Below are 58,180 nucleotides of genomic sequence, written 5' to 3' on the forward strand. Positions count from 1 at the left end.
ACAAAAAACACTTGAGCTTGTATTTGCTGCCAAAGGTGCTCCCACCAAGTATTGGGTTGATGGGTACAAATACTTATACAATCAACTTATTTTAATTTTTTTCTTTTAGTTCTTGATGACAATGTGTATGCATAATTTTGCAATTTCACAAAATAGGACATCATAAAAAGGGTCTGAATACTTTTGCAAGGCACTGTGTATATATGAGTATACATTTAAATGTGTGTGTGTGTTTGTGTATGTGTATATATATATATATATATATATATATATATATATATATATATACCATACAGTGGCCTCCATGCATATTCATACTCTTTATTCATATCAAAAAGGTGATTTAACAGAAGAAATGCATTTTATTTTTTGGTGAAATACATTTTAATACTAACTACACTTCACAAAACAACATCACACATTTCACAAATAATACAGAAGTTTATATTTAATGTATGTTTTAAATTACATATTTAAAACACAGTAATTACCTGTAGATCTCTAAGTGTGAGATTTTTCACGCAATACTAAATATGTAATACATATATGTAATTCCAGCTATTAATAGCCAAGGAAAAACTTGAATGCATTAAATATATAGTCCATTATGTACGTTAGCAGTTGTTTTTGTAGGTTACATATTTAGTTTTGCACAAGGAATTGATATTGAACATTACTAATATGTACGGTTATGTGTTTAATGTATTTAAGAGAAACGTTTTCAGTAAATCAAGCAACGTTATTAAAACTGGCGTGCACATTTAATATACTTAGGGATACCAGATTTCTCGAGTAGAATTTATTTCATATAGTTTTCATATGTTTATGTTTTGTCTCTCCTATATACACCTATATATAGGTTAAGTCTCCACGAAACGCGTTAACATTTTCCTCATTCGACCGCCATAAAGTGAAACTAAAAGCCTCCGCACTATTTTGAGCTCTTCGGGGATCCGTAAATATGCTGTTACAAACACCAGAGCAACGCGTTCTTTGCAAAGTATCGGTGTAGTAGTGAGTGTGTAGCTATTTTTGTCCACATCTACTTTTGCAGCAGCACACTTACTTTTCAAAACACATCAGTCACACAAGTTAAATGAGCTCAAAAAGAGAAAATTGTCATGTATTGATATTCCGTTGCAGGAAGTTTTTTACACCGTGTATATTTAATTTCTGTATTTAAATGTACACCCGGAGACTGGGACATTATTTTTGTGGTAATTATCTTACACACAGAGAGAGCACGTTTGCTATTTTTAGAAATGCACGCTTAAAAGGAGCGAAAGGTCAACATAACCTGCGAGTGTTACACAAGCTATTTTGTAGTACCTTCATTTTGTTCCAGAAAAAAGAGACTTATGTTATAAATGCACCTTTCTATTGGGGTGCTAGTGCTGCTTTTACAACCTCCAAAACCGAAAAGCAGGTCAGTTTGCCGGAGTGTAAAGCGCTTTTGCTAACGCTACCTCCAGGACAGGTACCCGGCCGCACACGCACACGCACACGCACACGCACAGGCTCAGCCCGCTGGCCCGATGCTGCTGGCTGCGTGACTGGCATGGATCATGAAACAGACCCGCTGGAGACGGCAATGCCAGGTGTAGAAGTATTGATACATATCAACCCAGAAGACGATGTTTTATATGCCGATTCACACGTTACAGGACGTCTTGAGGCAGGTAATCAAGAAAAAAACAAAATTGCTGGTAAGTCAGGCTGCATCGTGCGCTTTCTTTATTCCACTTGTTGCACCTGAAGCATCGCGCTGCTGTCATTGTGGAGATGTGTTTCCATGCTGCCACCCAGAAAACTGCTTTCCTTCATTTTGTTAGTCCAAGGACCTGACAGTTACACCTCTGTTGGTTTTATATTTGGCACAGAACAAGTCACGATTTAACCAACATTTGGGAATTTCTAATATATAGCCTACTTTACCTTCTGCAGTTTGTGTGTCCATCTGCAGTCTTGTAAGAAGCACTTGTGCATAGGCAATACTTTCCCATCCAAACAGATAGACACGTATTTATTTATTGTGGCAATACGTTTGAAGTAGTGCATCGTTGCGTGGGGAGATGTTTGTGTGGCTGTTATATAGGCTACAGCAGTGAACCTTTCAGCTTTACTCCCGGGTAGAAATCTGAAACCATATAGTAATGAACTCATACTCAAGTGCTTTATTCTGTATTGAGCAGAATGGGGATGTGTGACCAAATTAAAGCATCATGATCGGCTCGGTAAATTCCTGGATCAATGAAGATATGATTGAAATATATACCAGAATGCATCGTTTGAGCATTGCAAAGCCCTTATGTTAGTTTAAGCAATTATTGGGGGTATTACCTGAACTTGCTGCGTGGCCTGTGCATAACTTAACATAACATAACATTGGTTAAAGTTAATGTTGTGTTTAGGTTCAAGAACATGAGACAAACTGCAAAATTAGTTTATGCAGTAGCAGGGAGGTTAGTGAGTGTTTTGTATTTTAATGATTTCAGTATTTTAAATGTAAATCGCATTAGAAAATCCCCAGCTTCAAAAGTGGTAAGCTAGGCCATTTAAGGTCTTACTTGCATCATGTGGGTCTAAGTGGGTTTGGTATCTGTTATCATAATATACTGTTTTTAAATTCTCATATGTATACTACCTGTACCATTGCTACACCCCATCAGACAAGAGTTGGTTTGAGAGGCTTAAAATAGTATAGTTTCTATGCCTTTCATTTCAGCTGGTAAGCTGCCTGTCCACAGATAACCTCTTATTAAAGTCCATAATTGTTTGTGTTAAAACACAGAAGCATGCCAGTTGCTTCCTGTAATAGAAAGTTAGAGAGTCTAATTGTTGAACTGCTCTCAAATAGACACATAGGATGAGAAACGGGCAGAGTATTTAAACATTTAGCCTACACCTTATAAATTGACATAGACATTGTACTACAAAATTTTGGTTGTATACTATTTCCCTCAAAGCCCCTATAAGTGAAGAATTGCATAGGGAGGTTCATGTGTTTCCCTATCCAGAAAACATTCTGCTCGACGTGTATTTGTATGTAATGTTCTTGCCTCAAAACATGTATTTTTATCCGGATTCTTTAGATTGAGTTACAGACTCCTGTGAAATATTGTGTCTGTCTGACTCGGACATGCAGTTTAATTTTAACTTCAGTACTCTAACCTAAAAATAACTCTGGATGTCCACATGACAGGAAGAAATTAATGTTTAGATAATATTTTTTCCTGTATGTAACCTCAGTTACTATTATTATCATGAAGGTAAGAATGATATTAAATACTTTAGGTATAAAAAGCAAATAAGGGACATATATTTTTAAACTTTGTTGAAGGGTTTTGTGCAGATGTGTTTATAATCATGCATGTCATAACTGACTCCCAATGGTGCCTGTCTCCTTAACAATTTAAATCTAGTATAGATTTTGTTTAGCATATGGTACCTTTCTGTTTCTTTCCCATGTCAATATCTTTATTTTTCAGAAACTGAAAATGTGCAAAAGAAAAGGAAGAAGAAAAATCCCAAAATAAAAGCCAGAAAACAGAAAGTGAAGGCATCGGATTATTCTAACAGTCTTTTGGCTGAACTTCCTTTTGCAAACACAGAAATAAGAAAGGAGTTTGGCAGTAAGTAGACCATTTAAAGTGCATTTTGGGCTGCATGGCATTCAAGATTCTGGCACATTAACACAAGAAGCAGAAATCAGCATCCCAAGAATCTTTAATGAACCTTAAACATTTTTGTAGATAAAATCAGCTTCAGCCTTTCATTCAAATTACTTTGTTTAAAGCTTTCATGTTAGTGTGGGCAGGTTAATTCTTGCAACACTTCACAGAATTTTACAGATCATAATACTGATCCTACCTTTAATGAATAGATGAGTATTTTGACATTTTTGGGGTAAACAGATTAAATCCAGGTAATCGCTACCATTTTATTGTGGTCTCCTTGAAAGTTGACAATTCACACACACAGATGAACTCCTTATCGGCAAACATGAAGGAGCACTGTCAGTAATTCTACTAATGAGTGATTATATTCAGTTGCCAAGTCAAAGTGGCAAGGATCTTCCTAGTACCACAGCTGTTGATGAATTCAGATTTCATCCAGCTGCCCAGCCATAGTGAAGAATGCATTTGTTTGTGTGATTTGTTTCGGAGGTTACAAATAAAAAAAAAACACCCCCTCAAAGACTGCTTTAGATTCAGAAACAAATTCACATTTTGCAAAACAAGACCAGTCTATTTCAAAATGTATCCAACCATTTCCTAAGTAAGGAAAAAACCTGAATGCCAACATGCTGTAACTGCATTTAAACGTGCCATCTGTCAGAGGGTACTTAATGTCCCTGTGCCAATGGTGTAGTGATTTAGGCTATGGTACTTAGTTGCCCACTGTGCTGTGGGCTCTTGGCAGTTTGGCCTATATTTGATTGATAGTTATTTATTTTCCAACAGCAGACACTTTAACAGAGACCTTTGTATTATTTGTATTTTCTGATTGTATTACTTTTTATCTATGATTCTTTTTGTTTCTGCATCTGTTTGACATCTTAGCTAATGATTCCACAGAAAAAGGGTTACATGTGAAATGGTTGTTCAAAGCCAGATTTTGAGGACAGAGATTAGTGTTGCACAATGCTGCCATGCCCATCTGTGAAGCATTGTTCATCAGAGCTTGTGCATCATTGTTACAATCTCGGTTTGGCATATTTAGCCTTCTTGGCAGGATTTGATTTGCTGACATAGTTATTTAGTTTGGTACATCTTTAATAAAACATAAATCATGTATACAGTGGAACAAATCCAGTTATGATTACACAGTGAAAAAAATAAACAAAGAATTCAAGAATGTGTTTCAAAGCCTAGTAAATAAAAAATTAATGTGTGACAGCGTCTTTTAAAAGACTATGATCCCTCATCTAATGAAGTCATTTTTAAATTTCTATCCATTAGTCAGTACCTCAGAAAAGAGTTTGAAAAAAAAGCGAAAGAGGAAAATTGCTGCAGGGATTGAAGAGGATGCAGATGAGAAAAAGAAGAAGAAGAAAGATCATCGCCCAAACTATTTTGTGTCCATACCCATTACAAACCCTGAGGTACAGCAGTTGCAGTAGGTGCTATGGAGAGAGTTATCCTTTAGTTTTCACCTTTTACGTTATTGGTTTTAAAATTATCATCATCATCATCATTATTATTACAATGCAAATCTCTCATTTCTATTAATAAGAACTTTAGCAGTTTTGAAGTTTTAATGTTTAGTCAAGATACATTACTTATTGCACTGGACTCCTGGATTGAACCTATTGAATTTAGTATAGATTGTGTTGTTTTGCCAGCAGTTATTGCATCTCTATACACACAAACAAACAAAACAAACAAAGTGGACAGCAGAGTGAAATAAATAGAAAATTCAAAGATCCAAAACTTACATAAGATGTTGCTACAACAAACTGCCTGGTGTAAAGTGTTAAAGAAGATAATTATGATGATAAAATTGATTAAGAAGAATTAGTCAGTTTGTGTAAATGTTGTAGTTAAGGTGGGATGTGGTTCTATGTTACATTATTAGATAAAGGTTCAAAATAACTTTCAATGTTAATATTCTTATGGCCGCCGCACCAGTTTCTGTAGAACAGGTAAACAAGAAAATAAAATACAACCCATTAAATGGATGGATTTGCATATAACAGCTGTTTAGTTGTTCTTGTTGTGTTTAAATGTGATGTTATTCTAATGTATCATTAAACAAATAATAATGGAACATTCTTTGGGATTGGAATGTGTGTTAAGAAAACCAATTGAGCCAAAAGGAAAAACTAAACATTATCCTGTAAGGCACATACATTAAAAAAAAACAACAACAACTAAAAAACTTAGTCTGCTTTCAGAAAGTCATGGTGCTTGTTTACTTTAACATGTAACTTAGTTACAGCGTGGTTGAGCAGCATTTCCTGTGATATTTGCTCATTCGCAAGGCAGCTGTTCTGAACATGAATCTACTCCTCAGACAGGTGTCTAGAACCCAGAAGCAGCCCCTGCACCTCCTCTCTTGGTGTAAAAGCCCTTATATTCATTGTCACAGTTCCATCTAAAGCATCTCGCACGTTTGAGAAAGTGAAAGTAAATTGGACATTCAGCAGCTTGTTTTTGCTTTGTAGAAGTGCCATTTTCCTCAAGTGTTCTTGATAAATTAAACAAAGAAAAAAAACATCAATGCTAAATGTTTCTAACATGCTTTGGTAATAAGCAAACATTTATGTTGAATAAATCCCCTTTTTACCTTTTATCTTCAACAAAAACATGATAAATTATACCTTTGTGTAATGTGCAATGAGTTGATAATTATTTTTATTTTTTGCCTCCAATATGATCCTCATAATTTTAGTCTTAATGCAGATCTTAATCTGCCATAAAAAGCACTGACAGAGACCAACTTTGGGCTAAACCAAATCAAAACTTTGACCTGCCTGTGATTCACATGTCACAAACTTGTACCCTATCGTATTTCGATTTTTCAGTAGTGTGGTTTAAAGGGGATAGGATATAGGTTTGTAGATTTCAAAATGGTGAGAAAGCTGGAAACAGAGAAATGAGAGAGAAGTTGTCTTAATGCAGCTATAACTAATGCAGTCTAATTTTTCTCACTCTCTAACTTTTGAAGTATTTTATGTTTCAGATTAAAGGAGGTATTGAAGCTGTCCAAGACATTATTGTCCAGAAGGATCACAGGTTTTCTAAAGCAATGATTCCTGTTGGCAGCCTTCACATCACTCTGCTTGTGACCCACTTAGGCAATGAAGAAGAAGTCAACATGTAAGTAGCACCATATCTGCTGTATCTTTGAGCTTTCAGCCAAATAAGAGAAATAATCATGAATCCTGTGTCTGTCATCCTATTCAATACATTTAAAAAAAGGTAATTAACTTTCCTGTGACATTTTTTATAATGAATGTCATGCAGTTGGAATGCACAATTGTGCCTAAATGTTTAGATTTCTCAGAACAATTAACATTTCCGCTGTGGAGCATTGAAGGCTGTTATGATCTTGGCAAGCCAATTACCATAAAGGTTTGTTAGTAATTTGACCTTTTCAGACAAGAAAATCTCTGGAAACATAAGTCTGAGTTTAAAATATTTACTTTAGTAACTACAAACATTGAATTACCTGCAGGCATTGTTCTGTGTTACACAAAGTCCTACATCACAAGCTTACTTCATTAGTATTGTATATGGCTAACAGAAACAACTATATGTAACTATGTAAATGTGCCGTTATACTTTAATTTACATTCATTTTAAAATGTATTTATAAAAATATGATTAGTGTTCCATACATATTATGTTCTTCCGGTATATTCCATATGTATAAAAAATATGTAAAGTAATACAATTGTACATTACGTAAACTACCTAAATGCAGGCAACAATATATTATGAACATTACTACCACAGTTCAAAGCTTTGTCTTCCTAAGCTTGGAAATTCAAAATGTGCCCTATAGACAATTAAGTAAAGTTACATCTTCGTCCTCTCCAACTAAACATCAGCATGGAAGTTACTTATTTTTATAATGTATTTTCAATTTACTCCATTTTATTTAACGTTACCGGGACTGTATTTACATTATATAGGCCTAATCCAGATTGGTTTTTTAGTCTGTGCAATAACACACAAAACTGTGTTATTGTCAAATAATTGCTTTCTTCCTGTATAACTGTTTTACAGTATTGTAAATGATAAAAATATTTATGTTACTTCAGGGCAGGTTGTGCGGTGACTGAGCTAAAGGAACTACTGCCTGACTTGCTGCAGGGGAAGGAGCTGGTACTGCCTTTCAGTGGAATCGCACATTTCAGAAACGAGGTTGCGTTTGTGCAGCTGGCAGAGGGGGAGCATGTGAAAACACTACAAAATGTTGCAGGTGTGCAGTAACAAACCATCACTACTAACAAGTATTTTTTATATATTGCAAATACAAAAAATAGTCAAGAAAACTTAATGTTTATATTAACAAGGAATGTAGTTATAAAAACCATGCAAAGAAAGAATTGAGAGATGTAATAAAAAATAACGATTACAAAAAATGTCAAATATGTCCCCAAAGATATTGTACTGTGTGGAAAAAAGTCACAAAAAGTTTCCAATTAACTATTTAACTATCTATCTCTCCGTCTATCTATCTATCTATCTATCTAACAATACATCTATCTATCGATTACCCAACTTATTCATACTCTTGATAAAGGCATATTGCAAATGCAGATGTACATTCACTATTTGTATTCAACAAATAAACCAAAATATATTACAAGTATCAATAGCTTATCTATGTTGCACAACACGTATGCATCTACATCTGTGTGTCTTATGGACCATGTTTAATTATTTAATACACTCAGAAGTTATCCTTTCTTTTCTTTATCACAGGTTCCAGGTTGTGACTAATGAAAGTAAAATGAAACCTCAACCTATCATCCCAGTCTGAGGCCCTGTGTATAACTGCTAATGTTGGTGCACTGCCCAGCATTAGAGTCTCCCTCCCCCGCCTGCCTTTTCTCTGCCTATCGATTATCTTCTTCTTTTACACCAGGCAAAACGAGTTTCCTTTATTGCAGTGGGGGCACAAAACGAACCTGAGTATCTGGTTATCACCTCCCTTTCTCTGTATTCTTATTTCTCCAGAGGCAGTGAGAAAGGCATTTGAAGAAAAAGGCATCCTAACTGGGGACAGCAAAGCTTTCAAGCCACACCTGACCTTCATGAAGCTGTCAAGGGCTCCAAAGCTGCGCAATCAGGTGAGATCATCTTATTTACCACATGCATATAGGCAAGTATATAAAGAGGTCCAGTTTGCAGCTGTTTTGGTGTCATTGTGGCTTTTTTTCAAGCGTTCTGAAGACAAAACTTTTTCTTGGGGGACTAATAATAAAAACAACAATATAGGTAAGATAATACTATATTTACTATAAAACAGTGACAAAAATGTATACTTTTGGCCTTTAGACTTCATAGGCATATCTTAAATATATATATTATCTTAGTGAGATACTTTTTATTCAGTATTCAGCAATGAAGTATTGAAAGAACAGGAATGCAGTGCTATGCATAGTGTTGTACTGGTATTTTTCGCCACATACTATATTCATGTTTGTATATATATACAGCTCTGGAAAAAATTACATTGATTTCTGAACTTGGAGTGGTCTCTTTAATTTTTCCCATAGCTGTATATATAGCCTAGATATCAGAGAATTAAGACATCTTCTAATAACCAATGTGAGGACTGTGATGCTTTGTGCATTCTGCTAACCTTAATATTGAACATTTTAATACAAGGTATATAGAATCAAACCTTTATCAACCATAAATATTCTTTCATATTTCTGTCATAAAGGAAAACAAAATAATAAATGATCAGGGAAAAAGATGAACACATTTACAAGCAGTTGTGACTGGTATAACAGATGTGTGTTGTTTATAATGAAAGAAAATAAGATGGAAATTAATAGAGTAAAATAATTACAGTTCAGTCTCTGCCCGTTTCGTGCCTTGAACATTTTCTAATTTGGCTAACATGCGTTTTTACTTCAGAGATTAAGTCAATATGTATGTATGTTGAATTCATCAAAGGCTTGCTTCACTGACAGGCTTGCAAATACAGTTAATATACATTTTTCCTTCTTATTGAATTATTTATAAGAGCGTTACTGGCTCTGTCTAAGTGTATCTAATCGTGTGATATAAACCAGAAAAACCTCAAAGGAAGAAATGACAAAATCAGATAAATATTCTCCTATAATTTAAAGCTAATCTAAAGATACAATTCCATGCATACTTTTCCGAGTAAATACTCATCTTATTTATATGAGAGAATAATGAGGAATTTCACTTTATTCTACCAAGTAATGGATCTGGGACATATATTAGCACTACTCCACATCCACTTTTCCACTTTTCCAAAAATTACAGTAAATTCAGTTATAAAGTAGACTAGCAGCACATTAGGTTACACCATCCTCCACAGGAGTAGAAATAATTATTTTAGAAATACACTGGCTGAAATGGGTAAATATTTTTAACTCACATTTAGTTGTATTAGGTTGGCAGCTTATTCTATTAAAATCTAATGTACCTGTAATTAAATCGATAAACTCTTTTCAAAAGCATTTCATGGAATGTCTTCATTATGGTGAAATTCTGCGGTAAATCCTTATGGATTTAAAAAAACAAAGAAACAATAAACTTTATAGTTCCAGTGTTGAGTTTAAAATGAAAACATATAAATGGCAAATGATAAGCTAACCAAATTCTGAACTATAGCAATAACATGCTATCAAAAATGAAGTTTGCAGTCTGAATTAACATAGAACAAAACTTGTAATATATACATATATACAAATGTATCCTCTGGCATTATACTATGTATTGTGACTTAAGCTCAAAACTGGGGCAGTTTAATTGCTTCATTTTAAATGTACAGAATCCTATCACAAACCATAATTTGGTGCACCGTGAACAGGAGATATGATGGGATTTATTTAATATTCCACATTGTGGGAGGTGAAAGGAACATTTTTTTTTTTTTTTAACAGAGGTCAGTAATTTCCTTTTAACACCAAAATCTTTGTATCAAGTTATCATGTAATAGCAACCCTAGAGAGAGAATATGTGGAGGCCTGATACATGCCATGGGCCAGACTCAAGTGAACAGAGAGACCGCTAACAAGGTAAAACAGATTTAAAGCAGAGGCTGGGCTGAGGGAGATATCCCAAGACAAGTAGTCTGTGATTTCCTGCAAAAATGTCTTAAAATATTATATTAAAATGCATCAAACAGTGGTAACCTGATGCTAAAATCTGGCACTCAGAACAGGTAGAGAAAAGAACATCACAGACTGGGTACTACTTAAAAAATCAATACAAGGAATACTGCAGGATAGAGAAGTCTGTACTTTCTGTTTATCCCAAAGAGACCTGCTTTACAAAGTAGTCATTAAGGATATATTGATGATGCTTGCTTGATGGCAGCAGCACGCTTCGTCACTGACCTTTGTGTAAGTTCTTAAAGGACAAGTAAAATGGAGTAGTTAGAATGAAATAAACATACAAACTGGTACACGTTCAGATTATTATTTTATTCCTGTCTACAAACAGTAGAACACTATCAATCTGGAGAAAATAAACAATTTCAAATTCCTGGCGTCGTACATTTCTTTCAAGACAAGGAAGTAAACTGTCTCCAGAAAACTGCAGTAGGTGGCAGAACTATGAACAAGCACAACAATAATTTGAAAACCATATGCACACCTGCAATAAATATATAATGATCTGACCCTGCATTACGATGAACAAACAAAAAAGAAAACAAATGGATGGAACTGACATGACTGTGATTCAGGCTACACACAGAAAATTGCTGTCTAATGTAGATGTACTTGACATGTATTAGCCTCACAGCTGTAACATTATTTGGAGGTCTGAACACCAAACCTATAATTTTCTAATTTGGAGGATCCTTTAAAAAATAATGTATTATTATTTCCTTAACCACTGGTCTTACAACTGAAATGTTCCGTTTGGCTGCAGTGATTTTGTCTATCTTCACAAATGAGGCACACAGGGGAGCTGGAGGAGTTGGATGGCCTTTTGCAATTGATAAATATACAGTTAGGTCCATAAATAGTCCATAAACAGTGACACAATTATCATCATTTTGGCTCTGTATGCCACCACAGTGGATTTGAAAGGAAACAATCAAGATGTGCTTTAAGTGTAGACTTTCAACTTTTGAGGGTAGTTACATCCAAATTGGGTGAATGATGTAGGTGTTATGATGTTACACCCATTTTTATATTTGGGGCGACGCAATTTTTTGTCCAAGTATTTGGACAAACTAACATAATCATGAATTAAATTGTGAGTGTCAATACTTGGTTGCAAATCATTTGTAGTCTGGAACCCATAGACATCACCAGATGCTGGGTTTCTTCCCTGCTGATGCTCTGCCAGGCCTGCACTGCAGCTGTCTTTAGTTCCTGCTTGTTCTTGGGGCGTTTTGCAAACTTAAGGACCTATATTTACCTCAATATTCTGATATTTTGTCCAGTAACCTTCCACTGAGAAATACAGTCCCCAAAGTAATTTGAATGGAAAAAATAAATAAAAATACACAAAATACAGAAAATAATTATTTTTATTTGGATAACATATCCTTATTCATTTTTATTAGTATTGTGCCGTTAGTCTTCATTACAGTTGATCTGGACATTGCCAGAGAATAGTCTCTGTAGTATTCCATCAGAACTTGTTGCTGGAGGCGGGGTTTCATTCCAGCTGGCAGGGCGCAGATTGGCTGGAGCTGAAACCGTACTGCAGCTTGACTGGCTGGTTTTGACTTTTTGATCCTGCTTAAGTTAAAACTCTGGACCAACTGTGTCTTTCTTTTAGATTTGCTGCCCAGTAGCTGGGAATTCATCTTCTCATTCCAATGTCCTGTCACTGAGCTGATTTCCCTTGTCTCCAGACCAACGTCAGAAAGTAGCTGAATGGTTTTTGCTCTTACACAATAGTTGGTGTATCTTTTGCTAAGTCGAATACTGATGGGAAAAGCAGGTATATGCGCGTATTGATTTATTTGTTTAATTCTATTGCATTTACGGTTGGGCATTTCACCATTCCAGTGGACATTATCGTTAGATATGGAAGCTGATTGGCTGTTGGCATACAAATCGTTTCCTAATTTAGAATGAGTTATGTATTTGAATTACAGAGTACATGCAGGAGTATTGTTTGTGGAGGTGGGGCCTGAAGTGTGCACACCCCCTCGTGGTCTAGTGGCTTCCCTCTGAATAACATGAATAACATTGAAATAATGTTACAAAGGGGGGCCCCAACATGAAAGTAGTCCCACCTTGGCCAGCCCCAGGGTGTTACAGGAGACCCCTCTGTTTGTAGTTTGTCGCCAAGTGTTTTCTGTAATAACGTCCCTGAGTACAAGAGCTAATGTAGCTTGGAGGTCTTACAATAATGTAGTTTCAAATTCAATAAAACAAAACTTATTTTAAAGTGGTATTAGATGTTTGCACAATTCAGTTAAATGCATTTAGTTGCTAGGTTATGCACGTGTAAACACATTTCCTTAGCCAAATCATTTTAGACATACTGCTGCATCGATTTAGATCTTGAAATGACCTTTTATTTTTTTGTCTTTGAGCATTTATTCTGTTCCTTGGTATAATATGTGTGTGAAATAAATTAGTGCAGCTTGTGAACATGCTTTCCATCGTAACTGGCAATAGTTTATATCTTGTGCAATATTCAGCTTTAGCTTATAGTGTTATTTTAACAATGATTGATATCTTAAATTTTTAAATTGCTATGCAGTACACCAGTATAATTTTTTTTAACAGTTTGTTTCTGTTGGTGAGAGTTCACACTCATGTTTTCAAAACATACAAACAAACAGCATACACTCACCTAAAGGATTATTAGGAACACCTGTTCAGTTTCTCATTAATGCAATTATCTAACCAACCAATCACATGGCAGTTGCTTCAATGCATTTAGGGGTGTGGTCCTGGTCAAGACAATCTCCTGAACTCCAAACTGAATGTCTGAATGGGAAAGAAAGGTGATTTAAGCAATTTTGAGCGTGGCATGGTTGTTGGTGCCAGACGGGCCGGTCTGAGTATTTCACAATCTGCTCAGTTACTGGGATTTTCACGCACAACCATTTCTAGGGTTTACAAAGAATGGTGTGAAAAGGGAAAAACATCCAGTATGCGGCAGTCCTGTGGGCGAAAATGCCTTGTTGATGCTAGAGGTCAGAGGAGAATGGGCCGACTGATTCAAGCTGATAGAAGAGCAACTTTGACTGAAATAACCACTCGTTACAACCGAGGTATGCAGCAAAGCATTTGTGAAGCCACAACACATACAACCTTGAGGCGGATGGGCTACAACAGCAGAAGACCCCACCGGGTACCACTCATCTCCACTACAAATAGGAAAAAGAGGCTACAATTTGCACAAGCTCACCAAAATTGGACCGTTGAAGACTGGAAAAATGTTGCCTGGTCTGATGAGTCTCGATTTCTGTTGAGACATTCAGATGGTAGAGTCAGAATTTGGCGTAAACAGAATGAGAACATGGATCCATCATGCCTTGTTACCACTGTGCAGGCTGGTGGTGGTGGTGTAATGGTGTGGGGGATGTTTTCTTGGCACACTTTAGGCCCCTTAGTGCCAATTGGGCATCGTTTAAATGCCACGGCCTACCTGAGCATTGTTTCTGACCATGTCCATCCCTTTATGACCACCATGTACCCATCCTCTGATGGCTACTTCCAGCAGGATAATGCACCATGTCACAAAGGTCGAATCATTTCAAATTGGTTTCTTGAACATGACAATGAGTTCACTGTACTAAACTGGCCCCCACAGTCACCAGATCTCAACCCAATAGAGCATCTTTGGGATGTGGTGGAACGGGAGCTTCGTGCCCTGGATGTGCATCCCACAAATCTCTATCAACTGCAAGATGCTATCCTATCAATATGGGCCAACATTTCTAAAGAATGCTTTCAGCACCTTGTTGAATCAATGCCACGTAGAATTAAGGCAGTTCTGAAGGCGAAAAGGGGTCAAACACTGTATTAGTATGGTGTTCCTAATAATCCTGTAGGTGAGTGTATTTCTGCTGTATCAACAGTACCTTCAAATGCTAAAAACAAAATGTGAATACATTAATTGCAAAAGGGTGATCTTATTTTATCAGCTGTGATGATTTACATTTAAAAGGACACAGATGTTACTTAATTGTGATTAAAGGCTACAGTTTGTTATATACAGGTTACTTGTATGTTTAGTTTACTTATATTGTCATATGCTTAATTTTTCTATTGAAATTAATACACTTTAGATAGTGATTGATTTTTAATTTAGTTTTAAAGCAGTGTGTTTTTGTGCTTGGTATTGATTGATATTCTGTTGAATGAGGAAGTTGCTTTTTATTCACAAAAAATGTATCTAGAGAAGAATTGTATTGATTATTTATGTATTTATTTGTATTAAAGGGAATAAAGAAGCTAGATCCAACCCTATATGAGAATTTTGAACACCACATGTTTGGAGAAGAGACATTATCTCGATTAGACCTTTGCTCGATGCTGAAGAAAAAGACACCCGATGGATATTTTCATTGTGAGGCCTCCATAACACTGGGTAAGTTATTTTGATAAAAACAAATATAATTATATGTATGTGTGTAATATATACATACACACACACACACACAGTACTGTGCAAAAGTTTTAGGCAGGTGTGAAAAAATGCTGTAAAGTAAGCATGCTTTTAAAATTAGACATGTTAATAGATTATATTTATCAATTAACTAAATGCAAAGTGAGTGAACAGAAGAAAAATATAGATCAAATCCATGTTTGGTGTGACCACCCTTTGCCTTCAAAACAGCATCAATTCTTCTAGGTACACTTGCACACAGTCAGGGATTTTGTAGGCATATAGTCAGGTGTATGATTAAACAATTATACCAAACAGGTGCCAATGATCATCAATTCAATATGTAGGTTGAAACACAATCGTTAACTGAAACAGAAACAGCTGTGTAGGAGGAATAAAACTGGGTGAGGAAAAGCCAAACTCAGCTAACAAGGTGAGGCTGCTGAAGACAGTTTACTGTCCAAAGTCATACACCATGGCAAGACTGAGCACAGCAACAAGACACAAGGTAGTTCTACTGCATCAGCAAGGTCTCTCCCAGGCAGACATTTCAAGGTAGACAGGGGTTTCCAGATGTGCTGTCCAAGCTCTTTTGAAGAAGCATAATGAAATGGGCAACGTTGAGGACCGTAGACGCAGTGGTCGGCCGAGGAAACTTACTGCAGCAGGTGAAAGACACATAATGCTTACTTTCCTTCACAATTGGAAGATGTCCAGCAGTGCCATCAGCTCAGAATTGGCAGAAAACAGTGGGACCCTGGTACACCCATCTACTGTCTGGAGATGTCTGGTCAGAAGTGGCCTTCATGGAAGACTTGTGGCAAAAAAAACATACCTCCGACGTGGCAACAAGGCCAAGTGACACAACTATGCACGAAAACACAGGAACTGGGGTGCAGAAAAATGGCAGCAGGTGCTCTGGACTGATGAGTCAAAATTTGAAATATTTGGCTGCAGCAGAAGGCAATTTATTCACTGAAGGGCTGGAGAGCGGTACACAAATAAGTGTCTGCAGGCAACAGTGGAGCATGGTGGAGGTTCCTTGCAAGTTTGGGGCTGCATTTCTGCAAATGGAGTTGGGGATTTGGTCAGAATGAATGGTCTTCTCAATGGTGAGAAGTACAGGCAGATATTTATCCATCATGCAATACCATCAGGGAGGCATCTGATTGTCCTCAAATGTATTCTGCAGCATGACAATGACCCCAAACATACAGTGAACGTCATTTAGAACTGTCTTCAGCGTAAAGAAGAACAAAGACTCCTGGAAGTGATGGTATGGCCCCCACAGAGCCCTGATCTCAACATCATCGAGTCTGTCTGGGATTACATGGAGAGAGAAGCAACTGAGGCTGCCTAAATCAGAAGAACTGTGGTTAGTTCTCCAAGATGTTTGGGCCAACCTACCTGCCGAGTTCCTTCACAGAATTGATGCTGTTTTGAAGGTAAAGGTGGTCACACCAGATATTTATTTGATTTAGATGTTTCTTCTGTTCACTCACTTTGCTTTCAGTTAATTGATAAATATAATCTATTAAGATCCATAATTTCAAATGCATATGTTTCATGATACCAAGTTTTACCTTTTCTGTTTAGATTCGATATGTTTAAATATATTTTGGAAGCCATGGTGAGCTACATCTCATGTTTTCCATAATAATTATGTTAAAAATATTCAAATAAATAATTAAAACTGCAAAACAATGTTGAAGTGTTGACTGCTGCTGCGTTCCAAGCAACAATTGGCTGCACTGCAGCATAAAATTGTTAGATTACTTGGGGGAATAGTGTGAAGTGCTTTGATTCAGTGAAGAGAGAGGTGCTATTTTTAATTAATGTTAACTTGTTAAATTGTTTATTTATTTAAGCTATTATAAATAACACAGCTGTGTATCAGTGTTCCTAAACCTTACATTTCTAAAATATTTTCAGATTCTCGATAGTAAATAAGGGCTAGGGCTACTTCTAGGCTGGTGTGAAAAAGATGCATCATATTAGCATGTTTCTAAGATCAGCATTTGCATAAACAGGTACAGCAGAATACAGTGAGAGGAAAAAAGTATTTGATCCCCTGCTGATTTTGTACGTTTGCCCACTGACAAAGAAATGATCAGTCTATAATTTTAATGGTAGGTGTATTTTAACAGTGAGAGACAGAATAACAACAAAAAAATCCAGAAAAACGCATTTCAAAAAAGTTATAAATTGATTTGCATGTTAATGAGGGAAATAAGTATTTGACCCCTTCGACTTAGTACTTGGTGGCAAAACCCTTGTTGGCAATCACAGAGGTCAGACGTTTCTTGTAGGTGGCCACCAGGTTTGCACACATCTCAGGAGGGATTTTGTCCCACTCCTCTTTGCAGATCCTCTCCAAGTCATTAAGGTTTCGAGGCTGACGTTTGGCAGCTCGAACCTTCAGCTCCCTCCACAGATTTTCTATGGGATTAAGGTCTGGAGACTGGCTAGGCCACTCCAGGACCTTAATGTGCTTCTTGTTGAGCCACTCCTTTGTTGCCTTGGCTGTGTGTTTTGGGTCATTGTCATGCTGGAATACCCATCCACGACCCATTTTCAATGCCCTGGCTGAGGGAAGGAGGTTCTCACCCAAGATTTGACGGTACATGGCCCCGTCCATCGTCCCTTTGATGCGGTGCAGTTGTCCTGTCCCCTTAGCAGAAAAACACCCCCAAAGCATAATGTTTCCACCTCCATGTTTGACGGTGGGGATGGTGTTCTTGGGGTCATTCCTCCTCCTCCAAACATGGCGAGTTGAGTTGATGCCAAAGAGCTCGATTTTGGTCTCATCTGACCACAACACTTTCACCCAGTTCTCCTCTGAATCATTCAGATGTTCATTGGCAAACTTCAGATGGGCCTGTACATGTGCTTTCTTGAGCAGGGGGACCTTGCGGGCGCTGCAGGATTTCAGTTCTTCACGGCGTAGTGTGTTACCAATTGTTTTCTTGGTGACTATGGTCCCAGCTGCCTTGAGATCATTAACAAGATCCTCCCGTGTAGTTCTGGGCTGATTCCTCACCGTTCTCATGATCATTGAAACTCCACGAGGTGAGATCTTGCATGGAGCCCCAGACCGAGGGAGACTGACAGTTATTTTTTGATTCTTCCATTTGCCAATAATCGCACCAACTGTTGTCACTTTCTCACCAAGCTGCTTGGCGATGGTCTTGTAGCACATTCCAGCCTTGTGTAGGTCTACAATCTTGTCCCTGACATCCTTGGACAGCTCTTTGGTCTTGGACATGGTGGAGAGTTTGGAATCTGATTGATTGATTGCTTCTGTGGACAGGTGTCTTTTATACAGGTAACAAGCTGATATTAGGACCACTCCCTTTAAGAGAGTGCTCCTAATCTCAGCTCGTTACCTGTATAAAAGACACCTGGGAGCCAGAAATCTTGCTGATTGATAGGGGATCAAATACTTATTTCCCTCATTAACATGCAAATCAATTTATAACTTTTTTGAAATGTGTCTTTCTGGATTTTTTTGTTGTTATTCTGTCTCTCACTGTTAAAATACACTCACCTAAAGGATTATTAGGAACACCTGTTCAATTTCTCATTAATGCAATTATCTAACCAACCAATCACATGGCAGTTGCTTCAATGCATTTAGGGGTGTGGTCCTGGTCAAGACAATCTCCTGAACTCCAAACTGAATGTCTGAATGGGAAAGAAAGGTGATTTAAGCAATTTTGAGCGTGGCATGGTTGTTGGTGCCAGACGGGCCGGTCTGAGTATTTCACAATCTGCTCAGTTACTGGGATTTTCACGCACAACCATTTCTAGGGTTTACAAAGAATGGTGTGAAAAGGGAAAAACATCCAGTATGCGGCAGTCCTGTGGGCGAAAATGCCTTGTTGATGCTAGAGGTCAGAGGAGAATGGGCCGACTGATTCAAGCTGATAGAAGAGCAACTTTGACTGAAACAAGCACTCGTTACAACCGAGGTATGCAGCAAAGTATTTGTGAAGCCACAACACGTACAACCTTGAGGCGGATGGGCTACAACAGCAGAAGACCCCACCGGGTACCACTCATCTCCACTACAAATAGGAAAAAGAGGCTACAATTTGCACAAGCTCACCAAAATTGGACCGTTGAAGACTGGAAAAATGTTGCCTGGTCTGATGAGTCTCGATTTCTGTTGAGACATTCAGATGGTAGAGTCAGAATTTGGCGTAAACAGAATGAGAACATGGATCCATCATGCCTTGTTACCACTGTGCAGGCTGGTGGTGGTGGTGTAATGGTGTGGGGGATGTTTTCTTGGCACACTTTAGGCCCCTTAGTGCCAATTGGGCATCGTTTAAATGCCACGGCCTACCTGAGCATTGTTTCTGACCATGTCCATCCCTTTATGACCACCATGTACCCATCCTCTGATGGCTACTTCCAGCAGGATAATGCACCATGTCACAAAGGTCGAATCATTTCAAATTGGTTTCTTGAACATGACAATGAGTTCACTGTACTAAACTGGCCCCCACAGTCACCAGATCTCAACCCAATAGAGCATCTTTGGGATGTGGTGGAACGGGAGCTTCGTGCCCTGGATGTGCATCCCACAAATCTCCATCAACTGCAAGATGCTGTCCTATCAATATGGGCCAACATTTCTAAAGAATGCTTTCAGCACCTTGTTGAATCAATGCCACGTAGAATTAAGGCAGTTCTGAAGGCGAAAGGGGGTCAAACACAGTATTAGTATGGTGTTCCTAATAATCCTTTAGGTGAGTGTACACCTACCATTAAAATTATAGACTGATCATTTCATTGTCAGTGGGCAAACGTACAAAATCAGCAGGGGGTCAAATACTTTTTTCCCTCACTGTATGTTGTTTATAATTGAAGATATAGCTATTTGGTCCATCTCTGTGAAAGCAGTCATTCTTTTATTCCTGTCTGCAGGTGGCAGTGTTGTGTGTGATAGTGATATAGCGTGTGACTGCAGTTTTCAGTTGTTCAGTCATGACACACTTTTGCACCAAGCAGAAGTTGGTCATTGGACAGCACTGCCTTTTCATATTATGTTTTTTTGTTGTATTTTTACATTTCCATATAATGCCTTTATTAAATCAGCTGTATACCCCATGTAGTTTGCACACCCTTTTCTGCTCATATACAGTCATGGATTGAACAGTTGTATACAAATGTTTGTCCTTTGACACAGAACTCCTAAAAAATAAATTAAAAAAAATGTTTCTCATGCTTGAACTGTATTTTAATTATGTTACGAGTTGGAGCTGTGGCTGAACCCAACTCCAGTACTTGTTGGTGTGTCAGAGGAGCTAGCTTACCTGTATATAAGGGTAAGCTCCCCAGTTAATATTGTTACACTATACAACTTTCTTAGTTCACACGTTTTGTCACATAAATTAAATATGAAAACATGACAAGTATTTTTTTAATGAAGAGATGCATTAATCAAATTCGGACCTTTATGGGCTTTTTCCCCCCTCAGTTTGTTTTTTTTTTAATCTCAAAAGCAAGAAGACCATATTCTGGTCTTTTATTTAGTTAGAGATTTACAGCCCTGAACCTAGAAAAAAGAGGAAGAAGGTGAGCATGATTAATGAACTATGAAAGGTTCACACATGCAGAAGTGGAATTGCTCAAAGCAAAATGTTTATCTTTTCAGATGTTAAAAATAATTGAATGAATGAATTGCTTACAGAGGTTTCACACTGTAGAAATAACAGTTCTTGCTTACAGTGGAAACATTTTTCTTAATCATAATTTCTTCAGTATGAAATAGTATTAACTGATGAATAAATATTCTGGGTATATGTCACTGCTAAATTGCGTATGTCAGTGATACTGATTTCACATCTCAAACACCTTGTGATATAAATAGTAAGTAGCCTTGGGTTGAGGCAATTTGTACTAGCTTCATTTTGGAAGTACTCTTGCAGGAAATGTGCTGGGAGGAAATCGGACCATTGAAATGTTGCCCAGGAGCAGAAAGCAATTATTTAAGTGAATTTTAAGTGATGTATAAGAAAGAACATACTGCAGTGCTTTACTTCAAAAATATATTTGATTGTGCTGGTAAAACATCAATAAAGTTAATCTTAGTGTGATTATCTGACATGTAAATGTCAGTTTTCAAGTTAATGTACTATATTTTTCTCCCTCCTAACAAAATAATTGCTTTTTGCGTCATTACTCATTCTCAACATTTGTAATAGATTGTATTGTGAAGGCTGAAAAGTAACATGGCAGAACATTTATATAAATGTCCATATATATATATAAAAAAAAGAATCTGAAGAAGAAATTAAGATGATATTTTTGTTTTACACACTACCAATTATCTATACAGACAGTATATTTTGTAAAGATGTTTATAATTAGAGTTGAATTTGTCTGCTGGGACAAAAAAAATATTGTTCATGTAATCTTAAGTAATTTAGCTAGTATTGAAGTTACCTGACTAAAATTGGGGGTGTTACTGAAAATGGTGATGGGAGCATATTGTGAATTGATTCCTTTTAATGTTACACAGTTGGAAAAACAATTAAATGATTGCAAATCTCATTTTTAAGACCTAAATCCTATCTTCTGTATAGTTAGCTTTTATCATCTCTAAAATGTCAGGTGAATCTTGATTTTAAAAAGCTCTAGGCATTTAGTGGTGCTTATCATAAAGAAAGTATTCTAAAAAAAACCTCTAAGAAATGTAACCTACCATGGTGATGAAATGGTATTTATATTTGAAAGTCTAATTTACCCATTTCAGGCCTTATTGCTTTATTTAAAGTGCTAAGAAGAGGAGAGATGATTTTTCTGTAAAAGTCTGCAAAATAACTATAAAATTGTAGTTTATGGAGATTTGTGATGTTTGATTATCTAGTTTCCCTTTTCAATGTACTTACTAAATAGGCCTATATATTCAAATTGTATTTCCTGAGTGGCCTTTAATTTTTAGAATATGGGAAATAAAAGTGTTTTGCGGGACAATTCACCACCACAATGATGCTTGCTTTCCTGTGGTCATTGATTGATGCACTCAGTGTACACTCATAGCTTGCTATCTTCCAAAATGGCACCTGGGTGGATCAGCTACTGAGCAGTCTTATGAGCAGTTAACAAACATGGTTTGATGCTCAGTTTTATGTAATTAATTTCCTAAATGTAGGTCATTCTGTAATGATATTGTTAGTGCAAGCAGGCAGAAAGTACAATTACATTTGAATGTTAAGCTGAATGAACTAACAATAACCAGCAGCACATTGGATTTTCATGTGGATAGTCTCATTTGCTGACAAAATTATTATTTAGGAGAGAGAACGTGTTTTGCACCTTCCTGCTGGTGGTGATACCTTTGATTTGTATTGAGCAATACTGGCACCTGAATGTGTCAGTTATTGGGATAATATGAGGGCAATTCTAATTGTGCTCACACTGAGCTTTCAATCCCACGTTGTTAAGGGAAACATTTTGATTCTTGGTGAACTCTGTACTCCATGAACTTGATACAGGTTTGAAAATAACACAGTATTTACAAGACATTCAATACACAATATTATACCTCAATTATATCTACAGGAGAAAATGTAACTGTTAAGCAAACTGAATATTTTAAAAAGAATTGGAAATCTGTCAATACTGTGAATTTATAAATGTATTATATGTGAGTGGTGCATTCATTTGGGGGCTGCATTTCCATTGATGAACATTGTTTTGTTGAAACAGAATAAGGTATTTTTTTAAAGATTCAGCGTTAATACACTTCTCAAAATGTGACAAATGACTCTCCAATGAAATGTCCTATATCCAGTGAATATCTGCTCCACAAATCCAGCAATCATTCTGTTTATAGTTGCATTAGGTTCAATGGGCTTTCCTTGGATTAAAGCAAGGAGGGTTTCTAAACATGTAGAGTTGATTAAAGATCTGAGAAAGGTCATAGATTGTTTTTTTTTTTTACGTATTTGCATAGCTGACTGCATTGGGAATAGTGCTTTTTGTTTGTATTAGTAACGATGCTCAGTATGTTTACCCTACCCTTAGTGGAAACCATAACCATGATTGTATATGTGTTTATTTGGAAAAATAATTATTTGGACATACCAAATATCACTGCCTCCAGATGGAGTGAAAGGTGTCATCAGTGTGAAGTGGATTTGCATTTCTAACACAGGTTTATACTTTTTCTTCTGGCCTATATAATGCCATACTCAACATAATAGTCAAGAAACATGTTATTTTGGTAAAACAGTTAGTTTTACACCTTGTACAGTTTACTGAGTGCCTGTGATTGTGTGGGCTGAGAGCATACGCAGCATTACAACACTGATAATGATAAAGATAGAATAATATTCTATTTGAAGTGATATAAGCATGCAGGTAGTGGTATCTGTAGTATTATCTCTCTGTTTGATAATAAGATAGGATAGGTAGAGAGGATAGGTGTTTCTAACAGATTCACATTTGTTGACGCATTTTTAAAGATAACATTCCCACAGAAGGATTGGTTGGGTGGTTTGTTTATTTCATTTTAACCAATAGTAATTTTAAACTGCATTTTTTTTATAAGAAAGGTACTAACAAACAATTTATCAGGTGAGATGCTTAATGGTCTTTTATTCCTGAGCTGAACATCATCCTGGTATTCATGTTGTGCCATTTGTACATGATTTATTTCTTGAAAACCTCTAAGGTGGTTCTTAAGAGAAACAATTCAGGTCTAAACTGATTGCTTGACAATTTGCTTGTTAAAGGACTATGATGCTGAAATGCAAAAAAAGAGATGATCTCTTTTGTGTTGAAGTACCCCCTTTAAATATTTTCATTCACAGCAGTAGTGGCCTATTGCATGAACATACATTATTATTATTATTATTATTATTATTATTATTATTATTATTATTATTATTTATTTATTTATTTTTTATTTATTTATTTATTTATTTTTCTTGGCAGACACCCTTATCCAGGGCGACTTACAACATAAGTGCAAACAAAGTACAAAAATACAGTGAAGTACAAGGCATCAATCATTACAAATTCAATTTAGCTAAAACAGCAATTCAAAATAATACATTTTACAAATTCCAATTTACACAAGTACAGTAAGTGACTTCCTACATCCTGGATGGTGAAAGCTAAGTGCTGTCAAAATGTAGGGTCACAGTCAAGGGCTACGGGAAAGGGAGCAAGGAGGAAAACAATCAAGAAGCGAGGAGCATAATAAGCTGAAGTGCTATCTAGCAGGGATAGAGGACTAATATTACAAGTGCTGTTGGAAAAGATGCGTCTTGAGTAAGCGCCGCAATGAGGTCAAGGACTCTGCTGTTTTGACTTCGGTGGGAAGGTCGTTTCACCACTTAGGGGTCAGGGATGAGAAGGAGCGGCTCTGGAGGTAGGGGAGTGAAGAGGAGGCAGAGTTGTCTGGAGGGGATGTATGGAGAGACGAGTGACTGAAGGTAGCTTGGTGCAGTGTGGTCGAGACAGCGGTAGGTGAGGGTCAATATCTTGAACTGAATGCGTGCCGGTATCGGGAGCCAGTGGAGGGAGCGGAGCAGTGGAGTAGCGTGTGCGAATCGTGGCAGAGAGAATATCAGACGAGCCGCAGAGTTTTGGATGAGCTGGAGTGGGCGGGTAGTAGTTGCAGTAGTCCAGGCGGGACTACATAACATATCTTGGCTGAAAACTGTAAAGTAAATTGCCTCTACATATTGAAGAAGAGCTCTGAAGTGCTGTGAAGAGTGTCTGAACAGATGTGGATAGTACATGCGAATGGATATGGAATTGCTTTCTGTTTGCAGTTCTTCGGCCACTGAAAGGATTTTAATTTTTAATTCTGTAAAAATGTCACAGGCAGCAGTGGCTGAAAGGGCAGCTTCTCTATAGAAGGAAATGTGGAACAACCTTTTAATCCTGACCAAAGGGCACTGTTAAGAAGAGAGAGATTTGAAGGACTTGCTTTGAATTAAAAATGACGAGTTTGCAGTTGAAGCTATTCTTAGCTGTGCTCTCCAAGGTGACCAGTTCAGATTTGTGTTTATCTGTAGGCTGATTTATGAGGGTCAAAAACCATCTATGTATTGAATACCTTTACTTTGCTCTAAATTTTGTGCAATTTAAAAATATGTGAAATTAAAATATTTGAGAATATAGTGGTTTAAAAATATTTTATTGGATCCCTTGTTTATCATCTATAATATAAAACCTGTTTTAATAACATGCTAATGCTTTGGAAACCAAACCATGCCATCATTTGATTATTATTTTTTTTTAAATTTGTGCCAGTCGACTGCTTAATGTAAAGCTTCCCAAAAGATGCATCCTCTCGCTGCGGGTGGAGTGGGAGCCCGTCAGCCCAGCTTACACCAGTCAGTCAAGTTCATATGGAAAAGTGTGATAGGCAGTGCAGTTCTACATTTAAACTGAAAATGTTTCAGACCTACTGTAAACTTTGAAATGCATACACTTCTCTCAGATTAGTGTTTTTCGAGACCCTGGCCTGCTTAGCCTGATGAATGATGATTTTGCTTTTAGTCATCATGCACAGCAGATATCTGTTGTTGTACAATCTTGCCCCTTATTAAAGAAGTTTGATTTCCCAGGCAAAACAGAAATGTAAACAGGACTACTGGTGCATATACATCTGATTAGGTGCTTATTCGCTCAGAATGCTAAATTGAAAGGACGTCACTTTACATACAGACTGTGAATCCAAATGAAAAGAGGCTATGGGGACAAGAAACAAGTAAAATGCACCTTGTTATGTAGTTATTATATAACTAGGATCTAGACCTCTTTTTTGTCATTTATTTGATTAGGTTTTATTTATTCATTCTCAGCAGACTTTTAACTGATTTCAACTTTCAACTGAGTCACTGGAAATCTTTCTCCTGGAGTCGTGCGTTTTGTTTGATTTGCTTGTTAGTTTTGTTTTGTTTGGTTTGTTCAGGAAATCATTTTAGAAATAATTAAGAGAACAACACGCAGCTCGATGATAGTCTGGGATTGATTATCCGCTTACAGTTAAAGAAACAGGATGGGTCTAAAGGCCATTAGCAACAGTTCCTATTTAATTATGTCCTTTCATCTGAAATAAATTGTATTCGTGGCATACTATATTTCTGTAGTACTTCAGCTTTATCTTTGAAATTTAAACCGTATTGAATTTAATATTTGCATGTACGATATACTGTAATCTCTGTACATTGGAATCTCTCCAAAAAACAGCACAGCGTGCACATGATTAAAATAGAAATGTTTCTCTTCATCTAAATACTAAATTTGTCAGAAATGGCATCATGAAGCAGTACATTCCTGTTCTGTTTACAGATTAAAGGGCTTAGGCTACATATTGTCAAGTTTATTTTCTGTGCAAATGACATTCTATCATATTTTCTGAGCATCATTATATTATTTTTCATTAAGCCCCATGCGATTCCCATAATAAATTAAATTTATCTTGTTGGGAAGGTTTGTTTGTCAGGTTTGCAACCACTTAAATACAGCCTTCATTAAGTTTTATTATATATATATATATATACACTATTGCAAGCTCATCTGGATGCATTCTAATTTACAAGACTTTTTTTTAAATGCAGGAAAGCTATTTTTTATATGTATGATTTTCATAATGTGTGCAAGATATCCCTATATATTGATAATTATAACTGCAACACCCACATTTTATAGAATATTGATGTAACTATTACACTGTATTTTGTACAAAATATGGCAGTAGTAAACAAGCCTGTAGCTGGAGAGCCAAAATACTACAGGTTTAATATAATCACTGAATTACTGAATACCTTGACCACATGGTAATTGTGACAAATTAAACATATGATTTCAGTAAACTTAGTAGTAATTAAATATATAAACAGAAAACAGTTTGGCTGTCTATGACCAGGATTGACGAGTCCTGCTATATGATCTTTTTTTAAGCCTTAGACAGTTTAATGAAGGTATGTTTCACAGATTTCACATTAATCAATAGTTTTGTTGTCGTTAAATAAATAAGTTAAATTTTGTATCAATACTGCTAAAGATACAATGCATGATACAGTATTCTGAAATCAAGAAATACCATAATTACAAGAATGCAGTTAAACATATATAAACTGATGTTTATTATTCAGTATTTTGTGGTCAGACTGACCTTTATTTGTTTAGAAGTCAAAGGAAGAGGAGTTTAATGTCTGATGTTGACATTTTAGTAAGATGCAAACTTCAATGCACGATGAATGCATTGATTTGTTTGTTGTCTGTGCATTTATTTATACATTTTTTGGCTTTGACCTTGGCTTGTTTGTCACACCCATTATTTTAAGTACTTACTGTGCTAAGGCATACACAATTCAGGTAGTTCTGTGGGTTTAATTCTGTGGTCGCTTTCCAGCTGAGACACTTTACTGGGCTTTTAGGAAGTAGCCTACAGTGCAGTTTCCGTTTCCATTGTAGGGAGTTTACAAATGTTTATAAAATGTCCAAATCCCCTTTAATACTCACAGTTTTCATATTTAACCTTTCTGTCTGCTTTACAAAAAGTTGTGAATGTCTCTAATGCGGAATCTTCGTCTCCTAAGATTATTTTTAATTGAATCCACATGTCTGAGCATGAGTGTTTTATTGAATGATTTTTTTGTAGAACTATCCTGGCTGCTGGGAATTATAGTTGGGAAAATATATTTCACTATTATAAGTGCAAGTACTGTGCCTTTTTCTTGATACAACATGCATGTTATTTACTGTTAAGTACAAACAATAAGAGATTAGCCGGAGCCTGGAAACTGAAAGAGACTTATTGCAAGTGTCATTTGATTTGTATATTTGCAAAAGTAACAGGTTCAAACAGCATGCAGAATTCAACTAAGTGTTATGTTTATAATATGTGTTTGTCTCATGTCAGCAAAACATCTTTGTATAATGCAGCCATTCATTTTGGTGGCTAGACAAAAACAATTAAAAATACATTGTTATGCATGCGGATAAAGCTTTATTTAAAATGCTGACCAAGTATATTGTTGGTAGTGTTGCAAATTATAGGCATTCATTTAATTGCATAGTTTACAACAAGATGATCTGAAAATACATTTTAATGAAGATAATGTGATTGTGGAAATGATGAGTACAGTAAAATATGAATAATATTAAGTAGTTTTCAAATTCACCTTATTTTGTCAATACTTTCATTTGTAGATTCATATATTTTATTAAAGAGAGTAACAGGAAACTGTACACAATAAGTGTTCTTACTAAAATAAACTGTTTATGAGAGGACATAAGAAATATATTATTTGAACCAGTATTTGAAGTAGTATTTAAATCAGAAGTTCAGCAGTGTAATGAGTTGAGAAATATGTTGGTATATCTGACAATGGGTTAGAGAGCCTAGTCTTTGCCTTGATCTGTGTTGGGACTGTAATGTCCCAACTTATTCTAATGTAGGCTTCAGCGCACAATGTATGGCACTTACTAGTCATTATAATATTACATACATATTATGGTAGGTGAATAGTAACATTGAAAGACCCTCTAACTGTCATTCTGATTTTAAGGACAGAAGCAAAAGCAGTATAAGATTGTATTATTATTATTGTATTATATTATTATTATCTATAGCTTTGTCATTTTCATTTAATTGCCAATATCTATGAATTTGCACATGTTACGTCAATCCTACCCCCTGTTTTACACTGATGGGCTATAGTGAATCATGTATTTGCAAAGAAAATTGAGTTACTTGATTTTATTTTGCCTGGTGGCAGGTTTATGCTGGTCAGTGTCAAGATGTGGATCTCTCAAAAATAGGATTTAATTTGTTTCTACTGTGGAAAATGAAATGAAAAATAATCTAATAAATGTTGCCTCAGTATGCACCAGAATCCTTTTGCATAAACTCCCTTGAGCTAAGATGTGCTGCTTGAATAGAATACTATGACTCAGTACTCAGAAATGTGAACTAATAGTTCCAGGGGTGTGTGGAGATGTAGGGATTAAAGATCTGCCATATTATATATATATATATATATATATATATATATATATATATGTGTGTATATATATATATATATGTGTATGTATATATATATATATATGTATATATATATATATATATATATATATGTGTATATATATATATATATGTGTATATATATATGTATATATATGTGTATATGTATATGTATATATATATATATATGTATGTATGTATGTATATATATATATATATATATATAATGTAATTTTATGAGATTTCAGATGTCAAAAGAATATTGTAAATGTTTTTTAATGATAGCCACAGGAATGCGCTTTTTAGTGTCTGCCATTAAGGCATTTTCTTGAATATTCAGTGTTCGTAATAGTGGGATTTAAATAAGTGTAGAGGGAATTTAGATGTACTGGAATATAGAGCAGCCACATTTATTTTATTATCTCTATAAAATGCAGAGGATGCACACAAATGCATATCAATAACACCATATGTTTAAATTGGGAATTGTGGTTTTAATTTGGGGAATTGTTGTCTCGCAATGAATGCCTCACCATTCTTAAATGATAGTTACGCCACTGAATATGAATATACAGTCTAAATTGTGACTTACATTTTAAATTACTTTTCTGCATGAAATTTGTTTTATTTCCCGATGGGACTAATTGTACAGACATTTTATTTTTTTAATTGGAGCTTTCACCTTTTATAAGGTAATTTCAGTTACCTCTTGTGGAATAGAGGTATCAAGGTACCTGAAGTTCTCATGTGTAGAGCAGTAAAATGATAGTGAAATGTAATATTTCCAATTACTCAAAGGAGTCAAGACTAATAAACTTTGATGGATATCCATACATATTAGATTTTCTCTGAAAAGCAAAATGAAGTTCCAAGCATTGATTAAACATAAAATTGAATACAATGCTTCTTCTGGGTCTAGCCAACATGACTCTACTTAATGTGTTTTATTTCAAAATTATGACAAAGTAGGCTACACTGCTACTGCAGGGGGAAGAAACTGGAATTGGAACCATCAACCAATGTCAAATTTGATATTAAGACTCCTTGAATTCCTGAAGTTAAAGCATGCTGTTATTTACAGGAAGGTAGTTGAACAACATTTAGTTGTTTATATAGCTGGGACATTAGGGAGAAATAACTGCAGGGAAAATATTGCCATGGTATTGTCAGGACTTTCTTTATGATGATACGATGAATATGGGCTGGAAAAGTTCTTTGCGATTTCATTTTTAAAATGGTATTCAATTCATATATTAACTCTGCCTCATCAGCTTTTATTGTTAAGGGAAAATACATATAAATGGGCCCTTAAATTACCTTTGGTACATCTTTTATTGCAATTGTTTTATTCCTATTCACAGGAAGATGGCATTCAATTAAAAAATACGAATATTATGAATTGTCCCGTATTAATGCAATCCATTTATCATGGAACCTATACAATTCTGTAAACAACGTATTTCACTCTACATGGATCCCCTCAGTGTGTTGGGTTGTTTTGCATGCAGCGCACTCTGACCCGGCCTCATTTGGAGGAGGCTGTGCTTTTCTGAGCTGCTGAAGCATAATAAAGTGGAGGTCAGCGTTCATACCCAGTGCATGTGTGATTGATGTGTTCTGCCACATTAATTTATGAAGACTGTAAACTGATATGAACTGATGCAATAAACACAGAAACTGGCAATCCTAATGTGGTGGGCTTGGCAACTGGGTTTGTTAAAATGTTGTGCATGTGTTCTATAGGAGGAGAGACACCGAGAAACTATAGTTTAGTGCTGAAAGACCAAATTGTGGCTACTGCATTTCTGAATTATATTCTGTTTCCCAAGGTTTTGACAAAATCCACATTTTAGTTAAACTTTGCAGGGTGAATCTAAGAATATAGGCTGCACGTTTTTAAAAGCTAGTACAAGAAAATTCTGAATGTGTTGTTATTTGCACAACAGTAAAGCTTTGGTGAATGTTATTACTGTTGTGACCTCTAGCCTTTTCAAAGCAGATTTTCTGAAAGGAAGCAGTCTTTTCCGTTTTTATATGTTGGATTAGAGGATTTAAGGGAACTGAAATTGCACATATCTTGGACTCATATCACCACCTTGGACATAATATACTCTGACATTACCAGCTACATTATAATGGTATTTTTTCATCTTTCTTTGCCCTGCTTATCTTTTCTTTAGCTATGTTATACATTTCATCCCATTCTGGAGTTGTGTGTGATTTATTTATTTGATAGAGAGAATATATTTTTAAACATATTTTAGCTGTGTAGTTCATAACATCATAAAAATATAACATTTTACTCCATATCTGAGATATCATTGGTTTTAAGTCTGCAGATTAGGTATGAAATATGTGCAACAACACTGATATACAAGACTTGATTACTAGAAAATATGCATCTTTGTGCAAGTTAATATTTCAGGTTATAGTTATGGTTTTTAACCCCTCCACTCATGGTTGTGTTTAAGTATAAAGCATTGAAATGGTACTGAATTCAAATTGATTGCTATAATATAGATTTTTAGGTAATGTTGATAATTATATCTGGCTGCTTTAGTCAGAGGTCAGTGGAAAAATATGCTACTAAAGAATTACATTTAACAGACATTGTCTTGATCTTGTTCAAAGAATATCTGACATACACTGCCGTCAAAAGTTTTAGAACACCTCATTTTTCCAGTTTTTATTTACATTTATGTCTCAGTTTACTCTGAAATTAAAGCAAAGAACAAATAAACTATTGGAGATAAATCATGGAATCGTTCTGTTTAACAAAATTTAACCCCTTCAGCTGACAAACCCCTTAAAAATGGGTTCCAGAATATGTCATAATTGTAAATGCAGGAGGGGGTGATACTTGGTCTAAGTAGGAATACAGAATCTCAGAAAATATTGCCAATTATGACATATTCTGGAACCATACAGTCTACTGATCAAAATAAGACCATCCACATTTTGGTAGAAGCAACACACACCCGTAGAGAGCTCAAAATGTCAAGATGGAATTTACAGTGTACTAATAAACAACGATTGTATATAACTGGATCTGAACTTCTCTGTGTTTGATAGTATAATAATAATATATACTGCATTCATTATTAGGTTGTTCTGAACAAAACAACCATATTTGCAAAGAAATCCGATCGAAACTGGGTGATCTGTGACCGTCTGAATGAGATGTCATATTAATATTGAAAGGTTTTCTTCTCCCACAGACCCAGATAGAAAATCCATAATTGATGGCCTGCAGGAGCTAAAGTCTTTGTTGTATTTTAAGCTAAAGCATAATATAATAAACCATAACAATTTAATTGCTTTTGTTTAAAAGCTTAATGTCATCAAATGAAAAACAAACCCACTTTATTAAGGTTATTTTTTCCTTGGCTGGAGACATAAGAGTCACTGCAATGGTATAAGTGGGATGCTGTTTCTATCCTCCTTCTAATTATACCTCTGCTTTTAATGTTGTGTACATTAATTGTGAAAATGATATGATTACCTGGCCACACAGGTGACCCATGTGCTGTATATTGTCTTTAGCATTCCTTTGTTGATATTACGTTTATTATAAGCTGAGTTAAATAACAGTTGCTGATTCCAGAACCAGGGACAAAAATAAATAAAAACAATTGGTAATTGTTGTTGTTATTGTTATTATGTTATGTCTTTATGTTTGATTTAAATATTATATAAAGAAAACTGACTAAAATACATCTGTAAAGGAGAAAAAGTTTTTTATTGAACAGCTGACAATAAATAAGAGACCTTTATATGTGTTAATTATTCTCATTATATGCTCTGTGAAGAGTTCAAAGACTGCAATCCTCATAGTATTTCAGAACTGTAACCTCTGTTAAAATTAAAACCAAAATTAAACACATGAAAATAATGGCATTGTTTTTTTTAAATCATTAACTTCCTGTTAATCTGTCAAATCAAAGATAATGATCAATCTTTATTTTTCCTATACATTGAATAGATTAGATTACAAATTATTGTATAACTAACAAATTGCTAAATTAGCATTACCTAAATTTGTGTCATTCACACTCATAACTGTGTAGAAATAAAATGCTTTTATGGTGAGCTATTTTAGTTTATCTCAGAATCCATGTTGATTCTTGTACTACCTTTCGAAAATAATCCCTTAACTCTGCCACGTCAACAACGCAGAAAGAGATAAGCAGTTCAATGTTAATCCCTTCTTAGCAGATTTCATTGTTAATGGTTTCCTTATTTGAGGAAGTTGGTCAATGGAATATTGAAGCAGAGGCATATTTAAGTGGCTCTTAGAACTAAAAAGACACCAATATTTTTAGAACAGGTTTATCATATTTATAATGTATTAGTTTTTTTCCTTCCTTCAGCTGAGGTTATTTCATATGCTGAATTGCAGAGCAATGTTTGTTTAAACATGGCAAGAAAGCTGACTATTTATCATTACTGTTTCAGATCAGTGCCACGAGGAAAGTAGGATTTTGGTAAAAGTAGGTCAGAAACAAAAATATTCAGTGTAAGCCACTGCGTATATATATATATATATATATATATGTGTGTGTGTGTATATATATATATATGTGTGTGTGTATTTTTAAAAATATATATATTCTTAAGCATATGGCAAAATTGGTAAAATAAAGCCTTACAATGAGACCCATATGGTGTCATTCCTCATCCTTACTGTATGTTTCGAATTATGTTTGTATTTAGAAGAATTTTGTCAATTTTTGTCAGGCTTGGCAGAGTGGGAGGAAACTGCAAATTACACATTTTCTAAACTGGAATTTAGTTTCTGGCAGTTAGCAGGTCTAGTTAAGTGAAGTGTTGAAGATCTTTTCAGACCTCAGAAACTAGGGCCTGCTGAGATCTTGCATTACATACAGAAGATCAGGTTGCTACTGTGGAGTTGGTAGACAAGTAGGTGGTGCTCTTCACTCTGTATCAAAACATGTATACTAGTTAGTATGATGATAGGAGACGTTCTGCCTTTCCATAGTCTAGACACTAAACATCCATGTCGTTTTTCACAAGAACAGAGCAGTTTAAACCTGCTGTCATGGCTGGAAAGAAAACAGTCTGAAGGCCTCTTTTCGTCAATAGCTCTAGTCTGTTTTGTGTCCCACTCCCTGTGTGTCACTGTTTGCCGCTTCAGCTGGGAATTTGTTGTAAAACACGGTAGGCCCCTTGGTTGTGAGGAAAGGTACTATATGAATGTAACTTTGGGATATTATCCAAAATATTGGAACTTCAACTATAAATTACAACAATGTTTATATATTATATATTTGGTTTTTATACCCCCCCCCCCCCTACCTTTTAATACATTTACCTTTGTATGTTCAGTTATAATGCACATTTAAAGCAGCTTAGGTATTTGGTAATCTCTCTTGCACCAATATGTTGCCACAGACATTTGCAAGCCTTCAGAATGGAAAAGGTGAACTGCTTTATGTCCTCCATCCATTGTAGCACACCATCCTCCATGAATCTTGATCTATTCTCATGGGCTTCATGATGAAAATCATATATATATTATTTTGAATTATATAATGCTCAAAGTTGGTTACATAATTCTGTATTGATACAGATTCCATCATGGATAAAGGGGTTTTATTAATGATTATCAAACTGCTGTTTTGTGGCCTACTGAGTAGACTTTGTAGGTTTCCTTTAGTACCAATATTTTTGTGAACTTCATATGTGTATTCAAGGGCATTTGTTTTTGTTGTTTTGTGTCAGCTGTGTTTTGTTTACCAGATATGTCTGTTCACCTTTAGGAAAGTAATTCAGTTCAGTTCAGTTAAAAAGATGGAATGAATATGTTAATGTTAAATGTTAATAATCATCAGACTACATTAATTAATATTATATTGTCTGTGTCCAACTGTCTTCTAACTTGTGACTAAAAATGTCACATTGTGATTATTATTGGTAGCCTTACCCATTGGCATCAATGATAATGATGCCTGTATTGCAGTGTTGTGCTTCTGTGGTTTGTTTACTCTTTCTACTTCTTTTTTTTAAATTAAAATGTTCATGCATTTACATAATTCGTCATGTGTAATGGCCTCCAGTGCAATAACACAAGCTGTACTACACATGGTATGTTGCATACTGATGAGACTACTATTCTTGAATACGATGGTTGTTTAATACACATAGTCATAGGATTTAACATATGCATTTTAAGTTAATGTGAAAATGTCCAAATCCGGTTAACTAATAAACATATTGTCACTCTTTCATTGACCCACAGCTTCCCAATGCTATTGGTATCAAAGGATACATACATAGATTTGGTTATATGTTGCAATAAGTTCTTGTTTCTTTGTATAATGTATATACAACTATGATTGGTGTTCAATTATACCTTTTGACATTCAGTGACCAGGCTTTAGCTGTCACTAGATGGCAGCAGTAACCCTCATTTATAAATAATAAAATGCATCATTATACTAATTCCTTTAATATGCAAACATCCCGCTACAATCCATTAAAACATTGACATGGGTTTAGATCTAATAATCCCCCTCTACATTCTGCCTAGCCCAATTATTTGTCATGCAGCTTGGAGTCCCCAAACACATTTGGCTTAGGGTATGGCCTGGATGAGGACAACAACCCCCTCTTGCAGCACTCCCAGCAAACGATTCTTTCTACTGGATGAGCCATCTGATCATCCCCTTAAATCATAATTCTTTCATTAATTTTTTGACGGACTAGGATTAAATCAGAATCTGACCTACTAATCTAAAATTACAAACCTATTCTCAGTGGCGGTATTTCTTCTTCTCATAGGCTTCTCTCCTCTACATATATATGCATAAAAAACACCATCAAGTAGTCAAGGGTTATAATTTGCAATCAGTAGATGGTTCTAAATTTTGGTTTAATCCCTGACATTGTTTTATTGACCTAAAGGAAGATCATTAGATGTCACTTGACTAACAAGTGGATAAAAGAAAGGTTTAAATTAATAAAACCTACTGATATTAAAGTGTTTCACTCTCTACTTATATAAAGTATTCACCCAAAAAATAATGTCCATGATGAACTATATTCTATACTGAACAAAAATATTAACTCAATTTCAAAGATTTTACTGAGTTACAGTTCATATAAGGAAATCAGTCAGTTGAAATAAATTCATTAGGTCCTAATCTATGGATTTAAAATCTTAATTTGAAGTGCAGTTGGCCTGCTGACTGCAGGAATGTCCACCATGTCCATGTCAATTCTGTTGGACATTCCTATAGTCAGCATAACAATTGCACACAACAATTTGTGGCATTATGTTGTGTTTGCAAAACCGCACATTTTACAATGGGCTTTTATTGTACTCAGCACAAGGTGCACCTGTGTAATGATCATGCGGTTTAATCGGCTTCTTGATATGCCACACCACTCGGGTGTATTATCTTGGCAAAGGTGAACGACACACTAACAGGGATGTAAACAAATTTGTGCACAAAATGTGAGAGAGATATAAGCTTTTTCTGCATATGGAACATTTCTGGGATCTTTCATTTCAGCTCATGAAACATGGGACCAACATTTTACATGTTGCGTTTATATTTTCAGTATAAAATTATTATAGTTTCACACCTGATTTACGGAGCAGGGAATTAAAATGAGAATTCACTGGCACTGTACTATTATCAGTCATTAATTTCCTTTGTTGGTCTGTATACAAACAAGTGTTCAGGGGGACATTTTCATTGTGAAACTGTAGAACTTGGTGCCACCAAATACTGCTGCCAATGTGGGCTTCTGACTTGTTTTCTTCGATAACCAAGGATTTACAGGCTACTTTATTCACAATTTAAGGATTTATTTTATTCAAAATTTGTTTTCCTTTAATCAAGTTAAAAACCAAGTCTGATATTTGTATTCACTATTTTCTTTTTTGACAAAGTAATGATCCTGAAATATATCAGGATGCATCTGATGGGATGCGAGTTCTTCTTGTGTTTTATTTCTTGAAGACAGTAATCTGGTTACTCTCACATGTTCAGAACATAAAATGTCCTCAATATGTAACCACAGTTTTACGTAGGAAAATGGCACCCAATAAATTGCTGTCAGGTTAAGAGCTCTCTTGAGCAGTACAGCTTTAAAGATGATATTGCTTTGATGACTTCCAGATGTTTAATTATTTTTTACAAGCTTCTTCAAGAATGGTGTTTACAACAAAAGATCCATTAAAGACACCACAGGATGTTGTTTAAGTGGAAATGGCCTATTTGTTAGCATTCCACACAGACATTAGCATTAAAATAAGTGTTGTCAAAATGGTCAGTGAATTGCACGCCAGACTACATTTGCTCTGCAGATACTCACAGCACTGCCTGGCTATCATTTGTATGCACATATTTTGTGTTTTATTAAATAACCTTATTATGTAAATATATGCATGTGGATAAAAGTCAGCTCCAGCAAAAAAAATTCTATTAGCCAGATTTTGTGGTGTTGTTGCTGTTTTATCTATGGCTACCACAATAATGTGCAGTAGGGTGTTATTTTAATTAACTGAGAAAAGATAATGCTATTCTTAATTTACATAATTGTATTAATAGATTGATGTTAATGGTTTAGTGTAAAGTGTCATGTTTCAGCGTTGTTAATGCCTGCTTGTTGTTGCTGTGACATTTCATATTAAATAAGGTTTCATTAGCTGTATAATGACAAATACAATCATGTGTAGTAGACTCATGTAAAGTCCCTTTTAAACACAATCAATAATAACTGTCTTATTTTTAAGCCATTGGGGACTGCATTGTCAGTTTTATCACAAAATTACCTAAAAAAACAAGGGATTTGATCTTGCATAACGTTCTTGTTGGATTTCTATAATAAATGTGATGAGAAAAACTGTCCTTATTGAATGACAACTTTAATCTGTTTTCTGGCAGTGATCATGTTAAGTAAAATTGAAGTATAGGCCTCTGCTTATGTGTACATGATAAACTGATATTTATTATATCAATTGTTTGTATAACATTCTTCAGAAGGTCTTTTTCATGTGATGTGCCATGCGATTAAGCTCACATTTTTAAACCCTTTGGTCATTTTACTGGCATATAATTATAATCTTTCATGGAGTGCATGTGCTTGCAGTATGCATGTTTTAGATTTAAATTTTCAAAATCAACATATACCCAGACGAAATGGGGGAAATTTAATTTTGAATTAGGAATTATATATCTAGAGTGTCTGCATATACTAAAAAACCTCAGATATGCTCATAACTTTACATTCTTCGGGCACCATCTCATATTACTAATTGCACAATTGTTATACAAGAAAAGAAGTTTCAATGTGTTGTTTAGAATGACTTTGCAAACAGCTACAGTTTATATGGAAAGGGGAATATGTACACATTTGTAGTCCTAACCATGATTCAGAGATGTACTTATTTAACTCTAATATTAGTCACTGTGTGGCAAGCTAGCAATTCATATAACATTTTAATAAAAATAAATACATACATGCATGCATGCATAAATTAGTGTCCAGATATTTATGCCAATGTTTACTGATTCCATTCAGTTTGAACAATGTGCAGCACAGTCATATTATGTGAAATGTATTCGTGCTGAATTGCATAGGAAGCAAGCTAGGCATATGGCATAGGAGCAGTTTCTCACTGTCCATCCTAAAGCAATTACAGGAGACGGCAAGATAGGGAGGCGGAGCTCCACTGCTCACTGGAGCTTCCAGTCCCCCCCCCCCACCACCCGTCTCTCTGTCACAGTAGAGAAAAGCTCATTCCCTCCAAAGCACTGCTGAGAAACGGGTGCTGTTGGATATTTATAAGGTGTTTGCACGGGGAGACAGAAGGAGAGGAAAGTGGGATTTTTTCACAGGGTGTCATGGGACAATTGTGCTGCTTTCCTTTTTCGCGAGCTGAGGAGAAAATCAGTAAGTGATTTCATGCCGTTGATGTGTCGCGATGGTGCTTGTTCAGCATGGCTCATTGGCAGCTGGGGAACAGTTTAGGGACAGAGACTGAGACCAGATTCCTTCTTGATTTTGATGAATATGCAGACTTGCAAGCTGCAGGTTTAAACAGTGCTTTTCTGAATACTAGCAGAACTCTCTTCTCTTACCTTATCAGTGTGCGGCATGAGTTCAGCTCATATGTACATGATCTGTAAAGGCTGTAAACCTGGTCAGGAATTTTCATTATCATGTGTCAACATGAAACAAGCTGTTAGTGATATAAAGCTTAATTTCACAATGGAGGTGTGCCTTTAAAAGAAAAAGCACTTCATTTTAAAATGTAAATGGTTAAATGTATTTATTTAATGCAATAAGTAGTTTTGTATGTATCCTTCAGTGTAATCCTTTTCATGCTTAAACAGTATAATTATGGACGGTTGTCATCGAATTTTGTGTTGAAATAAAATACTCAGAATTAATTGAAATGACCATACCTAGAAATGTATTAGATAATGTTACACAGTAATATCAAGGAGTATTGCATATTCAGCTATGAAAAGATAGCTGAAGCACTACCGTATAAGTGGCACGTACACTGCTTCCTGAAAATATTCATGGTTCCCCTGCTGCTCAGTGTAACCTTGTACCAAAGATGGCCTTTGAAATAAGAAATCATTTATTAGCAAGCTTGTCATATATATATGACAATATATATATATATAGTAGCACGGTTCAGGATTTGGTGTCAAAACCCAGACACAATATGTGAAGTGAAGGCTTCAAATGCAAATCTGATGTGATTGTAGAGGCCATTCATGTGTGCTGCTTATTGGAGCTAAATCTTTGCACCTTGCCTCAGGGTATGGTTCATTCTCTTTGCAGATCAGAAGTAATTTTGTCATAAACTGGGATGTCCTTTATTCTCCCCACTCTGAATCAGTGGCCTCGGAGTCGCACAAATTGTAAATTATAGCCTTTCTGTTCTCGGACGGGGAATGGAAATGGGTGGTTTGACCAGGGGTACTTAGCCCAGTTATGATTAATGTAAATTGGCTTTGTGCTGTACTTAACTAGCACTTCAACTGGAGCAAAAGCATAATTGGAAAGTTGTAGTATAAAACGTGCTAAGCCTAGAAAGGTGTATGCAATATTGTAAGATTCAATATACAAGCGGAACTTGTACAGTTTCTAAAAAGTATGTTCATACATCTTTATGTGTTGCTTCAGCTTATAATTAAGATGTATATCACTTTTCTCATTCAATTCCATCATATAAACAACTTTTAGGATTTTAAAACACTACAAATAATGGAGGCTGTGAAAAGCTGCCATGTGTGCTCTTTCAGTGTTCAGTGTCGTGTCAAAACTGCATATCAGATACAAAGTGGAAAAATTAAAATCTGTTTCACGTCCAATTGTACTTTCTGTAGACAACGTGTTGCTGCGTTCAGGGCTGCAAGAAAAACAGTGAAGACAGATTTTTAATTTCCCCTTTCCAACAAGAGAGGAGATTGATGCACAGTAGAGATTGTTTGTGCAAGTAAACATTCCCACATTCAAAGACAGGCCAATTCAGCAATCTGTAGCAATCACTTTGATCACACTTCAATCATCCCATTTGCCTGCGCTGGTTTGTATGACGAGATTAATGCACAATAATTAACTGTGTGAAGTTTTCATAGTACAATCTGCACAAAGTAATTAATTTTGTCTTGTGTATAATATGAGTCATTTAAAAAGAAATGCTGTCCCAAGACTCCAGCCTGAGGTGACAGTGCCACCTACAATTAAACAAATATATTTGTTTAATCTATGGCCATAATGATCATAATTATTGTATGTGTATATATATGTTTTGTGTGTGTGTGTGTATTCGATGTGTACAAGTGTGTAGTTTATTAATTTGTGTATACATTATTTTTTACAGGATACTCCCATAAATCACAGTGTACAACTGTGGTAAACCAATTCACACAAACCAATTCCACTGCAATATCAAGTTGTGTCCAAACAGAAATTCAAACATTCACTTCTATAGGTATCCAAGCAGAACAAAAGCACACAATGAAAAACAACCTACCAACACATTTATTTTTCTGATATGTTAACAGATTTTATGTTTTTCCATTGTAATAATGAGTGGAGGGATCTGCCAAGTGAACATGGCGTATTTGAAAACACTGATGCAAAATATAGACATGAAAACAAGCAAAGCAATCGTGTACGGCAAATACATTTTTGCATACCCCAATCATCACCCGAGAGAGCTCTCTCTAATGCTGATGTGACTCACAGATTGCTTTTTATTTAGAGAGAGAACGAAACAGCTTTAGCTTTAAACTTTACTCTGAGTGTATGTGTGTGTATTGTGTCACCATGTGGGTTTGGACATGGCTCCTGGGGCTCTAAAGGCAGGGCTCAGGAAACAGTAGGCAGGGATATAATGCAAAAGTAATGCTTTTATTTTATACAGTGCTCTAAAATATATACAGACATACAGAAAACTAAAACAAAACCTTACCTCCTCTAAAGCCTAAACTAAATACAGAAAACCAGTCCTTCTCTACACATTCAACTAATAATCACACAAACACTCGTAAACAATCGGAGTCCATAATCCTAGCCGTAGTCATGTCCAAAGTTCATTACCGTGATTCCAGTCCGTCTTGCTTGCTCACTCTCAGCTCCCTCTTACCACAATCCCAGGCTCTCCTCCTTCCTCTCCTCTACAGGAAGCAACTGGCTTCCTGTAGAGGAGAGGGCTAGTCATGGAGGGAACAGCTGATCAGGTGTTCTGCAGTAATTTACCTCCCCTGGGGTCCGGGGAGGTGCAGAGCATTTCGGGGCAGTCTCTCGCCATGCTGTCCAACCTGGCATCACATTATTCGACATAGAATTGATAGAATGACATTTGTTTGTTTATTTATTTATTTATTTATTGATATTTACTCCCTGTCAGTAAAATAAAAACAATGTGATATGACAGACCCAACAACTTCCTATTTTAATTTCCTAAGTAATGAAACAGGAGGCATTTCTCAGATGGAACTGGAGGGACTGAAATGGGGGCTCACAAATACTTTCAGTTGACACATCCAAATATCTGTCCTTCTAACCGACAGACATCATAAAATTTAATAATTTATAGAAAGCATGCCTGTTAAAATATTTAGGCATTATTTAAATGTTTGGCACATGGTATAAGGTAATTTATGTATTTCTCAAATGTTTTAAATTTTTAACTTGGAATATGTTAAGATTTGGATAAGCTGACTTCCAGATGATGATGTCAGCAACTAAAACTGTGGAAAAGAACAATTATTAATATATATTGTTCAGCTTGTGCCTGGAATAGCCTCTGAAATGCCATTATGGATGAAGGGCATGGTTTAATGAATTACACACAGAATGTGCACAGTGGCCAGGGTGTCTACTGCAAAAACTGCAAGCATTAATTTAAAGACACACCAATTAAAAAAACATTAAAGACATTAAGGCCAAAGCACCAGACGCAAAAACAATATGATTTTAGGAATTAGCGTTAGCTCCCTTTTAATCAGCCATAAGCTAAATTCAGAACTTTGGTAGAAAGTGTATTACACGTTTACTGGAAGAAGTTTATATGCATCGGAAGTCAGTAAGACACACTTAGTGTCTACAGATTGATATTCTTTAAACTAGTTCTAAGGAAGTCTTACTCACTTGTTACAAATGTCTTATAAAACATTTGAGTTAAACAATATACATGACAATAATTCAGTTAAGGACTTAAAGCCACAGTCTCCTCCATAGTGTTAGTTTCAATTCTGTGATGCATTGTTCAGTCTGGACAAAAGCAGTGTGGTAGGAAGCCACAGCTGTTGTACTGGAAACACGCTATTGTGAATGCCCTGTGGATGCATGTGTTTCTGGGTCTCCATCACAGCATAAGTGCCTCCAGACACTGACTAACTTGAGGCACTATCAAAACGGAACCAAATATCAAATCGACAAATTTGTCCTTAGAATTCATATGGTGCTCATTTCACTTGATAAACTTTAAAACCATCTCCTGTCTCTTCTCCTTTATGCTAAAAAAAATAGCTCCGTATGATGGGTTTAACTATGCTTTTATCCCAATTATATAATATAATGCCTAAATGTATTTTTGTATACAATGACAACCTGGCCAGGAAATGTATCTTGTTACTGTTCAGAGTATGAAGGTTTTTTTAAGTGTTCTTTCTGTGCTCTCCTTGAATCTTGTGTATAAGGTACCGTCACACTGAGAGCTTTGCACTCAACCCTGAGAATTAAAGCTCATGCTATTAAAACAATTTGATACAGCTCACTTGAAATTCACATCACTATTCGATTAAATTAAAAACACACATTTAATGTGTTTAATTATCCTCAGATGTGCAGTTAGGTTCTGCAACTGAATTCATAATTCATTTGTACTTGTGCTGTCGGATCATATTGGGCAAGAGTCAGTGTTTTGAACTAATCTGGAATGAAAAGGGATCTTGCAGTGACGAAATTGGTGCAGCAAAAAGAAAAACGTTGTTTGAAAAGTTGTCATTTTCATTGAAGAGAAAGAAAGGGTAGAGGAGTTTTTTTTCTTCCACCCAGGGTTTTATAATGTTCAGAGATGTGGGTTTCCTTTCCTGGTTTTAACTTTTAACGAATATATAACAATATATATTATAATGCCTATATATATATATATATTAACTTACCAGCATTCAGGATCTGACATTTTGATTTTTACTTCCAAAGAATAAGGATTTTTCTGTATTTGAATTTTAAATGTACATAAATTAAATTTTGAGTTCTTTATCAATGTGAGTTATCTTTCAAGTCAGAAGCACTGCCCAATGGGGAGGGGTTTCAGTGCACTTCCGTTGGAACCCAATCGAAACATCTCTCTATCAAAGCTGCCATTGGCCCCTGTGCAAGGCACTCAAAACAGGTCCCTTCCTACTTCCTGTTTGTATAAGTCTGCACAGGAACTTCCTCTTTTGCCATTTCGCCTTTGGAACATCAGGTCGTGAGAGTTCTGTGTGTGTTTGTTCACAACACAAACTTGTGCTTTCGATCGACTGGCTGTACAAATAGTGCTGTTCACCCACCGTTTTGCCACATTTGTCTGTCTCTGTGTGTATTTTTTAGTTAGTTATTAACACCATTCTGTGCCAGCTGCACCCCGGAGGTCCAGCTGCGCTTCGATTTCAGTTTTGGTTTTAAAATACATTATGCAGGGTTTATCTAGTCCTTTTAATATAATTATTGTGATATATTATTTACAGACTAATCGCTGTGTTGGTTTTTGACCACATGGCTTTTTCTCCACAGTGAGAGCATCAGCAGCTGCTGTAAATCCGAGCCCCAGCCACCCAGCCTAAGCCTCGGTGTGTCGTAAGAGATCTTGCCCATGTGAGGTGCTCCTCCACCAGCTTGCGCCCGCACTACAGCCCGCAGCTGCGGCTGTAGGAGATCTTGCTCTCTCAGCTGGCTGGGATCGGACTCTGCTGCGCTACACCGTCCATGTGTGTGAGGCCTCAATTCTAGGCTCCGCTTCGGCTGGTGGCCTACTACCCTCGGCCCCCTGGACCCCCGGACCCTTGACCCCACGTCACCCATTGTCCCCGGAAACCTGGCACACACAGTTTGGTTAAGCCTACACAGCGCTTGTGTCCCACACTCCAGTGTCTGGTTACATAGTGTTCTGTCCAGCAGCAAGGTTCGGTTTCAGTGCAGTTGTGCAGTTGCCTCCGTTGTAGGCCAGTGTAGCATTGCCAGGTGGAGACGCGCTTACAGCGGCCAGTCCCGATTGGCACTCCACCACGTCATGAAGGCGTCCCAGTTGCTGTGTGCCCCCAGTGCCTGCACTGATCGGCGCCACCGCTGCACTCTCCTGCCAATGCGCTGTGTGGCACTCACATCAGAGCATGGAGAGACTGCTCCTCCTCCGCTCACCCCCGCCGTTGTGATGCTTGCAGCTATAGGTGCAGTTAGAATGCCGCCGCCATCGCCGCCATGTCCTAAGACCCTCCATGTTAGCGAGCGACAGTAGGGGCTCAGTGGATCAGAGTTCCACCTCTCCCTGAGCCCCCCTGTCTCCTCCTCCAGGCCAGCAGACTCGGAAGCAGCCACGCATGATGCACATGCTGCTCCAGCTGTGCCTGCCGTTCTTGCTGTGTGCACTCCCATGCAGGCAGCAGAATGAAGAAGGAGACCATTGGAGCAGCGCTTTCCGGACCCCCTCCTCTTCCTCGCTTCAGGTGCCGGCCACCACCTTAACAAGGCCGGAGCCCAAGCGGCCCTTCTCCGCAGCACGGTGCTCATTTACACGACTACACAGGGCTTGTCTTATTAGGTGGCCCCTGTGTATAGTCAGTGCTGTTTCAGAGGAGGCCACCCAGGCTGGCCCTGTGCAAGCCCACTGCATATGTTGTCACGGGTGTGCATGTGTGTTACTCTGCTACCCCGTTGTATACAGTTCACTGAGCCCTGTATTAAGCGGAGGGCATGGAGCTGGTCTCCCCTTGCCCCGCTTTGTGTATGCTTCTTGATCACAACACAGTAGAGGTTACCGTTGCCCACTCCTTGCTGTGCTGGTCAGGCCAGAAGGGGCTGCTCCTGTGGTAAGCGAGGGCACATGAGCTGGTCTCCTGTTGCCCCGCTTCTTTATTTAGCCTTGCTGTCACAGTAGAGCTTGTCGTCACCCCGCTCCTAGCTGTGCTAGTCGAGCAGGAGTTGACTGCTCCTGTGTTAAGCGAGGGCACAAGAGCTTGGCTCCTCTTGCCCCACTTGTGTACTATAGCACAGTAAAGCTCGCTGTCGCCCCACTCCTTGCTGTTCTGGTCAGGCCGGAGGGGGCTGCTCCTGTGGTAATCGAGGGCGTATTACTTGGTGTACACATTTTGAGTAGCTTTGTTAGCTTTTATCAACATTGATCACTGCCATCACCCTCAAAATGTCATTTTTTAAGTTCTACTACGAGCTGTAATATTTTGTATGTATTAATATAATCTTCATTTAACTAACACTGAGGAGATGAATGAATTCCACACTTATTTATTTTGATTGTAATGATCTTGATGTGATTTTATTTCTTCCAAAAAATACTATAATTTAAACAAACAAAAAAAGAAAAACACATAGAATCACTTGGATTTTACCATACATTATCCAAATTACTTCATACTACTTGGCTGAGGTGAATAACATGCTTTTTGGCACTTAATTAGCTAATTTATTTAGAGAGTCTGGTGTTTTGATTTTAGTGTTCATTGTCAATAGGGAATGCTTTGCTTTGTGGTCTTTGAAAAATACAAGCACTGCTCCCAGAATTACATAACAATGTGCTTGCAACTCTTGGGTTCAGTGCTGCATTTATACCCACTACTTTGAAATGCAGCACCCACTGGAGACTTAACTTCATGATTGAAATGGGCAGCCTTAGGTGGCAATTCCAAATGTTTGTGCTAATGTAGCCTAACTTCATACTTGCAAAACAAATTAGCTATGCATATCCAATACAAATATATATGCCTTCTTCAAAAATCTACAACAGGGTACAATACATCCCAAAAATAGTCCAATGTGAAAATTGTATATGGTGTACCTTGCAAATTGGGGAACAAATGGACAAAATTATTTTAATATTATATGCTTCTTCCTAATATAAGAGATGAATATGTATTTGAAGTGTAACTACAGTAATTTGAGATTAGAGAGCATATCTCCTTGCACTGGACAAATGACTTCCTCAGCTCTTCCCCTAGGATACCATGGCTGCTTAACCAGATGCCTTTTCTCGTTAATTGATCAAATATACTTTTTTGAAATGCTGATAATCCAGAATTATATTTCATGGCTAGGGTACATTAGAAAGCGACAAAAATAAAATTTAAAAAAAGCATATGCATAAGTGCATTTCTTTATCAAATCTATTCAAAAGTATGTCCATATACTTTCTTGTGATCTCAGTTAAGAATCATAAACATGGGTTCCAGGTGATCTTAACGCCTTGCTCATCATGATATAATATGTCCCTTGCTGAAAGGATAAATGCATGTTTTTTCATTGAAGATTTTCTAAGACTTTTAATGTCCATGTGAAACTCTAGCCCTAATGGATATATTATGTTACTATGTATTGTCTGAGTAGACCACTTTTAGCTATTTGCATTGTTATTACTATGACTACAGAATATAATTTAAAAGTGTACTGCATATGACAGCAGATTAATCTATAAATTATTAAAGTACTGATTTGGTAAAAATGTGTAACTTGCTTCAGTATGGCAGAATGGCACTGACAGAATACATGATAATTTGACTGATTCACTGATTTGTGCATGGATAATAATAGTTTGAACATGGAGAATAAGAATTTGTAGGGAGATCTTTCTGGCAATGTTATGTAATATGTTAGTGGTGTGTTTATATGTAGAAAGGATTTTCAGGATGTTTTACAAATATTACAATCCACTACTTCTCCAAAAAACACAAAGACATTTCAACATGACTCTTTTCAATGCCTGCAGTAAGCTTAAATATACTGTTCAGTTTACATATTCAAGCCCAGAGTGAGTGCTTTGTCCTTGCTTTATAGAGTATGTTCAAGGTCCCCTCTTTTCACTGCATGAGGTCATGGCAGCAAGCTGATTTATGTTTTATTAAACTTGTCCTAGACCTCCTTACTTGATATTCATGTTTTTTCTTTTTGGAATTACGTGCCAAAGTCCACACTGAGTTTTGTGACATGTAGGTGTGGTGAAAAGAGGGCAGTGATGGTGCATGATGGTATATCCTGTTGTCATGGTGACTTGTCTGAGTGACCCATTGTTGTCTGTCGTGATGTGTAGGTGAAAAGAGGGTCGCCGAGCCGGATGATGACGAACTAGTGAGCCTCAGTAAGAGACTGGTGGAGAATGCTGTCCTTAAAGCGGTACAACAGTACCTCGAAGAGACTCAGCAGAACAAAAACAGGCAAGCAGAAATCAGTCCACCAAAGACTGAGGAAAAGCTCAACACAAACGACAGCAAAAAATGAACCCTCCAGCTGTTATCCTGGACCCTAACAAGCCAGGGGGAGTCTTCTGAAGAGGCTGGCTCAGAGTCTCTGTAATGGAGGGATACAGAACAGTACACAGCCAAGGATTATTAGGGAGGTCCTGAAACTGAAAATGTATTAAATATCTGTAAGCATTGTTCATTGTGGAAATTAATAAGCTGGAGCCTTTCTAATGAGCAAGAGTCCCTATGCAGTTGTGTATATTTTACCCACTTCTTAAACAATTCTGTTTGTGACCTACATTTTTCAGCCTTCATGATACAGTTTCTTACTGTGACATTCAAAACCTACAATGGGAAGTGTTTTGTTTTGTCGTGTGTTTTTTAAGCGGTCCCTGGAATATATTGGGATACACTATTATTAGTGTTTTAAAGCAAAATGCCATGAAGAAATCCTTTGAATCTTTCTACAGAATAATGATCTCCTCTGAAGAGCACATTAGTCTATTTTTTCTAATTATTTTGTGATGAAAATGGAGGAGGGTTAAAGGACACTAACCTGACACATTATTTCTAAAGGAAATCTTTGGTTTTGCTCCAGTAAGGGCCTGCCACTTCCGTTGGTATCAAGCACCGCAAAGACAATCATGATCTTTACTAAGCTAAGCATCACTACAGGTCTTCACTGTATTTGTAAACACGTTCATTAAACATGCAGTTTTCTGTAGTTGGACTATGCAGCGAAAACTATGCTGTGGAAATTGTTTACATCATTTGTTGTTCATGAAGTGTGTGTACAAACTAATCGATGAAGAAGAAAAGGCAACTGACATCAATTGATCTGTAATATGCAGGTTCAATTTATTATTTTTCCATTCTTCAGTTAAGGGGCAGCCAAATAGAGCAGCTTTAGTTTTTATTTTAAACACAAGTACATTCTGTCTTCTTTTTTAGGCAAAAGACGTGATGCAGACTTCATTAGGAAGGCTTTGCATAGGGAAACAGTGGCTCTGTTGAAGATCAACAAGCAGATAAAACAGCTTTTGTCTCATCCAGTAACACTCGCAAGGATACGCTCGGAGATTGCAGGAGCGGAAGTCCGGCCCAAAGCCAGCAAGCAGGTGCACTTGACTGGAGATGTTCATCTGTCTCACCTTTGATTGGTGGGATGGGATGTGATAATTTAACACAGGAGGTCAAAGGAGCTACAGACAGACTGACTTCTCAAAATAAAGTGCACATCCAGTTGTTCTGCTGGGTGAAATGTACTGTGTTTGTCATTGCTATACTTTTTGTATCTTTAGGAAATATTTGTAATTGCTGCACTACGATAGTTGATTGGCTTTAATGTCATTTAAGATTTGTTTTTATGCTTGTGGTTAAGGAGACTCTCAAATTACCGCTTCCAAGGTGGCCTTATGATTGGTTATGATTAAGGATGTTATTTTATTACTGTGTACTTGAAAACATTGTTTTTCTCCTTGGCATATATACACCAGAACCTTAACAATAAATGTTCTGTCACAGCAAATGTAATTTGGTACTGTATTGAATGCTATATAAGTCATGTTCCTCACAGATGCATGCATAGTGTCCAAATACATATATATCTAATATATATATACACATTTTTATAGAGATTTTTTTGTAACAATTATATATTAAAAAGGCAGTGACTGAAATGCAATCACCAATGAACCCAACTATTGCAAGAACATATTGACTTTTTCCAAAATAATGTCAAAAATAATACATTGATTTTTAAAATTGTAGCTTTGCTTAAAGTGTTCTTGCTTGTGAACAAATAAAAATCTGTCCCTTGTTTGGTCTGAGATTTCAGTCTGTAGAGGAACTGCTGTGTAAAAATTGCAAACATTTAACCTTGATGTTTTTATGTTAAAAACACCAAACATTTATCAAGAACCTAATCTGTTATTCCAACCTGGATTTACAGAACACCACATTTACCAATAAACAACATTTTGCCTTTTTACGGCATTGATCGAACGATCAAGTGTCACTGTTTCTCTCTCCTGGCTTCATCAGGATTTGAAGAATAGACTTGTTCAGATAAATGCCAGAAAACAAGGTGAAAATATCTTCCTATGTAGTGTGAATTGGAGAATGCGTCTCATGAGGAAAGATCACTACCTCCTTATTCAGTATAATCAATTTCCTGGGGGATTAAAATGAGTATTAAACATTCAAACACAAAACCCTAATAATCCTGAACAGATAAGAAAGAGCACAGAACAAAGAGATAACAGTAGGATGGGAGTTACTAAAATAACTTTTTTTTTTTTCATGCACTTCCACACCATTTACTCAGCTGTGGAGCACGGCAGTAGGTATATTTTGGTAGTTCTTGCTGGATGTTGCAGTGCAGCTTGTATTTGTTTATTTGTTTGTTGTTTAATCAAGATATTAAAAGCCTAGAGTGAGAATGTATTTTTTGCTTTCACCCCAAAAGAAAAAAAAAAACACATTGATAGTTGCGTGCCATCTGATAGAAAAATAAGGTTCAGAGAAATTGGAAGAGGTGCCTGCAGGGCTACAATCCTGCTAAGTATGATATGACAAACAGAGACCTGCCTGCTGAGAGTAACACACAGCGACAGTTTACTTCCAGCTCTGCTATACTGACTGTGTCCATGAAAGTCTTTGCATTGCGCAGCTCATTTGTGCTGTTGCCTAAAATGAACTGTGCTGTGCCCTTTATTTTTCTCCAGTGCCCTTAATGCTCTGATATGAACAGGCAGGTAAATTAGAGTCCCAGATAGATCAAAGTCATCCAATTTAAGTACTGAGGTTTCAGGAATTAAAATGAGACCAAATAATTACACAAATGTGCAGAAAGCCTCCATGAATAAAATGTTAGAAAAATACAATTGTAGAAACACATGTTTTACAGAAGTCTTAACCCCCAAAAATTTTGGTATTAACAGGAGATACATCACACAATTGACCGTATCACTGGTTTGTTGTACAGCATACAGACTGAATGCTAGGCAACATGTTGTGTTTGGGATACTTCAAGCACCCACTGTGTTTCATGCAGTGTATTAATTGACTAATTTTGCATTTTCAAGACATCCACAGATAACCATTAAAAAATACTTGACTATGAATTAAATATCTTTTTCTTTTAATTGACAATGAGTATTTTTTTATACAATTATCCCATTTAACAACACAACAAATTATTGATTTCAGAACTGCTCTATTTGCAGCTGATGCTTTCATGCAATGCCTTTCTTCCAGTTCTGTGTCATCCTCTGCAAACTGACCAACATGAACATGATGTTTTGAAGGAAAACTGAAACCAAGGTTAATTAGCTGCATTTCATTAACCACTGTAATTTCCAGGGACTTTTCAGAAAACGGGCTTGATTATTGATAGCTGTGTTCTGGAAAGCTTTAGTGCCACTTTGCCAGGCAGGGGGTCCTGGTACTGTTTGTGTGGTGCAGAAATACAGAACAATTCCACTGATCTTGATAAAGGTATCAACTGCAACATTTACTTTGTTGAAAAAAAGTAAAAGAGCTGCCTGCTGATCAGGAAATAGATAATGAGGTTTTAATAATCCTATCATTGTAATCTTCTGAATTAATGGGGCTACCTTTAAAGGTTTTTCTCCAGTAGAAATTATCTGCAGTTAATTAAGGATTAAGTAGAAAAAACAATCTTGATTTCCCATTTGTACTTTTCAAATTTCATTTATTTTCAGAAAATGGGGGAGATCATTTTGGCCCAGAAGCAAAAAGTTTTGACAAATTCATTGTGTTCAGTAGCCCTGCTTGGAGAGAGAAACAGTGACTCAATGGTGCACATTCTTTACTGTCAGAAATAGTGTAGATCACTTGCATTCTGCTCGACTGTGAACTCCATAGGACATATAGTCTACAATACATATTATATATACAGCATATTTCTATATGAAAAACAAGTGACACTATTGGTACACCTTTATAAATCAGGTTATATAATTTAGATGATTATCCTTTGTATGAATCCATGAAAAATACAGTATAGACAGTGAACCATATGAGAAATCTGCATGCACGCACCTGGTGATTTGCTAAAATTGTTCAGTGCAAGAGGGCAAAGAAACCTTTTGTGAGTTCTGTCAGCACCATTTGCATCCATTTTTTGTTTCCGGAAAATACTGTTCATTACAAATTAATCATGCCATGTCAGACAGCAAAATAATGTACATCTAAATCACTTTATTTTAGAATATATATGAGTCTGTATGTGTATGTGTGTGTGTGTATATATATATATATATATATATATATATATATATATATACACACTCACCTAAAGGATTATTAGGAACACCATACTATATATATATATATACACTCACCTAAAGGATTATTAGGAACACCATACTAATACTGTGTTTGACCCCCTTTCGCCTTCAGAACTGCCTTAATTCTACGTGGCATTGATTCAACAAGGTGCTGAAAGCATTCTTTAGAAATGTTGGCCCATATTGATAGGATAGCATCTTGCAGTTGATGGACATTTGTGGGATGCACATCCAGGGCACGAAGCTCCCGTTCCACCACATCCCAAAGATGCTCTATTGGGTTGAGATCTGGTGACTGTGGGGGCCAGTTTAGTACAGTGAACTCATTGTCATGTTCAAGAAACCAATTTGAAATGATTCGACCTTTGTGACATGGTGCATTATCCTGCTGGAAGTAGCCATCAGAGGATGGGTACATGGTGGTCATAAAGGGATGGACATGGTCAGAAACAATGCTCAGGTAGGCCGTGGCATTTAAACGATGCCCAATTGGCACTAAGGGGCCTAAAGTGTGCCAAGAAAACATCCCCCACACCATTACACCACCACCACCAGCCTGCACAGTGGTAACAAGGCATGATGGATCCATGTTCTCATTCTGTTTACGCCAAATTCTGACTCTACCATCTGAATGTCTCAACAGAAATCGAGACTCATCAGACCAGGCAACATTTTTCCAGTCTTCAACTGTCCAATTTTGGTGAGCTTGTGCAAATTGTAGCCTCTTTTTCCTATTTGTAGTGGAGATGAGTGGTACCCGGTGGGGTCTTCTGCTGTTGTAGCCCATCCGCCTCAAGGTTGTACGTGTTGTGGCTTCACAAATGCTTTGCTGCATACCTCGGTTGTAACGAGTGGTTATTTCAGTCAAAGTTGCTCTTCTATCAGCTTGAATCAGTCGGCCCATTCTCCTCTGACCTCTAGCATCAACAAGGCATTTTCGCCCACAGGACTGCCGCATACTGGATGTTTTTCCCTTTTCACACCATTCTTTGTAAACCCTAGAAATGGTTGTGCGTGAAAATCCCAGTAACTGAGCAGATTGTGAAATACTCAGACCGGCCCGTCTGGCACCAACAACCATGCCACGCTCAAAATTGCTTAAATCACCTTTCTTTCCCATTCAGACATTCAGTTTGGAGTTCAGGAGATTGTCTTGACCAGGACCACACCCCTAAATGCATTGAAGCAACTGCCATGTGATTGGTTGGTTAGATAATTGCATTAATGAGAAATTGAACAGGTGTTCCTAATAATCCTTTAGGTGAGTGTGTGTGTGTGTATATATATATATATATATATATATATATATATATATAAATGCTTATTATTGTCAGACTGGTGTGGTTTCAGGTAAGGTAATATTACATGATTAAACTGTTCGGGTGCCCTCACGGTCAGGTCATTACTTTTTTTAATTGAAAACATCCCCCAGCTAAAACAATGTACTGATAAGTGATCAATTATTACTGAAAGTATGACTTTGTTTTCATAGTTTTAGATTAAGTAAAGAAATGGTTCATAATACCAACATAATTAAGAAATAAAAAATAGTAGAATTAATGAGATTATAGTTATTTATTGTGTAAGCTTTTGTGTCCCCTTTCTCCTCCAAGGTACCATCTTTTACTTTGATGTTAAACACCCTCAGGTCTTAAAACTGTCACATGATGACCAAACCTACTGTCAAGAACAAAATAAAAAACATTTTGATTAAAAACAATTACAGTCTGGAATAAAGACCTGAATTGTGCTTTTTTGTGAGTACAGTACTTTGGATGCTTTTTTAAGTAATGAAAATTGATGTAATTTGCTCTAATATTGTGCTCTTGAGAAGAATCACCATTTAACTCTGTCCTGTCTTAATTGCTGTGAAGGCTGTTGTTCATATTCAATCATGTTTTGTTCGGTGCTGTATTTATTTTAAATGTTCAGCATCCCCCTGTCATTCCCTGTTCTTTTTCTTCTTATGTACCCGTGTGTGTGGCTTTTGTTTAAATAACTAGTATTTATTATTCAGAAGACATTTTACTTTGTTTATGTTTTGTTACAGTATAAACTACTATTAATACTTAAAGTGTTTTTTAGTCAACAGCAAGCTCCTGGCTTGATGGTTTTACGCATGATATATTTGGCAGCATGGAGTATGTGTGTTTTATTAGTAGTACCCCACAGTGTAAATGCGTGTGTGTGAGGTAGGGGGCACTTTGAGGGTAAATACAGTCACTTAAGTTTTTTCATTTCTGTAGTTGTGCCCATTCTGAGTGATCACATAACGCCATCTCTGTTTACTGATTAGTCTACACCCAATACTATCAGCCCATCACCAAACAGCAACTCCTCTATGGCTGGTGTTGGAGTTGGAGTTGGTGTGTGTGTTTTAGTGTAACAGTGTAACCCATTCAATTACAGATCACTAGCATATTAATGCAATGCAACTCTAAAATATCCATGAGGCCAGACATCCTTCCTTTTTGTGTTTTCACACAAAGACATTAGCAAGGTAAGAGGTTTTTCATTTACTAATCCAGACTTGATCATTTAAACCTCTCATTCTGTCTGTACTGAATCTGTTCCACTGTTTTGCTTTTTTATTTCTTTATTTTAACAAATTAGCAATCAGTGTGTCTAACACCCAGTGTTCTTGGTCAGTTCTATCAAGATGTGGTATTGTGCACCTGAGTTTTGGTAGAAGTTGGTAAAATGTTTACACGTAAGTAAGATCAATTCATAACATTTTCTAGTTTTTTACATTTGAATAATTTATTGAGGCTTTTTACACCCATTTTGTGTGATTAGATAAGTAGGTTACAGCAATATGAATAAACAGACATACTATACTACTCAGTAAATCCATTAACAGCTTTGGAAAATCATGGTCTGTGGGTCATATTCATACAACTTGTGCCTTATGCTTTGTGTACATATATTTTTAAAGGAACAAAGAGCAAGGGAAGTTCACAGAAGTAAATTCAATGGTGACTTTTTTTGTATTATTTCGTGTTCATTTGTTATCTTTTAAAAATGGGATGGTGAATATGACGTTTTATGATTATGGGACTATTGTTATATATGTGTGTGTATATATATATATATATATATATATATATAAAGTTGAAAATCTTGTTTTTTTAAAGAAAAATATAAATTGAAAAATGATTAAAGTACATTTCCTCTGGTTAAAGTGGAAAGGGATTACTTTCTTTCTACCTTGCGCCAAGGTGAGCATGTTAATCCCCCCTCAATAGGATAAATGTCTGCTCTTACAAAGCCATTTACTAAATAAGCTTAGCTAACAACATGGGTACGCCGGCCACAGATAATGCACTCCCGTGAATGGTAGAAAAACATGTATGGTGTTTTTTTTTCCCAATGATTGTCAAAAACTGTCACTGTGCTCTTGGGTATAGATGCCCTTAATTTGTTTTATTGTCCTGTCTTCCATAACAAAATCTTGAAGACATGCATACAAATGACAAGAACAACAAATTCAATTCTGTTAAAGCTGATGATATTTTAGAATTGTGGGGTAATTTAAATATAACATCAGACTGAAAATATGATCTGAAATGGCTTAAATAATGAAATCTATCAAGTAAAAAATATAACAGAAGTCTGTGTATTTATGTGTGTATTTTCACACTGGCAGATGTCTTTATCCAAAGCGACTTGCAAGGTTCACAAGAACACTATGCAACAAATATATTTAACATCTTTTGACATCAAATAAAATAATTTAAATAAACCCTATCAATACATATTTTGTGGAATCACGTTTGACATTTTTAACTTTGAGAACTATCTTTCTGTAGCCCTTTAATAGGTCAAGGCACTTTTCAGCACTGCTTTTTTGACTATCCTCCTTGCAGAACCACTCCTCCAGGTAATAGTTTGTAATTCATTCATCCCTGAAATCTAACAAGGGCTCCAGGACTGGAAAGTAGCCAGAAAACAAATCTGCCTTCATGGTGAATGAATAGTTCCAATATACTTGGGAATCATTCTTTTAAAGCAGGTTTCTCTTGCAGGATCCTGTCATGGACACCAGAATCGCGCTGTTGATGGATTTCCTGAAGCGCTGTATGCTGGTGACACCTCTTTTTTGAAATCCCCAGTCATGCTCTGTGGGTTTGTGTTAACCTTCTGACCACATGTTTTGGGAACAGTTTACATGCATTCTCTTCCTACGATAATAATAACGTGATCCAAATCCATGGACAGACAGATTCACATAGTTGTCCCCACCACACAGTCTTAAGTTCCCTTCATGTATATGGTAAAAATATTGGACATGAGTTTATGTTGGAGAATGCAAAACAATAAGCTTCTAGTTTTCTGTAGACAGAGCTTTTAAAATTTTAAAATAAAATGTTCTCAAGCAAAATGAACCTTTAGGATCAGACCAGGCCCATGACTTTGGTTTGAGTGAGACTCAAATCTGTTGGGACTTTTCCAGCAAAGCTGTGTTTCTCCACATTAACGTTGTTGAAGTTATTCATATCCTGTGACAGAGCCCCGAGGAGAAAAGATAATTATTTGCTACTATTTCTTTTGCACTTGGTGTATATGTCCCAGTAGTCAAGAGTTGACCTTACCGAACTTCTCACATGCATGTTCATCATTTAAGGTCATCTTTGCTTCTCTTTTACTTGCCAACACATATGTTAAGCAAAGTATTTCTGTCATTTTTATGGGCATTGTTTCACCTGAAACAGACAATAAAATTGACAATCAAGTGTTATTTTCTATCCAACATGTCAGGTCTGATTGTACCATGTGAAAAACAAGGATCCTATTACAATCAGTCATATGAATTCTTGAGCAGTTTTGTATTGGAACATTCAGATATATTGACACAAAATAAGTATTTGTTATTTCTAGAACAAAGAAAATATGTTTCAATCACTCTAGTGTTTTTGTGTCCTTTTTAGCAAGATGTACTAAATTAAGAAATTCAATTTGTATGCCCAGATTGATTAAATAGAAGGCTGAAATATAGTTTAAACACAGTTTGATGCACCATGTATTTTATTCTCACAAATTGTATAAAAGGGGATATATGTGATGCATGACTGTTATAAGATGATAAGCAGAGGTTGTGTGACGAGCTGTGTGTTTATACACATCATAAATACTCTGTGTTAGCCTTATATGTGATCTTTCTACACCAGTCATATGCTTTGACACTAGAATCCTAATTTACACCTAAAAGTCTTCATCAATACATACATTTATAACACTTAAGAAACACACAGTGCCCATGAATTTAACTGCTTTGGATATTGTGAAGTATTTTAACCTTTGTCAGTTGAGCTGGTTTTCGAAACATAATGTTAATGAACTTCCAAGTGTATAATTTTTTTGCACTTTTGGCAGACTGTTCAATTGAGCTCCTGTGTAAAAGCATATGAATGGTTATGAAGATGAAGTGGAAAGATTTTTTTCTCTCTGCTCAGGAAGATTAATAAAGTGTGGTCACTACCAAAATGTGTATATGTGTGTTTAATATTTCTATGCTTTTAAGGTTTTTCCATGGCGAATAATATGTTTAAACTGAGTTCACTGGTACTTAATAAATCAATAGGGGAGTTATTATCAGGTCTTTAAGATGTTATTATGGGCATTCAATTATGTTTTTTATTGTTAATGGCATTGAATCAAAACCAAATC

At 36.3% G+C, this 58,180-nt stretch overlaps 1 protein-coding gene across 2 annotated transcripts; it reads left to right on the forward strand.

Annotated features, from left to right (window-relative positions):
• Positions 1 to 961: 961 nt before the first annotated feature.
• akap7 (A kinase (PRKA) anchor protein 7) lies at positions 962 to 50,019 on the forward strand. 2 transcript variants are annotated; one of them, XM_066699605.1, is made up of 8 exons: positions 962 to 1,706; positions 3,489 to 3,632; positions 4,962 to 5,104; positions 6,685 to 6,821; positions 7,769 to 7,929; positions 8,691 to 8,803; positions 15,083 to 15,230; positions 49,152 to 50,019. In XM_066699605.1, exons 1-8 carry the CDS (start codon positions 1,184 to 1,186, stop codon positions 49,355 to 49,357), a joined length of 1,575 nt encoding a protein of 524 aa, XP_066555702.1. In that variant the 5' UTR covers positions 962 to 1,183; the 3' UTR covers positions 49,358 to 50,019. The 2 variants fall into 2 exon arrangements, with proteins under 2 accessions (XP_066555702.1, XP_066555714.1); XM_066699617.1 differs by having other exon boundaries at positions 971 to 1,706; positions 48,050 to 49,251.
• Positions 50,020 to 58,180: the final 8,161 nt, after the last annotated feature.

This window comes from Amia ocellicauda, chromosome 1 (assembly GCF_036373705.1).
Source record: "Amia ocellicauda isolate fAmiCal2 chromosome 1, fAmiCal2.hap1, whole genome shotgun sequence".
Taxonomy (NCBI): Eukaryota; Metazoa; Chordata; class Actinopteri; order Amiiformes; family Amiidae; genus Amia; species Amia ocellicauda.

Bases quoted from the DNA above. Each gene is read 5' to 3' on its own strand.
- akap7 (XM_066699605.1), top strand. From the start codon at position 1,184: ATGTACACCCGGAGACTGGGACATTATTTTTGTGGTAATTATCTTACA. The intron at 7,930-8,690 runs GTGTGCAGTAAC...TTATTTCTCCAG, and splicing joins AACACTACAAAATGTTGCAG to AGGCAGTGAGAAAGGCATTT. The intron at 15,231-49,151 runs GTAAGTTATTTT...CTTCTTTTTTAG, and splicing joins TGAGGCCTCCATAACACTGG to GCAAAAGACGTGATGCAGAC.